This window comes from Phyllostomus discolor, chromosome 1, assembly GCF_004126475.2.
Source record: "Phyllostomus discolor isolate MPI-MPIP mPhyDis1 chromosome 1, mPhyDis1.pri.v3, whole genome shotgun sequence".
Classification (NCBI taxonomy): Eukaryota; Metazoa; Chordata; class Mammalia; order Chiroptera; family Phyllostomidae; genus Phyllostomus; species Phyllostomus discolor.
Window position 1 is genome coordinate 26845263 of NC_040903.2, and position 72089 is coordinate 26917351.

A 72089-nucleotide genomic window follows, 5' to 3' on the forward strand; every position below is an offset into this window, starting at 1 on the left:
ATGTTTGAATACTTTCTTGTGTCTCACACTTTTAGAAAAATATTTCTTCCATCTTGGTTGTGATAAAAATACCTAATTATGATATTGAAGGTAGTGAAGGTGATAGCAATATTGTCTGTTGGGTGATTGCTGTGTGCCAGGCAGCTTCTCATTGTCTGCATTATACCAGATGCAATGCACACATGTTCTTACAAACTAGACCATGTTGTCTTTTGTGATATGGCAGTGTTTAAAAGGCTTACCTGTGTGCTTTCTCAGGCACTTTAATTCTAAAAGAACTCACATGATGCTTCTTGCTTCTTCATCTCATTTCAATGAGATAAGTATCTTGATAGGATAAGTTGATCATATACTACCAATACAAAAATTATCTTCAAGAATTGTTCTTAGGCAGAATGAAGTAGCATGTACAATGTGCATATTAGAATAATAATAGTAAACAATGTATTCTTATGCAAATCCCTTTGATAATTTTTTTCCAGCAAGGTGAGATTTGGGTGAAAGAGAAACTGGCTAATCACTGGCTGATTTAGAAGAGAATCCTTTATTATCAGAATTTGTCTGAAGTTAAATAAAATAAAAGTGTAAAGTCTCCAAAAATTTATTAAAGAATTTTGACTTAGTTTATATTTGAGTAAATGTCAAACTTATTATCTATTTGCTTTCCAAATTGTATTGTTATGTTTTTAGAATGTGTTTTAACATTGAATTAGTAAACACAATTATAAAAGTTGATTCACATATGAACTGTTTTCATCTTTATTATGTTTGATATAAATTGTAATTTTGGCCCTAGAACACTCTTCCTAAAATTGACCTGGAATGATTTATTCTAAGAAAAACAAGTATATTTCTAAAAACATCATTTTATATTAATATGACAGAAATACATATCCAGTTTGCTTCTATTCTGCTGAAGGAGAAGTTAAATGTTTTCTTCTTTGTCAGAGTAGAAATATAACTTAATAGTTTTATGGAACAGATTTAAGAACTTCAAGGATAAATCCTGGTCTACACTTTAGCATGCATTATCTTGTTCATTTTCAAGCTGAATTATGTAATGAAAATTGTTTTGATATTCTAAAATGAAAACTAGAAACACTTCAAAGGATAAAACTTCCCTAAGGGAAATAAAAGCGTTGGTTCACATTGAACATTTGCTCAGGTATTAAAACACTGAAGCCAAATGTCCTACAAATGGCAAGGTGCCCTAGTAACCATCCTGGAGGCTCAGAAAGATGTGTGTCTGTGTGGTAAATGAGGGAGAGGAAAAATCTGGACCAGTGTCAGAAGAAAACCTACAAGAATAGTTCACCACCCGTTGTTCCTGTTGTTGATGTCACTTCTCAGACTTCAGGGAAACTAGTTCAGTAAGTTCAAGACACATTTCAATGTCATAATGCCACACACTGAAGGGGAACAAACTTAATTGTCAAGTTCAGAGTATGCTCATGTTACTGAGACAACACTGCAGTAACACTGCATTGTGTCTGAGTTGGAGTGTCTAAGGAGAGGAATTAACATAAGAAAAGCATTTTCGGATGGGCACAGTGCCCCAGGAAGCTGTGACCAGAGTGGCATCGGTGCAGACTTCACTGGATGGCAACAATACCTCGACAAACACCTGGTCCACTGTGCTGTAGTTGACATGAAACCTGCCCTTTGGGGAGTGAGCCAGCTGGGTGTCATCTTTCCTGTTAGTGGAGGATTTCTTAGATGCAATTTGTACATTGATTTTTGAATTGCCATTCTCAACAACTTCCTAAATCAGTTGGAATACGTTCAGGATGTATTGATGTTCTCACATAGAAGTCAGAATTTGAAATTACAGATACATGAAATTTTTACCTGTGACCTTCTGAAACACAGTAAATTTTGGGTTGAAGTTTGTCCCAAATATTAGTTCTCTGTATAGAAAAGCTCAGTCCTATTAAATGAAGGAATGTACAAGCATCATCTTGCTCATCACAAAAATGTTGATAGGATAAATATTTTATGCAAAAGCAGAGATAATTTGCTCAGATGAGGGATTCATTTGGAATTATATTTGGAGATCAGTAGCTTCAGGTTAGGAAGGTAAGGGCACCTCTGGAAGAGGTGGAAAGTAAAGGAAATTGGAAAGCCATCCCTTTTGATTTGGGGCATAAATGGAAAACAGGTTTGGGGTAACATTTCCTTGGTAAGTGTGGTACAAGAGCACACTCTGCTTATTATTATCTTCTTGCTTTGTTCATGCAGAAATCTTGGAGAACTGGCTGGTTCTGATGAACAGAGAGATTAGGAATTGGATAAGAGTTTTTTCTCATGCAGGACACTGTCCAAAGGAGGTACCCTATGCAGCCAAAGCAGACTTAGGTCGTGTACAATCAAGTGACCTACAGTAGGAGGGTAGAGATGAGTTAATATCAAGATAGCAAGTAAGTAAATATAAAATGTTATATAATGGATATATATACTTCAAAAATAAAATAGTCCAAAAATTGGAGACTGACCATGAGGTTAGAATTTTAAAATACCAAGAATAAGTGAAGTGTGAGGTTTTAGATCTAAGGCTGTAAAACTTGAGCAAAGAGTTCCTGCAGGAAAGAGGTGCAGCACACTTGATTGATTTGGAATAAGAGGAGGAAACAAAAGTGAAAACACTTAAAGAAACATTCAGGATTAAATATAAGAACATGATAATAAATAAAGGAAAAGAAGCCCTGGCTGGCGTAGCTCAGTGGATTGAGAGCGGGTTGGGAACCAAAGTGTCCCAGGTTCGATTCCCAGCTAGGGTACATTCCTGGGTTGCAGGCCATAACCCTCAGCAACCACACATTGATGTTTCTCTCCCTCTCTCTCTCTCTCTCTCTCTCTCCCTCCCTTCCCTCACTAAAAATAAATAAATAAAATCTTAAAAAAATAAATTAATAAAGGAAAAGAGAAATGATTTCTCTCCTTCTTCCTTTAATCTCACCTGTATTTTCCTTGCTAGCTAAGAGATAGGAATTAAATAGTCATTATGGCCCTGACATGTAGTGAAGATAAATCCTCAACTTAGGACTTTACCTAGGACTCTGAAGAAACATATACAGATGCTAGGATTTTAAAACTATTAGAAGGTAAAAGAAAGGCCAAAACATTTTTCATTTTGAAGCTCTAAAGGAAAAAACAACTGAGAATAATAGGACTTAGTATTGAAAAGGATATAAAAATCACAACTTAGTCTGTATTAACTTTAAAATTTGGTCTAAAGCACAACATTAAAAATGTGGGGACTATTTATACATAGAAAATAGGGGATAAAGTTCAAACTTTGCTGAACGACAGGGTCCAATCAATCACTCATTTCAACAGTATCAAATTGCTTATTTATAACAAAGAAATTAGAAATTTTGAGATGGATAAGTGCTTAATATGTATGATGTTAATAGCACAAAGAAAATACTGAAAGAACATAAAAGAGGATTTAGGGGTATCATAGGGGCAGATGATCTAATTAAGAGACCACATTTGTACCACATTTTGTAGTTTGAACAAGATCTTCCCTGGTGGAGAACAGCGTGACTATGTGTGTCTGTGTCTGGAGGTGGGAGGTCAGAGATTCCCTCCCTCCCTCCCTCCCTCCCTCCCTCCCAAAGAAGAAGAAATAATGTGAACAAAGGAAAGCAAGAGAGCATATGTTGCTGAGGGGTCATTAGACACAACTGCATCTAGTGGGATATGTGGGTGAAGAGAGGCAGGAGGTTATACTGGGAGAAGGCACAATATGATAAAAATAGGCATCAAACCTCAGGACAGCTGGGGAAGGGAAACTGGAAAGGTGGGGTGCCTTTCCGAGGAGTATAGAGGTGAGCATGTGGCTGGAATGTGGCTGAGATGAAAGCAGAGTCTACAACACAGAGGCAGAAAAACTGGAGGTCATGTGAGGTGGCCCAGGGAAATGGTGGAGGGCTGTGGGATTGTGGTCACTGTGTGTGTGTGGTGGGGTGGGGGGAGTGTACGCCGTAGTTGAGCAAAATGTTTGAGTTTCATTTGATTTCTGTGGGAAAAAGAGAAGGGGTTGTACATTGAGATTAGGGCCCCCTCTGGGTCAGAATCAAGTCAGCATGCATAGATTAAGGGAGGAATCCACTAAAAATGGGCAGAAGAGGTCATCAGGACCAACATGCAGTTTACCTGCAGACTAAAGTGCACTAATGTCCGAAGAGGGAGCCCAGGGGGGCCATTGTTTATTGTGAGTAGAGCTGCTTAGTGGGTTAATTGCATTTTGAATCTCATTAAAGAATTTTAGCTTTATTCCAAAGGCCCAAGCTAGTAATGGGGCAAGCATGACAGGCTTTGCCTTCATTCTTGCCTTTTTCCCCTCCCACAGGAAAGCATTTAGGCAACAAAATTGTTTTAAATCACTCTGCTTCTTTTCAGCTTCTTTCCTTTCAGTAGTTATAAAATTTTCTAGTCCACCACACCCACACACACAGGCACACAAGCTCGTACACTCAAGCTTTGTGTTCTGCTTTGGTTAATTCATTTCTTTGCATACTCTCTGTTTGATATCAACGTGATGTATGAAACATGCACACAGGCCCCCACCAGGAGTCCCGTCAGTTGTACGGCACATTGCCCATGGGGGCACAGTGGTGATTCTGTTGTGTATATGGCGAGTAGGGAGGAGTGCTGAATGACACATACCATATTATGTAGGAAGTTAAAATTAAAACTGAAACGTGCTGCTAAATACCCAATCTCTCCACACGAAACCTCTATACAAGGAAATAATGGGCCACTTTTATTTCAGATTTTATTAAGTATTAGCTATAATCTTACAGACAAAAGTTGAAAGAAAGCAATGCTGCTTCCTGAATGATATAATTTATAAAACTAGGTAAAACTGTGTGCCACAAAACTCAGACCTCCTAATTTTTTTGTACTCACTGTTCTGTTATAATCATTGCCAAAGCAGCAAGGTGATCTTCAGTTCAAAGAGACTGGTAGAACTATTTAAATGTTTCTGTCATCTAAAAAAATTAAATATTGTTGGAATTTATGTTATACATATGTTTGTGATTCTATAAATTTTATATGAAGACAATATTCTATTATTGAATTTGCCCCAGTACATCAATTCTGATAAAAATTTTAAGCATTTAAAAATCTATTTTTATTAACCAGAACTAAGACAGGATTAAGTGGACTTTACTCTTAGATTTCTTTGAGTTAAATCACAATCACATATGCAATATTTTATTTATGATTGGTCATTCTTAGAAAGTGAACACGTGTTCAGTAGTATGGATGATCTGAAAGAAGGAATCACATGAACATCAGGAGAATGAGGAAGTACCTGTAATTTTAAAATATTAAGTTAGAGATGGGCAGTTTATGATTATAGCCCCTTGGGACAAATGCATGCTCAAGTGGAACTAATATTAAGAGAAATGACTTTGAGAATATATGCCAAACAGATGTACTGGGTAATTAATGCAGAAGTCTATTTATTTCCATTTAATTAGACAAGGATAAAGAAAATTTAACCCCAAAAACCTGTAATTCCTTCTATTGCTGTGCTAACAAGCACAATTTTCCATAGTGTGTCTCCATGATGAAGGCGAACACAAGGTAGGCAGGCACTGTGCTGTCAAATGACCACTGCTCTGCTCTGGCTTGGGACGGAATACTGATAAAGATCCATCTTTGTTCTTCAGTTCTTTTCATTGGTCTATACCTGTGGGTTGATGAGAAAAGGCCATCAACACATATCAAGACCTTAGTTAGAAAACCCTCAGATTCATTCACTGCCCTACAAGAATGCTAGAGCAGAACCCATTAAAAAGGTGCCACCCCAAAAGAATGGGGTCTAGAATGGGTGTGTTTTTATTGGGTTTGCATTTGGGGGGTAGGAAATGAAAGCACTAGAGAATTAGGCACACCCCTTCAGCATCTTGGGTTTGAGCTTGGGGAGACACAGTGACAGCATACAAGTTCTGCCCACACAGCCTAGGAGGAAGGACACACGGAACTGGTGGCTTGAGGGCCTGAATTCCAGTCCTAATCCTGATGCTTATCTTCTGAATAACTTTAAACAATACCCATTTTCTGTAATAAATTTCTTCAGCTGTAAAATAATATATTTAAATTAGGCAAAGGGTTTTCCCATTTGAAAATATAAAGACTATATACAAGGGGGTCAGAAATAATACCAGAATTTTAGTAAAGAAATACATTACCATTCCAAGGAAAAGGTTATTAAGTAAAAACAAAATGTAGATTTTGTTTTTTCATAATGTTGTGGAATACAGAGTATAGACATAGCCACTAAGTCATCTGTCTTTTCAACAGGAGGGAGGATTGATATTTGTTAGCATTTATTATGTACAATGCAATACACTAAATTTTTTACTTATATTGTTTCATCCCACACCTCTCTGAAATGTAAGAGGTTGTGGTTTTAATTTGCCCATTTTATACAGGTGGGTAGATTTATAAACATTATCAAAATAATAAATATAATTAAGGAAAAACACTCAGCATGCATAGAAATTATTATGGAGAACATTAAAATGAAAGAAAAATGGGAAGTACAGTTCCACTTTGAACTGTACTTTGAACAGATGATTATTTAGCTTAAAGATTAAACATGGAAGCTTTAAACCTAACATTCCAAACTTAGTTATTTAAAGACTTCACCAATCTATTTTTCTTTCAAATTTGTTTCTCAGATGTATTCAGCAAAACATATTTAATTCCTACTTTTTGAAGGGGTTAGAGAAGATTGGAACTAAATACACTACATTTTCATCTTGCTTTAAGAAAAGCTTATAGTCAAGCAAGGCACATAAGCCATGTCAAAAATACTAAAAGTCTGAAGCTAATTGTTCTAGCTGAGATGGGATCCCTTCCTCTTGCATTGAAGTTAGGCATCCACATGGGTGCCTTTTCTTGTGGGTGGGGTACATCTTCCTGCTCCATTGGTTAGGGGATGGGTGAAATGACTTGCTTTAGTCAGTGGAATGTGGAAGGAAATATAGAAGCCTGCAGGAGCATTCTGTGTTTCCTCATAAACTTCCATGCTCCTGTGACCCATGAACAAAAGAATTCAGCAATAGCTGTTTCCGCCTGGGTCCCAGAATGAAGATACATGGAGGGGACCTGAGCCTGAGAGGAAGCCTGGAGTTTCACCTGACCCAGCGGATCACAGCTTAGATCGATGGAACTCAAGCCAACCTGCACGCCAGGGAGCATGAGGATGTCTGTTTATTGTAAGTCACTGAGATTTTGACATTATTTGTTATTTATAAAACATGACTAATACAGTTCTCAAATTATTTTTAGCAGGGGTCATTTTTCAGGTTTTTAATATTGCAGAATTTGTAGAGCTGAGTCAGGAAAATTAATGCCTTGCTCTAACAAACTCGAGACACTTGTATAAATTAGACATCGTGCAAATGAAAGATCGTGTGATACTCTTGACTAGATCCTCACTCACCACAGGTCTCACATGTTAACGCATCACCTCTATTTCTTGGCTTAAAACACCTCTATTTTTTAATGTTTGATTACAGGTATATTGGATTTCTAAAGGTAGAATTGAATATATACAGTGTGATAACAATGACAAATTTTATTTCAAAGTGAAATGTCCACAAAGGGGTGAGGTATGTTTTCTGGAATTTGTACTCAGTGTGATGTTAAAACTGAGTAATGCAATTTCCTATTCCAAAGCTTATACAATCACAACTGAACTAGTACATGATTATTTAACAATATCACATTAAGATGATAATTTTAGATGCCGTAAATCTTACTAAATCTATGTGAAGAGAACCATGGATGGTTTTCCTTCTATTTTTCCATATGTGCATACTGTATTGCCCTTAATAATGAATGTTTTATTTTTGATCAGCGCCGCTCAGCTTTAAGAGGCATATGGTATATAAACCACCCGCAGATCTCGTTAAAATACAGATTCTGAATCTGCAGGTCTTGGGTGGAGACTGAGGTTTCCAGATGATACTTCAGCTCCATGGAGCGCACACTGAGTAGCAAGGCCTGAGAATATTTCTTAAACAACAAGAACAAGTACAACAACATTAACAATAAAGAGCCCCAAAATATATATGAGGGACAGATGGCTTGAGTGGCTACGTCCATACTCTGTAGTCCACAACAGGAAAACATAATTAAAGGTTTAAGAACATAGCCTTTATCACAAATGTATTTTAACCAATATTAAGCTTAATTGCCATTGCTTTGTTGAACAGATAAGTATGGGAAAATGGAGACAACTGTACTTAAATAATAATATGAAATAAAAGAAAGGAGAAAAGAGATACAAAAAGATATAAATGTGGGATTTTAATGAACAGCTTTCCTTTGCTATCATTCACGATCTATGTCATCTATATCTCTATATGTACATCTATATCTATCTATGTAAATGAACCCGTGTTAAATGTTAAAACCATATTCTAACATGAATGGAGATTACAACTGTGGTATGTAAATTCCTGATCTTGCTTTTTTTTTTTTGGTTGTTCTATTTGGTGAAGAAAAGGAAACAGTAGATAATAATTTTCCTATGAAGTTGTGAATAATCAATTCATAACTAATATTTTTAAAAAGAATCATGATTTTAGTTTATTATGATATTTAGGAGAAATATGTTTAAAGTCTTACACACCATGAGTAAATTCACTTCATTTTATTCCAAATTTTATCTGTATTTTATTATTTTTGGAAACCACAACCAGTTGTAGAACCCATCCTTTCTGCCTCTACCTAAGTTTGTAATATCAACCTCATCATTCCTCCAGGATTTGGCTTGCTCTTGACCTCAGAACACATTCTCTTTTTACTCTGCATGTACTCTGAGTACTGTGCTCTACAAAAGCAAAAACAAAAAAGGTCTTATTTCCTTGGACTTGGTAACCCCTAAGATGTCAGTCTGTTATTTCTTTCCTCCTATGACCACACATCATGTATCTACAGCTCTGTACATTGTTTTGCTCTTTCCCTGCCACCCTTTGCTCCTCGGTTCGCTGCAGTCTTGTGTTTACACACAGGCACGACTAATGGTGTATAACTGGAGGCCACCTAAACATTTTATCGATAATTCAAGTCTTCTTTCTCGTGTCTGTCATATTTTTGGTCATATCTGATATCTTCCTTCTTGGAATTTGTAGAAACCCTATCCATTCCAGTTCATTCCATCATTCACTGACAGGCACTTTTCTCTTCCTCCCCGACAGCCCCATTCAATCTGGGACAAGGACTTGTTGATTTTTGAGGAAACAAAGCTTGTCCCCTTTCTCAATCCCGAATCTCACCACCTTATCAGGCTTTTTCTCATTTCTCACTGATAACACACATCTTTGAAGTCTTCCCACTTTAATTCTTGTCTCAATAAGCCATTCTTCACACTGGCAATGCTACAGTTTTCTAAAATACAAATATGAACATGCGATTCTTCTATTTAAAGCAGTTTGAAGGCTTTCCATGACTTACAGGGTTACAGATGAAATCCAAGCTTCCAAATCATTCATGGTTTGCTTTAGCTTACCTTTCCAAACTTACTTCTTACTCTTCCATCCTCAGACACTATCCACAAATTAAAGCAAATTACTTCAGTCAGTAAGTACATAAATGATTAAAACACTTTTCAATAGTTAACCATTCATTCAAAATATAAGAACAAAGCAAAAGAAACAAAATAATAAAGGCCTGGGAATAAGCTTAACAACAAATGTGAAAGATCTATGAAGCTTAAACTGCAAAGGAGACAGAAGTTTTGAATCAATTAGTTTTCATAGGAAGATTACATCATTAATTCTTAATTTATATATTTAGCATGGCCTAAATAAAATCAGGTAAATGGATTCTAAATTTTGTGTAGACAAACAGACTTCCAGGATGTCAAGGACATTCTAAAAAGGTTGACATGTGAGAGAAAGGGAAAGTATAGCAAATAATTAAATTACATAAATAAATAAACCATTGTACAAGATGCAATAATCAGAAAAGGTACTCCCTAACTGTGTGGCATATTTCCTTAATATTTTTACATTTCTATCTATAACCTGACCTTACATATTATGCTTCTGGAAGTTCTAACTGTGGTGACAATGCATCACTTTTTGATGGTCCCAAGCTCTCTTGAGATGCATCAGCCCCCCTCGTCTTCAGCACTATTCAACTGAGGACACTGATGCTTTCCGCCTGCAGGTGCACACAGCTCAGTTTCTGAACCAGTTCTGAGTGTGTGTTCCACCTCCTCCGGTGGTCAGGTCTGTTACGCTACATCGCATTAGCTGGAGTTAGACAGGCCTCCTCATGCCCAGTGAGCTACCAGCTGCTCTGGAATGTGCTACTGGTTCTTTCTGTATGACCGTGATTTATTCTCAGTTCTTGGTGAGTATTCTATTGTAATTTGAGTGGGGATCCAGTAGAATTGATAGTCTCCACAGTTTTTGCAACAGAAATGGGAGTCAGACCTTGCCTCTCATTCCCACATGCTGGTTGCCACGTTTTCCAAATGGAGCAGCTCATATAAAACCTTTAGGCTTCACCTGCCCTGAATGAGAGACTTGTCAAGGCACTGCATAACATCAGGCTCCTGTTTGTTGCCTGTTGGATCCACTTCAGCTTTCCCAAACAAATTTGGTGAGACATCAAGATCGCTTTCCTCACAGCCCTTGCGTATCCCGATGAGGTCCCTTGGTCCTGATTGTGTCAGGGGCCATGTTGTTCCCCTCATTGGCCTCACAAAGTATCAAATGTCTCTTCCCCTCTCATTAGCCTTTCTGCTTTTATGATTCCAATTCATACCTTGGGAAAATGACAAATGACCTGTGATGACCTCTGGGCAACTCACAAATTGATGAAGTAGTGAATGTTAAATTTCTGAATGCTTGGGATTTATAAGCAGGCTCATAAATGTAAGTAGGCAGAGTGATCTATGTAAATATCATATAAGGGTCCCAAACCCAGGAAAAATACTTCACTTTATGTCATAATTTATGCTATTCTACCTTTAAAGGGATATTCATTGTGTCCTAAGATTGTGATATTATCCAGAGCCACACTTGTAGGTATCATGATCTAGCTCCTATTTTAGAAATCAGCTGCGAGACGTTGCATTCTGTTGTCTTGAGTGTGCAGTGAGGACAGGCTGTGAAAGGGGCTCTTGCAGGGACCTGAAGCAACTGTCAGTTATCCACCTACTTTCCCATATTACTCAATAAAACACTGGTTTGTCAGAGAACAACTAGCAGAGGTGAACTAAGCGATACACATATTCCTTGGAAATTAATAGCTGCTGTTCAAATCCAGATAAACAGCAATGTGGTACATTGGATGCGGGGAAACAGACATGGGTTACAGTGACAGAGACCAAACTGGCGACTCTGAGTTCCAAAAGCCCTCTAGCTGAAACTCCTAGGCTGGGACAATGGGGAGGATCAATCTGGGGAGGACATTCCATTGTTTAGAATTTAACCTGGAAAACTATTGCACTTTAACATTTTTGTTTTACCCCAAGAATCTGAAAAAAGGAGAGAGTTCATTCACATTTGGGTCATGGCTTTTATCATTTTGCTACTGGAGTATATTATATTTCTCACTGAATCAAATTTCAAAGCTCTGATGAACTAGATTGAAAAATGTTTCTGGACATGATTCATGATGTGAAATATAATATGTAATGAGCTCTTATCTTTTGTATCTTAGAATTTTCCAACACTTTCTTCAGAATATGCTGTCTCTTTCTATTAACTATTCTCACTGATAATTCTTTTCTTTCAATAATTTTCTTGGTTCCACTAAAACAATGGTGGACATCTTCCTGTTATTCCATTCCTTAGAGCCCTGCAAAGTTCTTCGCACTATTTCTTAGCCCCTGGTACCAAGACATTAGCCAAAAGTTCATATTTTGATTACCAGTGCAGAGACTTTGGGTAAAACTAAATTGTCATATGCATGTCTGTATGTTTATAAGTGTAAGAGACAGAGAATGGGAAAGGGAAAGCATGCTTGAGTGAGTTTTCTTTCTCCTATGGAACTTCTGTGTGTTTCACTTATGTTCCCATGGGCTCAAAATAATCAAAGGAAAACAACATAATGAAGTTTAATACATGTAATACAGAGTTTCCATGTGAAGAGGCATTTGCACTTATAACACAGAACAAAAGAATACTTGGCTATGAGTTGAAAAGCTCTAAAAAGATCCTGTCTTGCATAAAAATGACATTCCTTTAAGATATATATATTTTGTTTCTTAGAAGACAACGAACATTTAGATGTTGGATGCTTTCTTACTATGCTTTATTCAAATAAATATAAATCTCTAATTAGCTACAGGGGCCTTATTGAACTTTGAACATCCTTTCACTTTCCTTGAGGATTTGGGGAATCATGTCCATATGTTTAAAAGCTGTTGAGAAAAACAAATGTTTGACAGTTAGCATGGTTTTCTATTTATAGTTTCAAGATGCAAATTTAGTGTTGAGCATGTTTAGGCTCTTTTAGTTCTTGTTGTCTTGCTCTAAAGGAAAAATATGGCCATTGAACTCATATAAGAGAGAATAAAATGTTAGACATATTTGAAAGCTTATAATTGTGAAAACAGAAGAATTTAACTGGGTTTAAATACAGGCCAAACTCCTTCCCACACTATACCAAGGAAAGAGATTTTTGACTTAGAGTGTCATTTAAATCCAACTGTTTCCTAACATCTATTGTGTCTCTATTGTGTTCCCAGCCCTCTTGTGGGTCCTGGAGATTCAAAACTTGTACACATTTCCCTTTATATAACTACTGTTCTTTTTAGAAATTAAACAGATACATTCAAATTAATTTGCCCATCATCCATTCATGTGTCAATAACTACTGACTGAGTACCCACCCTACACTAAAGAGAAAAATGGTGTTTCCTCGTCAATCCTTCCTTTTAATAAGGGAGATAGACACCAAGTCAGTGTGTATAAGTAATTGTGGTATGTGTTTCTAAGGCCACACATAAAGAAATGAGACAGGAATAATGTGACTGGGTGTGGACAGTGGGTCCTCAGGAAGATCCCTCTGAGAGGATGACATTTAAGAGAGAATGGGACTGGATGTGTATGAGACGCTGTGGAAATACAGAGGAGGATCATTTGCTCCAACCTGGCAAAGTCAGAGAAGTCTTCCTACATCAGAGGTTATGACTGAGAGGCAAATAAGAATTAACACACCTGCCCTGGCTGGCGTAGCTCAGTAAATTGAGCGTGGGCTACAAACCAAATCATCACAGGTTCAATCCCAGTCAGGGCACATGCCTGGGTTGTAGGCCACAGCCCTCAGCAACTGCACATTGATGTTTCTCTCTGTCGCTCTTTCTCCCTCCCTTCTCTCTCTAAAAAAAATAAATAAAATTAAAAGAAAAAGAATTAACACACCTTAGGGGAAGAGAAGGCAGGAGGATGGTATGAGTAAGGGAGAGAAGTTTTAAGGAGTATGCTGTGAACTACAAGCTGTATGTCATGAATTATAAGCTGTTCAATTAGGAGGTCAGTGAGTGGTACAAGATGAGACTGGACAGAGGCTTGGCAGCCTTATGATTTTACAGTAGCCATAATCAGGATCTGTTTTCATTGTCAGCTGTATCTCTTGGTGTAAGTATGCAACATTTTTAACCTAACAAGCTTCCCAATTTAAGTGCAAAGCTGTTTTCATAGCCTGCTGTCAGGAAAAAGACTTGTAGGTTTCATGAGTTTACAAGAAAGTGCACATTGGGGAAAGGCCATGTGGGAAATGGGAAAGCAGAAAATTGAGAATATAACTGTTTTTCAAAAACGTAGAGGAACAGTACTTTACAGGCCCTAAGCAGATTGGAGCATTTGCTACAGGCATCTCAGGACAGAATAATGGGATAAAGACATCAAAGGAATGCTGATTCATTTCCTTTTCCTGTGGTAGAGAAGTACCTCAGGAGTAACTTTATCTCTGTCACCAAAACTAAGTAGCTAATTCATTTGACAAAATATTTATTGGACAAATACAATGTGTCTGTCATAGAGATAGGTATTACTCTTTCTGTATGTTTTTGTGTATTTACTTTAAGAGGTTCATGATCTCTAAACTTAGGCTGCACACAATCTCTTCTTAGCTAAACTTACGCATTTTCACCATCAAGCTGCAAAGATGAAATGAATTAGTTGTGGATCTGACAGGATAATTCCTCTTAGCAACCTTATTTTCCTTCCTTACTTGGGTGCATTCTTCCCTAACTGCAGCAGAAATATTATTGAAATGAAAGGGGGAAAGGGAGAGAAAAAGACACCTGATAAAAATTTGCTTTTGATGTCCTTGTGCTCAGTAATTGCTTTAGTAGAGTTACTATTGGTGGAATTATGCTTAACTGAAGTCCTGGTATGCTAACGCCTGCTATAAGCCAACAATTAGCTTGGGAAGAAGGCCACATGAAGAGGGAAACAGAGATTGGGGTGATGCATCCAAGGAATGCCAAGAATTGCCAGCAATCACCAGGAACTAGGAGAGAAATGTGGCACAAATTCTCTCTGAGGGCCTCCAGGAAGAAGCCGCCCGGATGACCAGGTTATGCCCCAGTATTAGGTAACCCCAGGCATAATATCGCACCACACATCCATGTAAAGTTGATGGGCAGTTCTGTACAGCTTCATTTTCAACCCAAGATCTGGGGCGAGGGAACAACCAGTTATTTAAAACTGCGTTCATCACAGTAGATAGAAAGTTGTGAGGCGCACATGGGCTCTGAAAGCTTCTGCGTGGAAGTGACACAGGTTGCTGCTGCTCACAATGTGCTTTGGCCACAGCCTGTCACACAGGCTCTCCTCACTTCAAGTGCGGGCCCCCACGAGACTCCTGGGTGTTCATTCATCCACTCTGTGTGAGTCCAGACAGACTGGACGATACTGTCGTCGAAAACCACCCTCTGGTTGCATTGGTCTAAAACACCAAGTACTTCTACGTGCTGAATAATGCCCTGAAAAGGGGCTCCTCTGGTTGTCATTCAGGATCCCGGCTGAAGGAGCAGCCTTTATCTCTCTCGTACATTTCTGGACTGATATGTGAGAAGGAAGTATAAGCCCTAGAATGCTTCACACTGCTAACTGAGGCTAAGCCCAGATGAAATAATCTGCCACTTCCATTTATGGCTCATTGGCTAGAACGCATCACATGTCCTGATTCAATCAGATGACTTCTTAAACATCTACGTGTTTAGAAAAGATATTAAAGATAATTACAGATCCCATTCATCTTAATAGTTAGGTACATTACAATGAATTACAAAAGCTTTGTACATTGTGACTCTCCTACAGAGCCAGCATGCATTTCCTCCAAAATATCACAACATAACATGGCTGCTAAATATAGAAAACACCTTAGTTAATATTGCAAACATCACATCTATGCACGTGGCATTTTATTTATTCCCAGAGACACAAATTTTGAAAGAAGATTTTATGCTTTAAATTATAAAGTTATTTTAAAACAAATCATCACCTTAAAATCAACATTCTTAATATTAAGCTCTTTTAAGAACCTGATCTGAGTTATAACTTCCTCTTTCAATCAATAATCCTATTATTTTTCCAAAAGGTACACAGTACTTTTGAGGTGTTTAGATTACTTACACATTGCCTTTTTTCTCTTCAGCCTGATTCCCCCTGCAAATGCTGAATGTTAATCAAAGTGGAAAAGAGTTGGTTGTAATTATATGTAAGCAGAAATTACTTCAGCCTGCAGGATGCCTTCAGGGCACTCTCGTTAGAGGCTGCTGTGTCTCCAGGACACTAGATGAACTTAACAGCTGCCCGTCACTGATGTGGGATGGCCTGACCTTTACCGTGGCAGGGTGTGGGGGTCAGTGTCCATCAGCTTTTACTAGGTGTCACCCCCATGACACTCGGTGATCTCCTTGATCATCTATGTTCACTCCATTACTTTAATTAAAAGCACAATGTTTAAAGGTGAGAAACCCAATGATAAATTTAAAAAATACTTAAAAATATAATTGTTACTCTAAAATGATCAGTCACCCCAAAAAATCAATGGTGATTTGCAGCTCCAAAAAAAAAAAAAAGAAACAGAAACAAAACTTTTCTGGCTCTCCCTCTCCTTTATTCGTCACATCAAATCAATCATTAATTTCTATTAAGTCTACCTTTATTTTGTATATGTTGTATTCTCTTTTATACCCCCATGTTCACATTTCAAGTCTACGCCCCCTTCCAACAGGACTATTGCAGTGACCGTATAATTTCTCTATTACCAGGAACACACACTCCTCATTCAGCACCCCTGGCTTTAGCGCCTTTCCTGTACCAGACATTGTCACATGATGTCCTGATCATCCCTGTCCGAGTTTCTCAGGGAGGGCGATACTGAACCTAAGGCGAGTTTTGGAATTTCATGGGTGAAGGTTTGTTTTTCACCACAGTTCACAGAGCACCACTGGCACGACCAAGGATTCTGGGTCTACGCCTCCCAGACTGTACCACGAAGAGTTTCCTGTCATCTGGCATGATTTCCACCATTTGGTCAAAAATCTAGGAACTAACTTATTTTTTTATAGGAACATAAAATGTTTTATACATTTTAATATATAATGAATTTTCCAATATGCCACTAACATTTATCTTGAAAGAAGAGTCTCTTAGAACTTAACAAAGAATTATTATTTCTGAAAATTACATCCCTAACAGTCATATATGCGAGTTCTAAGACACAAAGATCAAACAATTTATAACATTTGTTTATGGTGGTTCTATATATAGATGCCATTAAGCTTTATCAGGTATTCTTCTGCAGCCATTTGCACATCAAAATACATATTATTTTTTTATATGTTACTTGCCATATATGGTCATGCATCACATAATATTTCCATCCACAACAAAGAACATGTACAACTGTGCTCTCATAAGATTATAATGGAGCTACATTTCCTGTAAGAAATGGAAGGATAGGTGGTTCAGGAGGTTTTTTTTCTCTGATGGGAACAATATCTGTGCAAATAGATTTCCTCTCAGTCACAGCACCTTGATTTGGAACACACAGGTTACACCCCTGGTGGCCAGCCACCAGCGTGTTTCAGTGCACAGGCAGAGGGGGTTACGGCCCAACAAGGTCTAGCTCAACAGTTTTTAAAGTAAATTGCCTTCAATTCTTTGTAGAGGACCTCAGAACTTTTGCAAGGTCATAGGTCTGCAAGAGCTACCGTAACATGTATTAAGTGCTACTGTCACCTCTGTAAGTTTTCTGTGGTAGTGGGGAGCCAGCACTTGAGAAATATTTTCAAGTTGTAGTGATGTAAAGCATAGATCAGTTTTATCTTTTTATATCAATGGAAACAAAAACAAACTTGAAATCAAAATATTGAGTCCTTAATTCTGTATCTTCTTACATATCAAATATTCTCTTTTCAGATAAATACCACAAGGTTCTGTAATCTGACCTCTGCTCCAACATGCAACAGCCAACACTGACATGACAATCCCACATGTCCCTTTATGCCTCCATCTAGATTTCTTACGTCTAATGATTCTCAGGCCATCTTTCAGTCCCTCCTGATGGACACGAGGGTGACTTGTGCCTTATCCAGCCAGTTTCTCCTCAATATCCCCAATCAGTCCAGCCCACAGTTCTGTTCATGCAGCAGAATTGACAGCTTTGATGTTCTATTTCTGACCCTGTGAGAAGGACGTGGGGGTGGTTTGGGGGACAGTGTTTCTAAGTGTGCGGCAGTGCAGACAATGTCCTAGACCTTCACGTCCATTTGCCCCTCACCCACTGCCTCACCCAGAGCAATTCCAGTCTTGCAAGCTTCCTCCACGGTAAGTGCCCTATATCAGTGTACAATTTTCTATCTTGTGCACTGTATTATTACTGTAGCCTTTCTCTATGTTTAGACACACAAATATTTACCCTTGTGTTACAGTTGCCTACAGGATTTAGTGCAGTGCATGCTGCAGAGGTCTGTAGCCCAGGTGCAATAAATATGCTATACAATATAGCCTAGGCATGTAGTGGGCTACACCATCTAGGTTTGTGTTGAGTATTCTCTAGGATGTTCACACAACAAGGATGAAATGCCTAATGATGCATTTCTCAGAATGTGTCCCTGTTGTTAAGTGACGCGTGACTGCATGCTTTCTTTTATATTACATTATATCTACATACCTGAAATGCTTATAATTTACTTCAGGTTTTTAATGAAGGTGCTATCACAGAATGTTTGCTATAAGAATAAAGTTTTGTATCTAATACTGATGAGAAACCACCCAAAGATATGACAGATTATTTTACTCATGTTTTCAGGTCCTACTAACCTTCCTTTTATATCTTATATTCCACCAATGCTCAGTGTGAAGTCTCTGTTTTGTGGAGCCTCTGTTTCTACTAAAATTGGTTGAAATTCTCTTCAAGGAGTAATTTTCAGCCCTTCCAGAAGTGCCTTCTCTTCCTTTTCCTCTCTATGAGGACTCTCTGTTGTTCAAGGTCAATCTTCCCTGATTACCCTGACTTTCAGAGAGGGATCTATAGCTTCAATCTTTAGCACCATGCACTGGTCACATAAATCACGCTGGGTGTCTGCTTTTGGTCTGTGTCTTCCCAATCAAGTTTCAGCTTCTTGAGGATTAAGATGCGGGAACTCCCTTGGACTTTCTCACCTTCCCCTCTCTGCCTAGCACACAGTTTATATATAATATGTATTTAAGTATATTTGTTGATTGATTGGTTTTATGGTTAACATCCACACCAGTCCTCCTCATAAGAGGCTACATCAGGGTCATTTGGGAGGTTGTTACCAGTGCAAATAGTGAGGCTATAGCCCAGATCTCTTGGGTTTAGTTTATTGATCTATAAACTTGGAGTCTCATTGGGCTTCTGATTCATTTGATTAGTAACTCCTGTGTCTTCCAGGAATGTGAATCTAGCTGCCCTTCTGCTGATGTCACACGGCGTTTGTGAGGAGGGCTGGTTAAGTGTCACCACAATTTCTCAGAGACAGCTGGTGCGATAAAGCACAATATTGAGTCATTGGCCCCTGCTGAAGGTGTTACTCTGCTGAGCTTGTGTAAAGTAGCAACTTTTTGTAGCTGTGTAGGAACAGCCAGAATGACAAATAATTCCATCTCCTCTGATCACTTCTCTTCCACTATCCAATTTTAGTTGCAAAAGATTGGAGACTTCTGATAAATCACAGGAAAAAGAAATTGTGGGTTGCATTTCTGTTGAAGTGTTCATAAAATTTCCATATCCATCAAAACTTTGTACTTCTTTATTTTCATAAGTACATTATTGGTTGAGAATTTAATCACTGTACTACACAGTAAAACATAAGCCAGCAAGCAAACAAAAAAAGCAAAACAATCTTTATGTTTTTTACTTTGATGTTATCATTCCAACTTCAGGCAAAAGATACAGTAATTTTTTTCTGTTTTAATTATCATCCTTAATGTTGCTGCACCAATGCAATATCTATGATTTCCATAAAACTGAGATGCTATCTAAAAATAGTATACATCTTCTGATACTCTTCTTTCTTTAAGAAAATACATCAAAGTGGACCACTCTATCTCAGATCAATTTTTTTTGAGTAGTGTGATAAAATTGGTTATTATTATTTTCTTTTCCAGTGTAAGTGTCTGTCAAATACTCTCTTGTACCTGGAAGCAATTTCTAGGAGGGTATCTCAGATTATATGACTGTGTTCGTGGCTAGCTCCCTGACCAGCAGACAAGGCATAAATCATTCAATTACCTATTCAGGAAATACATTGTTTTCAGTCCCTCCATCTGTCAGACACTGTTTTAGGCATTGGAAATACAAGAGAGACCACAATAGACCAAGTCCCTACAATTGTCCAATTTACCAGTGAGAAAGAACAAAATAATGTGATCAAAATAGAGGCTGTGTGAAGTGCCACGAAGAAGAATGACCTGGGTTAAGGCTGTAAAGAGTGATAGCGGCTGCTCTTAGGTGGGATCGTCAGGGAAAGCCTCTCTGTGGAGGTGGCCTTGAGCAGGGCAAAGTGACTCTCAGGCACAGAGAAAAAGGACGTGTAACATCAACGCAGGGGTGTATGTGAAAGGTCAGAGGAGCAGCAGACTTCTCTGCTGATAGGTGGTCTTTGGAGGTGGGGGGATCTCTGAAACAGGTTCCCAGAAGAGGAGGTCTCCGGGCTGGCTGTGACGTTGTGTTCAGTAGGGGGCCGATGTGGCGCTGCATCCAGGGCACGGGGCTGCTGGATCAGACCCAGGCCTCCTGTGAGGGCTCAGCCCCGTGCCTGTAAGCTAAAAGGAGCACTTGTGGTGATCTCTGGCCTGCGAGAGCACTTTCTGCTGGACAGAACCCAAAGTGTTACTCCTCCATCAGTGCAAATGCAGCTGGAAGACGTCCTAGCAGCCAGATGGGGAACTGCAGAGAAAGGCAAGGGCCTTACGAAACAGCTTAGTGTCCAAGAAAGTGCCTGGTAAGCAGCTAGGCCTCACAGGCAGTAGATCCTCGCAGGCGCAGCTTCCTACCAGGTGTGGCACACGTGCAGTAATTTAGTCCAGGTGGACTAAGGCTGGAACCCTCACCTGCATGTGAGGGCAGTACAGACCAGAACCTGCCCTGACGTCACCACCTGGAAAGCCTCCTGCCCCATGGAAGAGTCTGAGGGGAAGAATTTGAAGGATGTTGACTTTTAGCACTTGCCCAGTGTGCAGAGGCGAATCTACGTTAGGGAGGCCTAAGGCTTGTTTAATTTTGAAGGTCCTCTATAAAATAGGCAATTAAGTTTGAAAGGAAACGTTTATTTTCAATGAGAAAAAACACAATGCAGTTTGAATCTGGAATACTGACACATACACAAATATCACACCATTAGAAACAAATAGCATTTTAAAAACCTAATTTTCTTACACATGTTTGTAATATTCTTCCTACATTTTCAGGTGCATACTCACATCTTTCTCCTAATATGAGCACTGGGTTTTATTACTGATTGTTTAAAACTTTGGTAGGCAAACTTTCTCTTCGGGGGTCAGATAGTGGACAGTTCAGTCACTGTGTACAAGTCAACAATATCACATGGGTGCTTTGAATAACCATCTCAAATGTAAAAAGAATGATTGTGGGCAATAATACAAAAAGAGGTGATGGGTCAGATCTCATCACTAATGTAATTCACTAATTCCCAGTTTAGAAAATGTTCTTTTAATTTAGCAACTCCTTATTTATAGTGTTCATGTAAACTTGGAATCTGTTGTTAAATTTAGAAAGCCTCCATCTGGCTTCTTTAGAGCAGTTATATAGTTTATTACCCAAACTTTCATGAGAAGAAAGAGCTCTGCCACCAATTGTGCTGTGGCTGCAGGTTCAACCCAAGGTGTCCGGAGCAGCGGTGGCATGTGGGCACCCTGAATTACTTTGCTGTCTGACCTTTACTATTGAAGGACGTGTCAAATTTTCTAGACTATCACTCATCACACATTCCTCTGATGTACCACACTCATTAACGTGACTGTGGTGGCATTGTATTTTTTTTTTTATTGCTGCTCTAACTCATTACCACTGACACGGTGGCTAAACCAACACAAACTTGTTGTCTTGCTGTCCTGTGTGTGTCAGAAGTCTGACACAGGACTCGCTGGGCGAAAGAATGTCAGTGAGGCTGCACTCTTTGTGGAAGCCCTAGAGGAGAATCTAATTCATTGCCTTTTTTTTTTTTTTTTTTTTTGGCTTCTAGAGACTAGCCACATAGCTTGACTCACAGCTCCTGTCCTTCGTCTTCAAAGCCAGCAATGTTGCATCCCTGACCCCTATTGCTTAGTCACTGTTTGTTGTGATCATAGTTGGGCAAAATGATCTGTTTCTGTGAAAACATGTGATTAAATTGAGCCCAGAGGGATAATCTAGGAAACGCTAGAATAATCTTTCCATCTCAAGGTCTTGGATGTAATCACATCTGCAATGTTCTTTTTGCCGTGTGAGGTAATATATTCACAGGTTCTGAGGACTAGGATGTAGACATCTCGGGAGGGTGACATTATGCTGCCTGACACAGTCACATTAGTGATTTGTTTCCATTATTGATTTCATGTTTCTTGTCAAATGAGCAACAAATTTAATATTTTCCACAAGTGTTCTCATGGTATTGACATTACCATTAACTGGTGTATCAAGTATGTCAGGACCCTATCCATTATTCTGGTTTAAAAATTTTGTCTTCATGTTAATGAATGGCCACTTTGGTTGTGAATGGTATGCAGTTTCCACTGGATCCACTACACTTTATTAGGACAAGATGCATTAGGTGTGCTAAACTGCCTCTATATGCGAGAATGAATAAAAATGTGACTCAGACAGAAGTGATTAGTATGTGCAGCCCTGCTCCACATTCGTTCCTTGTAAATTCTATTTAGCATGATTTTATCAGAAAGAAAAAAAGAGCTATAGCTATGCTACGTTATTGGGTATACTTCTGACTGGAAACAATTTCCATTTTGACAAAGCATTCATAAACGCCAAATCTTCTGCTTAAAACTTTATGTATAATGATAGGGCAAATTTTCTGCAGACCAGCTCCTGTGTCCAAAACCTGTTCCTTTTCTCCATCTACGTTTTTTATGCTAGACACGGTAGGACACCACATGCCATATCCTTGTGTTAAATTACCTCTAGCCCTATATGTTTATGTCAAGATAACATGTGGCTAGTAGGAATATGCCTGGAAGCTAGCACCAACTTAACTGTATATAAAAGTAACAGCAAGATAAGTAAGTATATCCCACATAACCCAGCCAATTGCATTCTCAATTTGACTTCTGAATGAAATCCCACCCCCCAACCCCCACTGAAATGACACTGATTTCTCAGCCACATGACATGAGGAAAAATGCAGCCAAGAAGACCTCAGATGGAAAAGAGACAGCTGTGGGACCTGATTGTGGTTCAAGCGTTTTGCTTTGCATATTGATAAAACACATGCCCATGAGAATATGTGTCTGGTAGCCCTCCTGTGGTCTTGGAACCAGCCTTTTCCAAGAAGAGGGCCCAAAAGCTTAAGCTTCGATAACTTTGTGATATAGCCACGTCTGCCCCTTTGAGAAGGAGGCCTCTGCCTTGAGTGAGGACTCTGGGGCGTGTATCTGCTCATCTTTAAAGTTGCTCTGCATCAGAGAAAGATACAGCCGTGGAACCTGGAATGGTACTGTCCACTAAATGGAAGCCTTTACCCAGTTACATGCTTGAGGTCCTGCCTGCTTGTACTCAGAAGTCATGGAACATGCTTTCATGGTGTGTGATTCACCAGCACAGGTAAGAAACATGGGGCACTCCTCCTATTTGCAAAACACAAGTGAGTCTTCAAATCCTTGGGCTGGGAATGTCCTGTATTTGGGAAAGATTTTCATGTATAACCAGCATTGAGAACAAAATCCCTGAACTTTGGTATTCAACCTTTGTTTACTTCAAACTGTAAAAAATAAAATGAAGCAACTGCCATTGCAAAAAGATTAGAATTTTGGAGGGTTCTTTAAAAATGCTATGTGAGAAGGATATATATTCTGAGCCCTGTAATTCAATCATAAGGTCAAAGAGATCATCAAAAAAAAAGAAAGAAAGAAGAAGAAAAAGTTAGAACCCCCTTTGGCCTACAGAAATCTCTCTCTTTTTTTTATTGTTTAAGTACAGTCATCTCCATTTTCATACCACCCCGCCCCCTGCCCCACCCATCCCTGCCTCCCACACTGGAACCTACCCCCTTTGGCTTTGTCCACGAGTCCTGTATAGATGTTCCTTGATAACTGTTCCCTATTATCCCTCTCTCCCCTTTTAGGAAGGTGTTATAATCTAAGTCAGTGTGCAATACAAGCAATATTTATTGCTTATAAATATTGGCATTTCTGAAGCAAATTGTGAAAATGGGTTTTTTGTTGTTGTTGTTGTTGTTGTTGTTTTTGAACACCCATATTAGATTCTCACAGTGATTCTGCAAAGGAGGTATCCATTTTGCAAATAAGGAAACTTAGGCTTGGTTAGTTTAAATGAGCAACTTACCCAACCCAACTCAACCTACCCAAGACCATATAGTAGCACAACTGCGCTTCCAAATTAGAACTACTCTTCTCACTGCATTTCTGCTCTTTCCCGTATATCACATTATAATAAAAAACTACGCTGGATTAGTAATGGGAAGTTTAAAAGTATTAAACAATGATCTGTGCTAAAAAACTTAGAGTATACCTCAGAGATAAGTTGCAAAACATATAAAATACAAGAGGTGCAAATCCGATGCTATAAATACAACATGCTTAATTATAGACAAATTTGTCCCAAGCAGTCTGACACTATTTACCTCAAACACCACAGAAAATTCCTAAGCAGCCACCTTTCACAATTTCTTTTGTAACATCTAGAATGCTAGAGATCATGTGTTTTGTATGTAAACAACTATTTCAACATGGTATTGTCACATACAACTTTTAAATATCCTTTTTTTTTCTTTCTTTTTTTCATAAGGAAGAATATTCTCAGAAAAATGGCAGACAACATTCTGGCTGCTGGTGATGGGTGGAGATGTGCTTGGCTTTTTCCATATTAATGAAAAAGTGACATAAAAAATGACTTGCATTAAAAAAATTGCTGCGTACTCCATCATGCCTCAAGTAGGGTCAGAAGGCGTTGCCTCGAGCTTTTCAAACTGGTCTGGGTTAGATTAAAAACATGGTCTTTTACAAAGCAGCCTTACCTTTTTCAATTTCATTTTGACAATTGATGATTTAAATATAGCTTCAGCAAGGTTCAATATTTTCTGAGTGTTGAGTGGGCTTGGTGAAACATCAGAATGATAGGTTCTAGACAGTCCCTTAGAGAGTTTTAGCTGACACTACCACTTATGTGAATGGTCCTGACAGCTTATGAAAGACACTTTTCTTAGCTCTTGAAATAGGCTTATTTCTCTGTCAGTTACCTAAAGGCATCACTGATGGCCACCACCAGAACCGACAGCAGACTCCAAGTGCAAAGTCAGATCTAACAAATATCTTATTCTGCCCACATATTTCCTCCCCTAATGTGCTATTTTATTATGTGCTCAGGCAGATATTTATTTATAAGTGCCAAGTCACAAGCCACTATGAATCTCCTGAAACTTAATCACTTTTTAAAAATGTACTTGCCTTAAAAGGAAAAAGAGTGGCATAACAACCACATGAATTTTACATTTCAGCAGTTCATAATATTTTGAAGTGATAATTTTATCCGGCACACTCAGAAGACTTGTAGAATTTATGGTCATGTAAGTACATATCAGCAACCTATTTATCATTTCTTTATTCAGGGACATTTTAGGAGATTTATTAAAAGTTAGTCCTACTAACTTTCCATAGCCATGATTATTTTGTTATAGTGGTCCAATATTTCTTTACTTTCATGTTCTCACATCCTTGACCTTTTCGTCTCTAAAAGATTATGCAACCTTTATCAAACATTGAAATAGAATGATTTCAAGATATACAGGGATAAGCAAAAGTACATTTATAGTTGTGATTACACAGAGAGTTTATTCCTGTATTATTATTTACTAATTATTATATTATTTGCCATATGAACAACTGGAAACCTACCTTTGCCCAGCCTATACTTTCCTCCAGCCTTGGGTATTCCATTTTCATTTGAGGGAATTTAACTGTAGGACAAATCTTGCATCTAACCATGACAAGTACTTTTAATCTAAATGTAATTACTACATACAGTGTGTTTATTGGGTCTTATGCACTTTTATATACAGTCAACATTTTAATACACATGGTATTTTAAGTTATGTTGTCCCATGTTGTTAAAGAGATACCATAAATTCATGTAGGTTAAGTGACGTCTTCAAATGATGTAATTGGTGAGTGTAAGAGAGAGAACTCAGTTGTTTTTTTTATCTTGAAGCTTATGTTTTCATGACTAATGTCATATATATCATACTATGAAGTTGGAATTAAGAGCATAAAGTCCAGTCAGACTGTCTTGATCAAAACCTGTCTTATTACTTTGTGACCTTGAGATAGTTTCTCAGCCTTCCTATACGTCTTCTTTTCATAGAATTGTTCACATCTGACAAACAGCATCCAATTCAGGGGCAATCTCTGCTTCCTTTCACCCTCCTCAAATCACCTAACCCAGGCTTGAATTTTGTAAGTCCTCTCCCACGTGCTCAGTAAGAGATAGCACACAGTTCTCCACTGTTCTCTGTCATGGCATGCTCTCTGAAATGGCAAAGAGTGTATTCACCCAACTTTATTCAACTACAAGTGTGCGCCTATTGGTCTGTGATTACAAGGTACCAACAATATCTAAAAAAAATTCCCTTAGCATGATCTGTGCTGGATCTGATCTATCACATTTTGTGCAGTTTGAGCAGATTGGAAGCCTATAATTTACCTTAAACACCAATACTTTAATTTCTTCTGTGTGATCTAGGACTGAACCATTTTTATTTCTATCACAAAAATCTTTGTCCAAGTTACTAGCATCTCTTACTGAGAAAAAGTTCTATAGCCTTTTAACAGGCCTCTTGACCTACATTTTTGTTTCACCAGGAGAAAATTTTCTAAAGAACCAATATAATTATGTCTCTCCTTTGCTTATTACCTTTTAATTAGTTCCCACTGCTCTTATGATGAAGACCAAAATCTTTAACATGGCCCCTACATAGAAACATCAAAAATTCTTATGTGCCTTGAAGAGTCCAGATTTATCCCTGATGACCTGAAAAAAATTACTAGCCCAGCATTTTACTCTCAGAAGTGTGATAGTTTGGATGATAAGTTTTATGGTCATCATATTCATAGGGATCTTCATTACCTGGGCCATACCCACACCTTCATTCTCATCTTGTGCTACCTGCCTCTGTATTTCATGTACACTTGCCTTTTTCTCCTTCTATTTTGTGACTGTGACATAACCCTCTATTTCTAGCCCTCTTTTTCATATCCCTTCCTCATCATCCCTCCTCTTTCTTTCTAGGTAAGCTATTTAAATCCTTCCATTACTAGCTCAAAAGTCAATTTTTAAGAAACACATGTCCTAACTCTACAGATGAGATCAGAACCTGCCATATGCTTGCAAGTGCTCTGCACTTATCATAGGATTTATCACAATTATACTATTGTGTGTTTATTTTGTTGATTCTTTTCCTTTAGCTGGGATTTAAGCTACCCGATAGGTCATAACTTTTTGCTTCTTTGTTTGTTCACTCTCCATTTTATCCCAGGGTCTGACACATACTGATAAGCATTTAGTAATTTAATATATATTTCTCTTACTCAGAAATAGGTTTGAACCATAAATAACCTTATTAAGTGTGACATTCAGGTAACCAATAAAGAGGCATCTTTAATCTCAATCAAAACCTTTGTTTATCTCTTTCACCTCCAGAAAGTTATGACGCAAAGATCACCCTTGAGTGATGATAAAACACATCAGCTCTGTCTAGACAGGGATTGTTCTGCATGTCTGCTCACAGAGTAAGAAGAATTGAGGACAAGTTATAATAATTTATTCCATTCTTCTCAAACTTAACCATGTAGGATGACGAAATTGAATTTTTTATACTAGGTGCTTAAAAAATACAACATAAACAAAGAAAGAAGGAGTAACAATTACCTAATTGCCCTCCCATAATCCCAAAGAGGGATAGTTCCTCAGTCTACATGATCTCCTTAAAGGTGGACAGAGCTACTGGCAGATACAATGTGGGTGGTTCCCCTGGGAGCAAGTATGTGACAGCCTAGTTTCCTAGCACCAGCACCAGGACACCTCATTTTGTTAACACTGTGGTGTCAGTGCATACGGAGCATCCATGATCTGCCAACTGGCAGGAATATCCCATCAGCGCTCCAATATCTTCACAGGCAGACAGACAGAAATGCATACACACCTTTCATCATTAGAAGAATTTGTCTGCTTCTCATTGTTCCAAACATTCTAAAGCGCAAGAACATATTCCCTATGCCATACTCATACAACTCATTCACTATGTTTAATGACATTAAAATTATAATATATCTGGACATCAGATGAGAAAACTATGAAGTACGACTTAACAATATTTCCTCTATCAATATAAAAAAACAAGACACAATGTATCAATATATTTATGACATGAAAAAAAGTCAGGAGGGCAAATTATTTTAGAAAATGTGGATTCTGTACACAAAATTAGTATCATAACACATGCCTCCTCAAATTTACTTTCACAACTAACTACCTCATTTGGAAAGCATAAGAAAGTAGTTTGCTATTTTTTAAAAAAGTGAGAGTTCACAGAATAGCAGAAGGGAAATAGAAGAGATATCTTTTAACCTAGTAAGATATAAGTATCAAAACTAATTTTTACACTCATGTTTACATACAATTTTTGTTTCAACTTTCTGAATCTCCAGGTGAACTGTATCATAATGTAATGTGATACAGGGCTAGGGCTACCCCCAGGATAATAGGAGAAAAACACCACAAACCTTGGTTGGGAGATGGGGGAGAGTGGATGACAGGGTTAAGATACTTTACAGTATAACGAAAACTGGGTAGCTTGTTTAAGAGCCACGTTAATAGTTGTGCTGCCACCTGGGGGCAAGATGGGCGTGACTTTATGGGCAGTCCTGCCTCCTGACGTAGCCAGGGGAGGTGGTTCCCCCTGGATCACTCAGTCACTCTTGCCTTGACTGGGGACAGAGAGAATGTAAACAATATAGGAAGCCTGGCAAATATAGCTCCTTTTGGGAGATGTCAGAGATGAGGTCATATGGGAAGGTCTGGGTCAAGCTTTAATCTAAGCGGGGCAGCCATGAGGAACTGGGCCATGGATCTTGGAAGGGAGTAGAAGAGCCATGTGACAGGGAGAAGCAAGCAAGCAACCGTGCAGTTTGCAGTCGGGATCCGGCCATGCGGCCTGGTGCCGTGAGGAAGGAGACAGTCTGCTCCTCGGATTGAGCCTGCTGTGTTGGCTCCCGAGACTGCCCTGCAAACCTTGACTCTATCTGGACTCCCAGGTCTTATGTCTTTCCTGAACTTCACCATGATCCAGTGCACCACGACACATGCTTTCCTGGACTATTATTACACAGAAGCTGATGACAATGTGCCCCAGATCCTGAAGGAGAGAGCTGCTGTGTGAAGATGGTGATGTTGGTACCTTCCAGAGGGACTGGAGAAGTATTTGCTCAGCCAGCTTATGACAAGAATATGGGGGACTGTTGGGTTTGCTTTTGCTTTATAGCCTTTTGGGGAACATACGTGCTCTGAGCCCCACCAAGGTTGGAATATTATAAATAAAGATCTGTTCCTTCCAATACTGATTGTTGGGTCATGCACCACAGTGTCATGTGAATGGGCCCCTGTCTGCTTTGTTATATTAAGTTTTCTAGAATAAAGTGGATGCTGAGAGTTGAAGGTCACATGCTTTCTCTTATGGACACTTGCTCATTTATTGCAGAGATTTTTTTTGAGTGGGGGAAGATAGAAGTTATGAAAGAATGACCCCTAAGAAAAGATTATTGCTTATGCTATTATTGTACATGGTAATACAACAATAATTAATTGTCCTCATGTGAAATTGTTAGTGGTTATTTATTGCAGCCTTGTGCTCAAGAGGATTGGCTCATGTAGTTCTGTGACACTCAGTCAGTGGATATTTATGGAAGACAGGAAAAGTTGAGCTCTACATGACAGATGGTATGTTCAATGAGTCAGGGCTTTTCCAGGTGAAGTCCAGAAGACTGGCTAAGAAACAAGAACCAGGAGATTCTTTAGGTGCAAAGAAGCAAAAGTTTGATCCCAGGAAATTAGCTAAGGCAAAGATAAGATACCTAGATTAAGAGATAGAGAACCAAATATCAGAAATTACATATTCAGTCTCAGATTGACTCTTTCAAGGCTCTGGCAGCAGAAGCAAGAAAGGAATTTGGTGTTGAACAGTGGTCCTCACTTCTTAGGCTGTGATTCTTTATGGAGGTAGTAGAGAGTCTCCAAGATGATTTTGAATTATGCCCAGCATCCCTCATCTTTATGGAGTACCCTCTTGCATTGTAGACCAGGATTTGGCTGCACCATTTTCATACTGCCGAAGCAGTGATGCATGTATTCTAAGATGAGGTCATAAAAGATTGTGACTTCTACCTTGGGTGCTGTTGTATAAATGGGCCAAAGATGTTTCCGCATACCGGCCCTTATGTTATTTACTTCTTCACAGCAGGGTGGGGACACTAGCTCAAAGCCCACAGGTGCCGAACTCAGATTTTTACACATCCAAATGCTATAAATATAGCCCAGATAAGCATAAGTTCAGCTATTTTGAGCCTGCTTGCTTGGCACACCCCATGAAACCACACTCAACACCTGGTAGCCATAGATAAGGCAAGACCGCAATAGGAACCATAAAAGGCCGCAAACTGCTGCTGCATTTCAGAGCTCACAATCCAGAGATTCACACCCTGGCTGAGTGATATCATCTAGACATGCAAGCCCCCTCTCTGCTCCTCCAGCGATCCCCTGCTTTCTTCCCCTTTTGGGGAAGAGCTCTCTTCCTCATGCTTCCTCTGGAAGGTCTCCTACTGTGAGGAAATTTCTCCTTCATGCAACCCTGACCAAAGGCCACCTTATGAAGCTTGTGAACTATTGTCATTTTGCAATCTTGTTTGTTTCCTTGACCAGCCTCAAAATGCTTGAACTCACCTCAGGTGCCCACACTCTTTGTCTTTCTTCTGGGACCTTCGTTGTGGAGGAAGGAAGCTGCCTTTTTATGAGCCGTCCAGTGGAAAAGGCCAAATGGTGAAAAACTAAAGCATCCAGCCAGCAGCCAGCGAGGAACTGAAACCTGCCAACGACCACACATGTGAACTTGGAAGCAGGCTTTTCAACCCCAGTGAAACCTTGAGATTACTGGAGCTGGTGCAAGACCCCGAATGTGAAGCTGCTCTGAGATTCCTGACCCTCGGAAACTTGTGAAATAATATGTGTTTGTTTTCTTATGTGGGCAGATATGGGATGATTTGTTACACAGCCGTAGATAAACAGTACACTAACCCTTCAGCCTGGAGTTCAGTTGCCTCACATGTTGGGTATCCACGATCCCAGGGTAGAAAGCAAGAAAGCATACAGGGTGGGACTGGTGACTGATGACTCTGTACACTCTAACTTTGTATCTATATATAAAATTAAGAATTAAGATATGGTGACTAAAATTGACCTTTTTTTCCTAATGAAACTGAACAAATATGGGAATTTCAACAGTGAAAATATCAAAGAAGATGACTCTTCTTCTTACAAGTTCATTACACATATTTCTATTTATATCTTCCTCCTAGGTCTGGAGAAAATGCTCAGCAATTCAGGAGTGTTTTGTTTTTATTTTATTCATTTTATTTTTACTGCAGTGGATACATTGAAACAGAGCTCCTGAGGAAGTGAGCACTTCATGCTTCACACCAGATACAATGACTTGCTTGTCTTCCCTCCCACCGTTCCTGGAACATGGCCTGTTACTGAGTGTGTCGCTAAGCGTTGCTTCCTTTGGTTCGTATGCGTTTCCTTGCTTTTGTATCCCCAGCACCTCATCGGGTGTTTGACACCTGTTGAAACAATAGGTGTCAAATTTGATTTGATTTCAGCTGAAAAATAGACTTTTTAAATTTTGCAAAGTGTATCATTGCTCCTTAATTTTTTGGATGTCTCACATGAATACTGAGATGACAACTAATGATGCCACTGAAAAATAATGGTAAATGGGGAATTAAAAGTGAAACATTTTTTCATCAAGTTTGATTCATTTTACTTTTGGGAGGGATTACTATGTGGGGACTCATTGGCTTAAATGTGAGAGTGAGAGGACAAAGTAAAACATAGCAACCATTGCAAAATTCTTGAAATTTTGTAGTGAGGGTAAATAAATAACACATATTTTTGAATGAGACTTTTTCTGATGCCCCACAATTCATACCTAGGGCCCAAACTGCTAAGTCAACTGGCCCTAATTTTCCTGCATTCTAAAGAGACTCATTCTCTTTAAAGCTGACAAAACAGTTTGAACAAGACATCCCTTCTTCGGTTTACTAAAAGAGAATACAACCATGACATTAAGACAAGAGTCATTACAAACATATGGAATTCTATGGTTTAAAGAAGTGGAACCACCGGCTCTGACTGGGGTTAATATTCTTTCATTCAGTTGGTTATACACTCATTCATGCCATAAATATTTATTCCTTGAAGTCCTGTGAAGGATGCAAGGGTAAAGTGATGAAAAAGTGATTCATGGTCTCTGCCCTCAGAAAAATGATGTTGTGTGTGATCTTGAAAAAACTACTAGTATTTTAAAATGCAGAGGTATAAGTAGCAGATTCCAGGTGAAAACAAAAAGGGGAGAGTGTGAAAAAAAAGTTTAATAGACAAGAAGATATCATAAAGTGAATAAAGAAGGATAACAAAGGTGGGTTTGATGAAAGCTTGATTTTTTGTAAAAGAAGACTGTAAGAATATCTTGTTTGTATTTTAATATTAAGATAAAGAAACTTACCTTTTTCTCAATTGTTAAACATTTTGCTACACATATGTTTTTTGGATATTCATATTGAAATTGATCAAGTAGGGATTTCTCTTAGTATCAGTTTGCTCATTTTTGAAGAGGTTGACTGGCTGGATAGCTCAGAGTTAATAAATTAGCTGCCTCTTGACTATTACTAGACAAAGATTCACTCTTGACATTTCTATATGTTATCATCATTGAAAATATAAGAAAGTATACATAAATATTTACCTCATTTATTTAGAAAAATATGAACGCACGACAATGCTGTGTCCAGTATATTACATGGCGAAAATTGGATGGAGCCGATAAACACTGTCTCGCTTAGAAGGATGGTGCCTTCTCTCATTTGCTTCACCTTTCATCTTTCCTGTAACTGGCCTGTCCACTATTCGTATTTGGATTGGAAACCTTGACCTCTAGGAATTACTATTTTTTTTTACAATTTATTTTCTATTTATTTTGTATTGGTTTTAGGTGTGCAACTTAGTGGTTAAACAATCATATACTTTATACAGTGTTCTTGATATTTTCAGTACCCAGCTGGCACTGTACATACTTATAACAATATGATTGACTATATTCCCTGTGACTATGTTTCCCATTACTTTGCATCCCCATGACTATTTTGTCACTACCAGTTTGACTTGATCCATTCACCTCTTCCATCCAGTTCCTTAACACCTTCCCCTCTGGCAACCACTAGTCTGCGAGTGTGTTTCAATTTTGTGTTTTCATTTATTTTATTCTTTAGAATCCAAATATAAGTGATATCATGTGGTATTTGACTTCCTCTGACTGACATATAACTGAGAATAATACCACTAGATTCATTTACAGTGTCACAAATGATAAAATTTTATTCTTTCATGGCCAAGTAATATTCCATTGCATATATGTACCACAGCTTTTTAGCCACTTGTGTATTGATGGGCACTTGGTTTGCTTCTATATCTTGGCTATTATGAATAGTACTGAAATAAATAAATGACCTCCAGGAATTATTGATGTGCCTTTCAGTGTGAAGTGTCTTTGGGTTCATTATATTTCACACTTTACCATTTCTCTTCTAGAAATATCCAGAAAACTCTCCTTAAGCCTAGCATTATTTTTTACAATTCTCGGGGAACAAATACATTTCCATGATGTGGACAAAAGGGATCCCTTGTACAAGGTTGGGGAGCATGTAAGTTGGTTCAGTCACTATGAGAGACAGTAGAAATAAAAATTAGAAATAAATCACCATATTATCTGGAAGTTCTACTTCTGAATATATGTAAGGTATATAAAAACAGATCTTAAAGAGATATCTGAACCTGCATGTTTATTGCAGCCTTATTCATTATAGTCAAAATACAGAGACAACAGATATGTCCATCAATGAATGAATAGATAAAGAAGATAAACACACACACACACACACACAATGAGATATTATTCTGCCATGAAAAAGAAGGAAATCCTGCCATTACAACAATAGGTATGGTATTGAGGACATTATGCTAAGTGAAATAAGCCAGACAGCAAAAGAGAAATATTGTATGATCTCACTTATATGTAGAAACATCTTAAAAAACAAACTTATAAAAACAGGGTGGAATGGTGGTTACCAGAATTTGAGGGTGAGGTTTACAGGAGACTGAAGTTGGGAGGTGAAGAATTTAGGAAATGTTGTTTAAAGGTACAAACTTATAACTTGTAGATGCCTGAGTCCCAGGGACCTAATGCAGTATAGTGATTATAGTCAATAGTGCTGTGTTATAAACTTCAAAATTGCCAAGAGACTAGATCTTAATTGTTCTCACCACAAAGATAAATGATTAGATGATGTAAAAAAGGTGTTAGCTAATCCTACAGTAATAATTGTGTCATAATAGTGTAGAAATCAACACGTATGACTTAAACGTATATTGCCATATGCCAATTATAACTCAATAAAAGTTTTTCCTTGATAAAGATTTCATGGATGCTGTTCTTAGCATTTGAGGGCCTTTGCTAAACCAAAATTTTTGGTTATGCAAGGCAGATACCATCCTTTATCAGTATTCATTAATGGTAAGCTATAAACTCGAGTCAACAGACTCAACTGCTCTGATTAAAGGAACAAGACAGAAAACAAGGCTGGCTCCTAAAAGGAGATGAAGAAGGAATCACTCATTGGTTTGTAAACCCAATCATTGTTATTAACAGAATTTTATATTTTACTATATTGCTAAACAGTTTCTTCTCTCCCAAGCTGTCATCAGGCAAGTCTTGAAATAAGTTAATATCTGTTCTTCATTAAGTCCTATATATATTCCATAGAATATACAAGATCTGTCCAGAAGGTATCCAGTCATGCAAGATGAAAAACTAGACATTTGTTGAAGAAGATACAAGAAACATTGTACACAGTTCAATGATGCCTCAGTCCTCTTCAAAGCAGGCACCTTGGTACCTCACACAGTTCTCCCAATGACCATCAGTTGCCCCGTTGTACTTTCCTAAATCTTATCTATAGTCTAAAATCTCTTCCCATTCAAAGGTGATTTTAGTTTTATGAAAAATCAGATGTTGCAAGGCACTAAATCTGGGGTGTAGGAGGGCTGAGTCTTCTGGGTGATTTGATTTTTTACCAAAAAACTCTACATGAGATGTGATGCATGAGCAGGAGTGTTGTTGTGATGAAGTTGCCAGTCACCAGTTGCCTATAGCTGTGGCCTTCTGAATCATCTGAATAGTTTCCACAAAGGAATTAACAAACTTAATGCGAAATTTGACACAGATTGGTTGCTCCAGTCACTCAGCCATTTTGAATGCAATGGCCACACACAGCACACAGGCTCACTCAATGGTGTGTACCACCCCCATTGACTAGTACAGTGAAGTCAACCGAACTTGTTCACACATGTGCATTCCAGTCCACTCTCCTTGGCTGCCAGGTTACATCAATGTTGCCCAAACCATTCTCATTACATTAATAATGGCTGGACTTTTTCTGAACAGACCTTGTATGTGAAAAAGAATGGTAATTATACTGTTAGATCAATCAATTGCTATGAGAGTTGTCTTCAATCATATTTTAAGTAGCATCTGAAAAGCCCTAATTATAAAATAGATAGGATAGAGAGCTGGATCCTGAATCCACTTACTTTGGCAGAAAAAAAAAAAGCTACAGAAATAGGATAGATAATGGAATAAAATTCTAGTAAGAAAATATTATGTGTTCTTTAGCAATTACTCTGTTAGAAAGGTGGCAATATAGTGTTTGACTAAGGTTAAAGGTAAGGTTATCAGGGTCTGGTTGAGTTAATCTATCATCTGGATGTGAATTCACCTTTGAGTGGCCTTTGAATTATTTTGCTTGTATCAGCTGCACACACCAGTCAACACTGAATTGCAGAGCATGTTTTTACTCATGAATGTATATTTATATTTATAAATGTTGTTTATAAGAAAGTTACTGAGGCATACTCCTAAAAGTAAGTCACATCGGTTACTTATTTGATAATTTCTTTATAAAATGTTGCTATGTGTGCTTGGAAAACCTAAATTTTTATATTTTAAAAGTTATCATATCTCTGGTTATGTATTCTTTTACCAATAATACCTTGATTAAAGGAGAATATTTTGCAACACAAGGTATCTCCAAGAGCCTCTGTTAATCAAAATACTTGCTAATATATGTAATTAGCATATTTTTGTTTCCACCAGGGTGTCCTAAGTAAGAGAGTTGTGTCGCTGTATCATCTCATTGAGAGTCCATGTCACATCTCCATCATCAACTCATCAGCATTCCTGATTCCCCAACTTCCATAAGAATTTTTTTCTGTATAAGGTTACAGAAATGAGTTCCAATGAGTGGAATATTCCTCTCCATTATAGTTCTTCTAATGTGCTTCCATTCTATGTTAAGTAAATTGAGGTGCTAGAATAGAAGCTCTAATATAATTTTGGGCTCTATTATCATGGTTTTCCACACAAATTTTAATATAAAAATGGAAAGAAACCTTGCTAATATGGTGTGGTGGAAAGTTGTAGCCATTGGACATTCAGAGTGCTGAGCTTTAATTTCAGTTGTGTTCCTTTACATTCAGAAAGTTGCTCGAGATTTCTGAGTCTCAAGATCCTTATCAGCACAGTATGTATAATTCACTTTATCTTTCCTGCTCACAGCATTGTTCTAGGAATTAGGGAGTGACTGTGCAAGCACTGTATGAGTTCTAGTATTCTACCAAACCAAGTTGTTTTGTACTCTATCTGGGAGACAGATTTGAAAATTATTTTAAAAAGCATACAGTTTATAGTTACAGATTTGCTATAAGAATCTGATGTTAATAGTCTATTTTTAATACAGAATATTAAATATAAATCATGAAAAGAAAAAGAAAGCTGTCCAAAAGAAGTGATGAGAAATATTTTACTTCTGAGTTAAGATGGGAGCACAAAGCACAGTTCTGTGGGAGATAATGACTGCCGGCCTCTCTCTTGAGTGCAGAGGAAAACGGATGTGCTTCACACACGCAATTCTGCCAGAATGTTGCGCTTCGCCATTGGAGAGATTAGGTCAGCAATAGGGCAAATAAAAGAAGCTATTTTTTTATGGAGAAAGATTTGTGTAATTAGTTTTTCCAAGAGTAATGAATAATGAGGAAATGTCGCAAACCTTCACAGTTTGAACCAAATGATCTTATAATCTGAAGGGTAAATAGACATATAGAATGAAAGACAATTTTCTCTTGTATAAATAGGGAGAGACCTTTTTCTTGCCCCTGTTTCTTAGACCATTGCCTCTAGAAAAATTATTTCTCTGAATCTTTAAGATATATGGAAATCTTTTTAAAAAACTAGCCAAGACTTTTTGCCAATTAAAAAAAAAAAACAGAAATGCCTTTCTCAAGGACCCGGAGCTTGTTTTAAAAATATAATCATCAAGGCATTTAACACCCCCACCCCCCATTTCCCAGTTTCTGCAGAGAGATAAGGGACCAACATTAGCTGATGCCTGGCTTCAAGGTGCAAACCTCCGGTCATAAAGATATGAGAATTTTTCCTAAGATAAAGCCATTGAGATAACCTAGGTGATTACCCCAGTTACCAGTAGAATTTAGAGTAACTATGTGTGATCAATAATAGTGTCAAGTCCCCTTACTTGGAGACTAGCTATTGTTTGTCTTGAGAACATGCATGCAAGTGATTGTACCTGTTTGGCTATAGAATAGGATGAGATTTATTTATTTTTAATGGCTTTGTAATCTCTTGAATAGATTGCCTGTGATGTGCATTGCATTTTGGATTAATGCTTATTTAATAATAAAACTGTTTTTTTTCCTGTTCTGCTTTTTTTGGAGAGGTTTGGGGTTGGCAGAGGATTTAGTTTTTAATTGTATTTCCCCAGCATCATGCGCATCTGATTATAACATTATTTTATTTAGAGTTTCGGGGTGGCTTTCTTTTATCCATGGGATCAAGTCCTAATCCACAATATAAGTTCAATGTCCTTTGTCTTGTAGCACTCCTATATTTTCAGCATCCCTTCCTAGTGCCTCCTACATACAAGCCCCAATAAAATGCTCCATGCTGTCTTGTCTCTGGGGTATGCTATGGAAATTTAAATCCTCGTCCAAAAGGATGTGGTGGGAGGCAAGACCAGAACAGCAGAGTAATAAACTTGGTGGATCATTTTCCTAGCAAGATAACAATTTAGCTGTGAAAAATTATAAAATAAATCACTGAAAGTCTCTGAGAATTGTACAAAGAACAGGAACGGATACAGATATGAAAATACAGGATAAAGGAACACAGGAAACAAACACATTAATTCAATAAAATTGACTAAATCTTGATAGTCTGTGACATCAGAGCGACGAATCACTGCCTTACAGCCTCCCTGTGAGCTCCTTGTTCTGGGAACTCTAACCTGGGCACTCTTCCCTGGGCAGGTGCAGCCAAGAGCCCCGGATGGCCTTTGCCATGAGCTCAGTCTGATGAAGGCTGGGAGACGATGCTTATAAAGTGCCAGGGAGGTATGATAAAAATGTCTCTAAATACACTCACACAAGGGGGCATCCAAAAAAACGGAATAGATTTATAAAAAGTTGTATAGTTATTCTTACATGTTTGGACTTGCTGCCTTCACATTCCTCTCCGTTTGATGCAATACACTTATCAAGACATTTTTTTTCCGCTGCTCAAAACAGTGTTTGAGCTCGATTATTTTGATGCCTTTTACCAATTCTGTTGTTTTTTCTTTACCTCTTCCACATCAGCAAAATGTTTCCCTTTGTGGACCTTTTCATCCAGGGAAGCAAACAAACAAAAAAGGTAATGGGGTAAAATTGGGTGAATAGGGAGGGTGGGGCACAGGGGTCATGCTGTTTTTGGTAAAAAGCTACTGAACGGTCTGGTGTGGGCAGGTGTACTCGTAAATCACCCACCATGAAATGGGTAAATGCATTGAAAGAGTCTTAAAAAATGTACTGAAGACACACACAGCTTCTGATAACAATGCCAGCTGGTGCACTGGTACAGCTGGGTTCCTGGAGCACTCACCTAGGCTGGGGAGCCTGCACTCCAAGGGGCCCACTCTCCAGAAAGTAATTCTGTTTTTGGAGGGCCCCCATCATATGTATATTTATATAATATAAAATTATTAAAATATATAAAACCATTTAAAATATGAAATTGTTAAAAGTAGAAATTCTGGAGTTAAAAAATAACAACTGAAATGTGAAAGTCCATTAGATGCATTTAATGGTAGATTTTAGCTACTACCTGAAGAAAAATCAACAAAGATAAAGAGAGATGAATAGAGAATGAATCTGAAGAACAAAAAGAAAAAGAACAGCAAATAGTTTCTGAAAAATATATAGCACATGTATAACTTTGAAACAACCAGAAGACAATGCAACCTACCCCATGAACTCATAAATGGAAAAAGAGAATGGAAAGCATGATTAATGTAAAGTGTCAAATAAAACAACACATGAGCTCTAACTGAAGGGCACCTTCAAATAAGTATCTGTTGGCTTAATTTATCAGTTAGAAAGATACTTTTAGATTGAATTAAATATCTATATCTGTGTCTATATATACATATCTATCTATATACAGACTACATATAGACACATCTATATTTACACATACATATATATTTATGCATACATGCATATATCTATATCTACACCCATGTATATACATATATAGATGTATCTATATGTATGCACATCTATATATATACATATATACATGAGTTAGTGTGGAACTCAAATTCTCCTAGATTAAAAAAAAAAAGACAGGAAGAAAGAAAAAGAAAAAAATAAGACGCAACAATTTTTTGAAAATTCTCTCTTAAAAATACACTGAAGGTTAAAACTAATGAGATTGAAAAAGAATACCAGGCAAATAAAATCATTATAAAGATAAGGGTAACAATATTTATAATTAAAAAATAGAATTTAAGGTGAAAAAATAGGGCCAAAGAAAAGAGATCTTACAAAATGAACAACAGATGAAGTTATGTATGTCATAAACCTTCTCAAAATATATTAAATAATTTTTGGCAGAACCGTAAGGTGACTGTCAATCAGAAATTATAATCAGAAATTTTAATGTACTCCTTTCAGGAGCACTGAGATCAAGCAGTCAGAAGCAAACTTGGCTGTTTATGGAAATTTTGATGTAGCTGAAGGAAGCGTTGAATGAACACCTTCCTGTGCAATTAGTTTGCTTTCCTGAAGTTCCTTCAAGCACTTCGGGAATTATTTATTAAGAGGTGAAAACATTTTCTGTCACAAGGAAACAACCTCATCTTCTGCTTTCAATCCTTGTCCAAAGCATTTAAGCGAACAGGGATGAGCAGCTCCGTTGAAGTTAATGTCTCAGGGCAAGAACTTAAGCTTTCTTCCAGAATCTCTGTCTGCTACTTGACAACTGTTTTTTCTTTTTTTTTGAATCACTACTCATATACGTATTTTTATTTATCCAAACAGCAAAAATAGTGTTCATCACAGATGTCCTATTTCTGAACAGAGAATCAAAAATTTCCTTCCAGCTAAAGATTTTAATACCAGAGGAAATTCTGGGGATTTTGAGATTTTAAGATGAACCTTCCAACAGTAAGAATTCTTTTTTTATGTCATCTGAGTGCTCATAAAATGACTAGGAGTTCGCTGTGCAGAGACGTCATTGGTTTCATGCAGCTGCATGCTGATGAGGAAAGACAACAGCAGCAAGTTTTCGTGACCTCTGTAATGTAGTAGGAAGCAAACACGTGCTTGTTGAGTGGGTGGTCTCGTTTGTTCCAGGTACTGCTTCAATTTCTTCCTGAACAACACGCTAGGAACCAGCTTGCTTTGCCGGAAAACGTGGTTGTATTAAGGTCGCTTCAGATAGGAGCAGCCCCATTTCATGATTGGAAATGGAATATGCTGTCTTGTAGGGTGCTTCCAGGGAAGGGTTTGATTCAGGAGAGCTTTAATTTCTAGACTCCTTCCACCAAGCCTTCTTCTCATGAGAAAAACCAACACTGTGTGATGCATTCTCAGGATAGATACATCTGGCAGATTTTTCGGTCTTACTGACTTTAGGTTACCACTGACAAACAAGTTTGCCACTCTAATACTATGGTTTTATGGCCAGTCAAGTTTCACAATAAAATTAAAATCAAAAGTAATTTCATTTTCATTTAAGATTTTTGTTTGATAGTTTTGCACTGAAGTTATGCCCAACATAAACAATGGCAAACAGATGGGTTTTTAATGGTTTCTATCAACCAGAAGCTATTCTCAATGAAATATGGTGTAAAGACTACACTCACATACATATGCACAGTAGTATATCATGTCATTTACAGCAAAGATACCAAAGCATTAATGTAACATATCCTCCATAGGCAAATACACATTTTTCAACATGACAGAAAGATAATCAAAGAAAAACTTGTCATGTCTGGGTGAGAGAGAGATGTGTGTTTGGGGGCTGTAGCTAGTCCGTGGAATTCCTAAAGACTCTCTATAGGTAAAAGATTAAAGTTCCTGACTCAGAGGGCTTTTAACGGGGTTTGCATTTACCAAAATTGGGTGCAGGATCAGAGACAGAGTGATTTGTAACTCAAATAAAAAGCCAGTCCTCCCCCTTGCTGGTGCAGACTGGAGAACAGGGGTACCTTAAGGAAATGTCACAGCTTTGATTAAGTAATGCCCCTTTGCCCCCAAATCTATAATTACTCTCTATCTCATTCAGAATAAGTCAAACCTCCATAGCTTGGTATTCAAGAAAGTCATGACTTTCAAGCTAATTTTACCTGGTTTTCTTCAAGACAGCTACATTACAGCTGAATGGAACTTGCAAATACTTGTGCATGTGCCCTGAGCTTTCTTGCCTCCATTAAAAACGTAGTTTTCCTCCAATGCCCCTGTTTCCTTAAGGACTAAATATGATCCATCTTTTACAGCACTGTTTAAGTTATTTGTCTTCTATGTTGTCTGCCTTAATCAAGTTAGTTAAAAATAATCTTCAACCTAGAGGCTCTTGGGATTTTTTGTGTGCAATTCTAGTATGAAATATTTCACTTTTTATTCTGTTTTTATCATGTTTATGTATTTTTTATTAACCCTGTCCTTTTGATTTATCTTTGTAAATTCTGCATCATATCAGTGTTGCACACATCATTTATTCTTTATTTACTTATTGAGTGAGTGAATCAACAAATGAAGTAATAATGAAGGATAGAATTTTTTCTAAATAATTCTTTACTTTGGCTTATGTTGTCGGCCAACTCATCTGGCAAAAACTTGTGTTTTCAATAATTTTGCAGTTGATTATCTGTTTAGGAGCATCTAATGAGAAAATAATTCCTAGCTGAGAATACTGATCCAAAGAATCATTTGCTTTGCTGTAGTTGATATTACAATGCAAATAATGAATATTTAATTGTCAGGACCTAGCATTGCAGTATCCATTTTTTAAAAGAACCTTCAAGTTCTACTAGTACACAATCATGCAAAATGAAAAAATGTTGTGATGGCACCACAGATTTTACAGGCTATTTATGATTTATTATAAGCCAGTCACTGCGCACAGATTTTACATCAAACCTCAGAAGAGTGCTCACGTCAGGCACTCACATCAAGTACCAGAGTCAAGTGTGACTCCATCCCTCAGATGTAGGTGCAAGGCCTGAAGGGGCGGGTGAGCTCATGTCATACAGCTATTGCCTTCTATGTCCAAGATTTCTATCCAGGCATGTTCTCTTTCCACTGAATTGAACTGGCTATTGAATTTATTGTAATTCTGACATTGGGAATGTCAGAGAAAATTTGGAATTGTGTACAAAATTATGAAGCAGAAGTTTAAAATCTAGGGCTCCAAAAATGGTAAGAAATTAAGCAGCAGTGTGTGAGGGGTGTGGTGAGTTTATACTAAGGAGGTAGAATGTTATAAAGTGTAAGAACAAATTTAAATGCTAAAACCAGTGTTAACAAGTGATGTAATTTGTTAGCAAAGTCCTATTATCTTTAAAACAAGGATAATACTAATCCACTTTCAGTTTTTGTTTGTGCTGTGAGTGAAATAACACATACAGTGTGGGGCAAAGTTAGGTTTTCAGCTATTTGCATGAAAAATAATACTATAATTAATAAATAATAATGTAAGAATAAACTTGGTGTTTCACACACAGAAAACCATAAACCTACTTTTGCCCAAATGTATATATTTTGCATTTAGTAAATGTTCGATATATTCAATAAATGATAGAATTTCTTTTGGAAAAATTTTAATTAGCTTTAACTAGAGCTCCCATTTAAAAAATACCACTAACTGGGTGGTTTCAGGAATAGAAATTTATTTTCATACAATTCTGGAGGTTAGAAGTCCAAGATCAAGATGCTAGCAGATTTGGTTTCTTTGAGGCCTCTCTGGTTGGCTAGCATTTGTCTGACTTCTCTCCATCTGTGTTGTTTGTGTCCTAACCTCCTCCTCTTTTAAGGACACCAGTCACAGTGGATCAGGGTGCACCCTAATGACTTGTTTTGAACTAAATCACCTCTTTTAAAAGTCCTATGTCTAATATATTCATATTGGAAGTACCGGGGGGTTAGAACTTCAACATATGATTTTGGTAGGTGTACAATTGAGCTGATAGAATTTGGGGACCAAGATTATAATCCCAAGAGATACTATTGTATGAACTAGATTAAGGGTATATGATAGAAATACTGGAGTGCCATGTTATGGAGAATGGCTTCACATTGTAAATATGACTGAAGTATTAAACATTCTTGAACAGGTAAATGATGAAAACAGATTGTTTTCTCCTGAGAATTTCTGGTTGAAGCCAAATATTTATAATATTTTTTAAAAGATTTTATTAATTTATTCTTAGAGAGAGGGGATGGAAGGGAGAAAGAAAGGGAGGGAAACATCAATGTGTTTGCCTCTTATGCACTCCCAACTGGGGACCTGGCCTACAATCCAGGCATGTGCCCTGACTGGGAATCAAACCAGTGACCCTTTGTTTCACGGGATGGTACTCAATCCACTGAGACACACCAACCAGGACAAATATTTAATAAATAGTTCAAAATTTGAATGGAGAATTTAGATAATTAGCAAACAACATGTAGAGCAATATGAATTAATTTTACACCATGAAAACAATTACAAACAAAAATACCCCACAGTCTAAATGATCTAACATCAATTTAGCACCAGAAAGTGTGTGCTATTTGGTTCTCTCTGAATGGAATTCATCACTTTTAATTCACTGTTATTTCTCTTTATCCTCTCAAGAATGTCTCTAATCTTTGGAAAACCCTGAGACTAAGAATAAGTTGCTTGTCTTTTTAAAAATGAGGCTGCAAATTCCTCTTAGCCACTGCCCTTCCACAGCATTAACTAAATGATTCCTCTTTTAAATACCTGTCAAAAACCCAGACTTAGAGAAATATAAATCCTTTTAGCTTTTGAGGTGCCACATAGATGCTTTATTTCTATCTCATCTTTCTGAAGGGTGTGTGGCTTCTTATGTTTCTTCCAGGACTCAGCTGAAGGAACTTCCTTGTTCTTCAGAAGAAAAATATAATTTACTATTATTAAAAGGAGATTACAAAGCCCTTTTCCACATTTTTCCCAACTTATTTCTATCATCGACTCTCAATCTTTCTTACTAGGGTATTTCTGAAAGGCATTTGAACTTTCTCATGTTGTAATGTTTAAAATACATTTTAAACATAACACTTTTTATTCTATGCCCTATTTAATTATGTTATTTGCCCCTACACAGCAAGTATTGATTATTTGATTGCTTATAACATGAGAATTCTTTTATTAAAAATACCCCTTTAAATTAAAAGTTTACATGTTAGAAACTAGAATTAGTTTCTGACAAATCATTTGGAAGTCTGTATTTCTTATTCCCCTTACCATTTTGATGACAATAATTTATTCTTTTCTAATTCACATAGCTCAGTCATGTCCCGCGTACTTTGCTGATCCAGTGTGAGCTTCTTTGTCACAATGAAAATTTGTTAATACACACAAAATAGCGAGACATTCTAACTGGGACCCATAATGGAGTTATAAGGCAGTATTTTCAAATGTGAAGGACTAGAGAACTTGAATTGAAGAGATACTGGGAAATACCCAAGAGGCATAATGAAGAAATACTACTGAGGCAGGATAATAAGAAGCTGAGAAAATTCCTGGGCAAGTGGAATGGGGAAACTGAGATAAGAAAACTAAACAAGGCCAAACAGGTTGAACAACTTACAGACAGTGAGTGAATCACCAGACCTTATCTCCCCTAACCAAGGACACCTGAGAATAAATGGTTCATACCTCTCCTCCCTGACCAGAGAATATGTAGCTTAAATCTCTCTGGTCTGGGAGCTACAGAACAGAGACCCAATTAATGTCATTTGTGCCAGCTGAACCAAGGACAGATGAAGTCAGGGGAACAAGTAATAAAAACCCAATTAAAAGCCAGACAGACTCAAGATAAAAGTAAAACAGTATAGCAGACCAAAGAATATCCCCCCAAGGCCCCTAGATGCTCATTTTGACTCATCAGTATATTAAAAATGTACCTGGAAAGTGGATAAATATTCTGCTAAAATCTTCTCCTAAGATTTTCACCTGCAGAAAAAAGATAAAACGCCCTCAGGACAAAGACTCAATGCGGACTCACTCTAGAGCATGCCCACGCCCCTTCTCAGGCATGAACCTTTTATTTCCTCCTAAACTCTAAGGGTCCCCAGGAGACTTGCAGCCAGGGGAGCAGTGGGGAGCAGCAGCTCAACCTGGGCTAACCCTGTTGAGCCACGTTGGGTCAAAGTAGACCCATGTTGGCTCACTCTTTCCTTATAACTTTTCTAGGGAGCCAAAGCAGAGCACCGCCTAGGCTCTCCCCCATTACTTCTTCTACTCTAAGTCTTTCTTTTGTTTCATTGTCCCAGCCTTAATAAATGTGCTACAAAAATCGCCGAGACTTGAGTTGGGAAATCTTTCCTACATGAAGTCAAGAACCTGAACACTACAGGCCTGTGTGAGCCAGACGTGCTCTGGGATGGTGCCTGTCCAGTACTCCTGTGATGGTCGCATCGCCATGGCTTCTGGCATTTTATATACCCCATACTGATAGGAAATAACTTATTTTTTCATATACTGGTCATCAATTATCTGGTTGAACAAACTGTTGGTTATAACATTTTGAAATGGGTTCATTTTTTAAAATATCAAAATTGTTTTTTTGAAGATTCTTTAGTTTCTTCAAAGCAAATATTTTCAGACAGTACTAATAAAATCTTTCAAGCCAGTACGCATTTAAAATGTATGTAAAGTTTCCATGATGGCTTGTACTCTAGCTTTCATTTTAAGATTTTATTTATTTATTTGTTTGTTTATTTATTTATTTTTACAGAGAGAGGGGATGGGAGGGAGAAAGAGAGGGAGAGAAACACTGATGTGAGAGAAAGAAACATCCATCAGACAAGGGACCCGGGTGTAACTCGGGCATGCACCCTGACCGGGAATCAAACTGATGACCTTTCAATTTGTGGGATGACATTCAACCCACTAAGCCACACGTCACAGCTTCAGCTTTCATTTTAAAACTTACTTCAACCCATTCTGATTTAACTGAAAACTAACTTCAACACATTCTGGCTTAACTGAAAAATATCCTTAAAGGACAAAGGGCATTTTTGAAAGGAAATCATACACTTTCCATATTTTAACATCAGCAAGTAGTAGGAACATTGTAAACAAGTGTTTATTTGGCGGCACAGTAGGTTTAAAACTACATTTCTATGGTATAAGAAGTGCATTTATTGTTTAAGGTTCTTCAACTAATGCTCCTAGTTTATTTATGTTAAAACAATGAAGTATTTTGGAAGCAGAATAAATGCTGAAAAGGGAAAATCACAATGTGTTGAGCCAGGTAGTCAGACGGCTGAGGAGGAGCGACTTTCCTGGGTGACAGCCATCGAGGAAACCTAAGTCTCTCTGACACAAATGCTTCCTCAAAGCTGGGACGGGTGACACTTTCACACGTGTGGGTCAACGTTTCTATCTACTGAATGTTAATTCTAGAGGCAGTTCACCCCAGGATGCACTTTTAAAATCCTAAAGATGATGAAGCAAATATCTGAATTCTAGGCTGGTGTCAATGAGATGATGACTTTTTTCATGATATTATAGTATTTTGAAATTCAAAATACTATAATACTATAATATAATAATATTATAATAATATAATACTTACACCTTTTCAAGGTTATAAGAGCATAAGAATAACAAGAGACTCCCATCACATGAATACGTTAGAGGTGTCAGGAATATGCTCTAGAATATCGAGTATTTTTTAGGCCACATTTTATCCACGTGCATGAGTCAAAACCAATTTGAAATAAAGAGCATACACTTACAAAGATTTTGAAGTGAAGGCCATCTCATTTTAATAGATAGCTTACACAAAAACAGTGAAGAGAAAGAAGATAAAAATATTGCTTTCTATATTTTCCTTGCAGAATCCTCTGTTTTTAAAGGAAGTCCCTTTAAAAACTTCCAATCTTCTGGAGATATTTCTGAGTTAACACGTATTTTCTAGAAAAAGAAATATAGCACACAGTTACCTAATCTTCTGCAGAGGCAACAACAAATCTTTTGGAAATAAATCTTTTCTTATTAGTGCATCAGCAGCTTTGACTTTTGCCAAGTTAATCATTTAGCCAGCTGAAACCTAGCACGTTTGTTTTGCTGGTTTGGGCCTTGTCAGCAGTAATGTAAGTAAAAGTGGTTTTCTTAATACAACTGTTTTTCATCCTGTTTACCTTAGGAATAAAAGTAAACTCCTATATAGATTATTTTTCTTAGGAAAATTGCTTCTTAAAAAGTGTGTGTGATCTAGAGGATGTTTAATCTATTAAGATTTCTTATCCTATAAATTGAATCGGATCTCAGCAAATCTCCAATATTGGTATACTTCATTCATTGCAATTAATGCCATGACCCCATTTTCTCATATTCCTTTAAATGCCTGCGTGAAGCTCTCCGGGATCTTCTCAGGCTGATCAAACAACAGGCATCCTTGCAGAGCTGTGCTTATGCAGTACAGGAATATCTCCTAACTTCTGCCATTTTCACCAGCGCAATTAATTCTATATTCTAGAGTTCATGTACCAGGGAAAAATTATCTGGGTAAATTAATCATCCTAAAATATATGGATTTTTATGCACCACTACACTGCTGGTGAAGGTACAAACTATGGACACTTTCTGGAATACAGTCTGACAACATATTTTCAAAGCTTTGAATATTGTGAACATTTTCACCTAGTAATTAAATCTGTAGACCTTTATCCCAAGGAAATCATCAGAGCTATATTTTAAGTTAGGCACAAAAATGGGTCTTTTAGCAGTGTTAACAGTGAAAAAGAAACAAAACACCTTGAGCGTCCACCTATGGGAAGTTGTTATATGAATTAAATAAAATCCTGTGGTAAGTAATATGAGCTACTTAAGAACACAAAAATGTTTGCTTTTAGCAATGTACTGTGAAGCACCTCCAACAATGAAACAACTAGGTCTCCAGTAAATCATTCTTTTTCATATATTTGAGAACTCCAGAGAAGAAAGAGAAATCCAAGAATCATTCATTGTCACACACACCTAAACCTACACCATGTGGTGGGATCTTTGGGGACAATAGAGGCTCCAGCACTCCAACAGGCCCGTCTGCTGAGTGGCAGAATTAAGTCTGAGGTTTTTACAACAGGTGTATGATTTTCAAAAGGAGGCTAAAGTGGCCCCAAATTGGCACTAACTTTGAATCTCATCACAAGCAATTGCAAATCTTTTCTAGATAAATTCTAGATATAATCCCTAAGTCAGGCCTTTAGGATTCCCTTGATGTTAGTTTTTAAAAAAAGGGAGAGAGAAACAACAAAGATCCCCAACAAAGAAAAAAAAAACCCACTATGTTTGAGAGACAACAGTAATAATTACTAGATACAGTGCCTATTTAGGCCGTAATATTTGAAGTCAAATACAAGATATTGAATACCAATGAAATATGTTTGTATATATAATTAAAAATTTAGAGCCCTGGCTGGCATAGCTCAGTGGATTGAGCGACGGCTGCGAACCAAAGTGTTACAGGTTCGATTCCCAGTCAGGGTACATACCTGGGTTGCAGGCCATGGCCCATAGCAACTGCACATTGATGTTTCTCTCTCTCTCTCTTTCTCCCTCCCTTCCCTCTCTAAAAATAAATAAATAAAACCTTTAAAAAAACTTAAAAAATAAAAAAATAAAAAACCTAGGTGATATAATTATTTCAAAAGACAAAGCTAATGAGAAAATGAACCAAATATTAATAACTGAATTTAAACATACATTTTTGTTGAAGTAAAAAAATCATAATGGCTGGGTAAAGTGGATACAGTTGAAGAGTAAAGAGAAAAACAAACCTGAAGAAAGTGACCAAACATATGAGAAGAAAAGTGAAAAGTGACACATAGGCTACATTGAGAAAATATAATGCACATCTAAAATCATTGTTTCAATAGAAGAATGTATGTTACTTAGTACTACATAACAAATTATCCCACAATATAAGCATTTAAAACAACAAGCATTAGTTGGGTTGTCTGACTCAGAGTCTCTGACACATCTGTGGACAAACTGTTGGCCTGTTGGCCAGGACTGAAAATTCCGAATCAAATGAACTAGAAATTCCTCTTCCAAGTTCACTCTCAAGTCTTCTGATGGGAGGCTTGAGTTTCTCACCATTTGGATTCTTCTACCTAGACTGAGAAATGGAAAGAGAATGAAAGAGAGAGAGAGTGAGAGACAGGGAGAAAGAGAGAGAGAGTAGGAGGGAAAGAGGTTGAAATAAATCTTACATTTAGTTGCATAAAACAGCAGAAATTATCGTTGCATAGCTCTGAGTGTCAAAAATCCTTGAATCAAGATATTGGCAGGTGCTTCTTCTGGAGCCTCTAGCAGGTGTGTCTGACATGTGGTCCGAAGCCTGCATGCAGCTCAGGATGGCTATGAATGTGGCCCAACACAAAACAGTACATTTACTTAAAACCTTATAAGATTTTTGTGTGATTACATGTTGCAATGTATTTAATGTGTGGCCCAGGACAACTCTTCTTCTTCCAGTGTGGCCCAGAGACGCCATAAACTTGGACACCTCTGTTTTAGGGTATGTAATCCATTTCACTGATTTTTCCAGCTTTAAGGAGCCACCTGCATTCCCTGCGCAAAACACCTACTTCTTATCACTGTAACTTCTGCTTTGCTCATCATCTTTTCTGATTCCAAGCCTCTACCTCCCTCTTATAAGAGCACCTGTGTTTTACCACATTGTGCACATCTGCATAACGTGGGGCAGTATTCCCATCTCAAGATGCTTGATTAGAACTGTAAAGACCCTTTGCCATGTGAGGCAAAATATTCACAGATTTCAGTTGTTAAAATGTGAACACCTTTGGTGGGGGCCATTACAGTGCCTACCACAGCCCCCATCTGTAAAATGAGAGGAGTAATAATGCTTGCTTCCTAGTGTTGTTATGGTGATTTAAGTGACTTTAGGGTTTTTTTCATAATCAGAATATGAGCTAGCACATATTAAATGCAATAAAAATGTTTAATGAATAAAATAAAGAATGGCATGACATGACTTATTGTTTAATTATTCTGGGTTTGTGGTCTCTGATCCCTTTTAATTTTTTACTGACGAACATACATGGTTATTTTTGATTGAGTACCAAGCATTGCACATAAAATCTATAGAGATAAATTGAATTGCTAGATACTATTCTCTTTCTCCAGAGAAGATTTATGTGTGCTCTCAACTGGTGGCCTGGCTAAAATCACTGGTCATCTTGGATTAATTTAATTCGGCAGAGATTGAGACTATTTTAATCGAGGTGTCACACCTCATGAAAACTCGCAGGATATTGTCCAGGGCTTCTCTGCTTGTGAATTCAAACTCCAGTCTGTGTCTTTCCCATCTGTCCGTGGAAAGCGCTATTCAATTACCTGGCCTCTCAGTCTTCTGCTGAAGTCTCAGGTTAAGAGCAACCGTGGACACCAGCCTCACATGTCCTAATTTTCTTCTAAATCTTTGTTTTATAATTCTTTATTACTTTGACAATTTTCTGATGCTTTCTAATGAATGTACATTATATTCTCTCCAGCTATTCTTCTCATTTGTAGTCAGTCATTACACACACCAACCATTGGCTTGGTTTGTATAACCAAAACTGAGGAACTGGATTTTGTTTCAAGGTAGTGTGCTTTTTAGAAAATAAAAACACTTAAAATATAGTTTTCACACTGAGTGTTGGATCATAGGATACTAAGTGATTATGTGACTTGAGCAGTGTGTCATAACCAAGGAGGCCTGGAGGTATCCTTGCATCAGCTGAAATGGTGTATATCTGACCACGCTGAGCAAACCCTGAAGACATGAAGAGAGAATCACAGTTATGTCAGTTATTGCATTGCATTGTTTTTAATTGTTCAAATTTGAAAGCACTTGTATACCCTTCCACATGATAATTTATAAGAACATTTTTATGTCAAATACAAAGGAATATAATAAAGGTAAAATGCATGGACTAGAGTTTCTTGTATCTACATAAATAAGTTTTAAGTTACAAAGTTATGAGGCAAGTGAATCTGTAAAAATATATATAGTCTAATAACAATTTATTTGAAGACTAAGACATAATATACAATACTACATTATACATATATAGTTTTATATAATCAATATAATTTTATGCATATGTCCTTATAATATTTATATATAAAATAAAATTCTAAACACACTTGTGAAATTATCAATTATAAATAGGAAAGAAGGTGGAATAAGTTCAAATTCTATATAGGACTTTATGTATGACATATAATAGTTATGATATATGATATATATATCTTTCTGTACTTACATATATAGTTAAATATATCAAATATTTAAAGGCATGAAACAAACAGGTAATTTTTAAAATTAGAAAAACCTGGTTTGTTATGCAATGGTATTTGGTAGAGTATTCTCCATACTTTTCTGCATGCTTGAATTATTTTATAATACAAAATAAACTTTTTATAAGTAAAAAGTTTTCTTAGAAAAACATGTCCATATAGTGTTATTTATATCCCTTTAAATTACTCATTGTGCTAAATTTTGTGTTTGCTTCCTCCCAGTCCACTCTCTGTCCTTTTCTACCATGCTCTGCTTAGGAACTGAATCTTCGTGAACTGAATCTTCAGATTTCCTTGGCTGACTCTCGTCTCGTGGGGCCAGGCCAATGGGGGCCACTGGCAGATCGTAGCACAATGGGCTGAAGATTGCAGTATCTTTTCTCAGCTCCTCCTTTCTTTTTTTTTATAGGGTCTCCGGCAGTAACTGTATGCCAGCTGTCCGCTCCTCCAAAGTTCCAGTTCTCAGGGCTCTTAAAATGTTCTTGTCTTTTCAGTCCTAGGAGTGGTAATGGCTTTGAATTGCTTCTTTGAGTGTTTCACCATTCCTCATTTATATCCTTATCCCTGCCCACACTCCTGTAAGTGAAGTCCCTTTGTAAGTCTGCTTCTTAAAATATTTAAGTTTTCTTAATGATACCTTGGCTAACGTACTATGAAATAAGAAAGCAAAAAGAATACGATAGTTGAGTAAGTAGTCATATTTATTGAAATATATCAATTGTGGAAAAAATCAGTGTATAAAACTATTTTAAGTAGTTTATTGACAGGTCAGATTTATTAACACCAGACTCCAAAATATATGGTCTATTTTGAATTTCCAAAGCCATAAAAAAAACTTGTTTAATGAATTTTTGTCAGTGTCTTTAGGATAATTATAATGGTATTATATGCATATGTAATTTTCAATACGTTTAATAATTATTTCAAAAGGGACAATGGCAATAGACATTATGGTCATCAATCCACTGGTCAGGTTTTAATATGAATAGTAATGTGAAATTTTAAAATGATGCAATTGTGTTATAATTTATTTTCCAAAGATTTTTCACTACCACTAATATATCTCATTGTTAGCCCAAGGCTTTTTGAAATGGAAGGTAACCGTCTCCTTTTATAAAACTGATTAGTCTGCCCTCCAACTTTAATGTGTTTCTCTCTTAAAGTCAGACTAATTAGCAAATTCACTAATGAGGTTCCGCTACCTGTTGTAGAGAAAAACCTCTCCTTAACAACCTTTATTAAAATAGTAAATCAAAACTAGAGCTCAGCTTGGCAAAATTCTGCAATTCATACTTGAGAAATATAAGCATAGTTTCCTTTACCGCCTGCAGTGTGGACTGCTGAACACACGATCTCAGTTCAAACAAATGATTAGAGTCGATGATAAAAGGGTAAATAGAATCCTAATGTTTTTGCTAATGGCTGTTGCTTGTTTAAGGCACTAATCCAAGTTCACTATTTGGCCACCTCACACCTACTAATTTATATGGAATAATTAACATTCATTCATATGGAATGATTAATTGCTTTCAAGGGCTCAGCCTTAAGGCACTATGTGCTGATGTGTGACTGTATTTCTGAGGTGCTACTAGTGACGATTTTGCTTGTCTTTTCTGCATTTTGACTGGTTCTTCGGCTGTAATTGTCGGACTTTGGGCATTCCTCTCTCACTAACTCTTGTTGAAGGGAGTGACTCCAAGTTATTCTGTAACCACAAACCGCCTGGTGTCACAGTGGAAATAATGGCACCTGATGAGTGGCCATATCTAACTGCTTACCTATTTTCTATGAACACAGCTATTGTAGAGTAATGGCTGGTGATTGCTAGACCAAGTCAATTCATCTCATTTTGTCTTTGAATTTAAAACATTCAATGTTTTCAAGACTTAGAGACAAGAGATCACAGCCCCTTTAAAAAGCTGAAATGAAGTTAGTTGGGTAGTAGAAATGGCTAGAAATGTGACTGAGTATAAAGTCATGGCTTGTATATTGGAATGTTGGTAAATTATCCTAAAGATGCTGATCTATATCATACAGGTTTTGGAAAGCTTGGCAGATGTAAACCAGAAAATAATGTGATCAGATTCACAGTTTTCCTTTTCTCTGGCTTATTTTTACATTAAGCCTTGAATGATTTGAGCATACCTCTCTTATGGCCTGGAAGAAGCAAGCTTACTCACTTTTCGTTTACATAATCATAAGCTTAGATGGTAACTTTGCTCTGCAGTCTTGGTGCACTCATTGTGCACCAGCCACTTGAGCTTTTTACTTTTTCCCTGAGTAGATGCTTTCCTCAATTTCTGCCTCTATTAGAAAGCTTGCTGATTTTACTGTCCTTGCTCAACTTCTTCCCATCCAAATTGTTCTGTTAGACTGTGTTTTATTATTGCTTATGACTCACATTGACAGACTTTTAATTCTCAAGCGAGATTCAGGGTCAGAAGTTTTTGTCTAGGCTCTTCCCTCTGCTAACTAGACTTGGCACTATCCAATGCTCTGATTTTGTCCTTCTTTTCCCTCCCTCCCTCACTCTTTTCCTTCCTTCCTTCTTTCTTTCTTTCTTTCTTTCTTCTTTCTTTCTTTCTTTCTTTCTTTCTTTCTTTCTTTTCTTTCTTTCTTTCTTCTTCTTTCTTCCTTCCTTCTTCCTTCCTTCCTTCCTTCCTCCTTCCTTCCTCCTTTCTTCCTTCCCTTCCTTCCTTCCGTTGTTGAGGAAGAAGCTTTCCTCTACTCTCCCACATCCTTTAAACTGGTCAAATAATTAAATTTACATGAAACAGATTAACAAGAGACAATAACCAAATTTGATTAATACATAGGTATGGGAACCCCACATACATGAGAGAGTCAGAGACCCTAGTCAGAAAGGGAAAATAAAATATATGTGACATTCTGAGCTAAGGATGAGGTAAGGCTTCAAAAAAAAAAAAAAAAGGAAAGTCATTCAGGAGAGATAAGAGGAGCAGATGTTCAGTAATTAGAAGGTTGTCCTGCCCAACAGATAGGTCATAAAAATTTATTCCTGGTGATAACTCACATGGGAAAGGCCCCTAATCTGAATTCTTTAAGGGACAGGTAAAATTTTCTTGTGAGCTTGCAGGGCCTCAGTCACCTTTTGGGCAAAATAATCTATATACCACAGAGGCACATCTTGCAGGGACTCCTTCTGAAACCTTATTTTACAAGGGATATTTTGTTTGTTGTATTTGAGAGATTTATTATGAGGAAAAATTAGATGGTTTAGATGAAGGTATTATAAATAAAAGATTATGCATGAATATGGGCTCATGGTGAAATGTACAGGCATACTGTAATGGTAGAAAAGCTGACAGTGGGAAACTGTAACCCATCTCACCATTCTTTTGGCATTGTTTCTGTAAGTGCTGACTCTGACTAATAGGTAGTCGATAGATAAACAACATGTTTGTATAAGATTCCAGGAACTAGTTTCAAAAGATAGACTCAACCTTCAAGCATCCCAGTGCTGGGATATCTGCTGACCTTCATCCATGGAGCCATGACAGGAAGCCTGAGGATGACTAAACCAGGATAATACACACTGACCATCGCTTGCCTTAGCGAAACGGACTGTGCTCATTTATACATAGAAAACTTTCAAACCCTTCCTTGATCTCTTTGTTCTGTTCCTCTCTCCCTCCTTGTAAAAACCTCTGTCCCCGTCTTCCCAGGGAGATGGGCTCTGAGACATGAGTCTGCCATCTTCCTGATGGCTGGCATCTGAATAAACCACTTTCCTTTACATCAGCACCTGTCTCTTGAATATTGGCTTTCATAGTGGCTGGCAGCTGCACCTGCATTAAGTTACAATCCCTTTGGAGATGTGGAGTATTTGGTTCTAGAGCACCACAATAAAGAGAATATCATAATGCAGTTAGACAAACTTTTTGGTTTCCCAGTGCATATAAAAGTTATGCTTACACTATACTATAGTCTGCTAAGTGTGGAATAGCATTATGCTAAAAAAAAACCCAATGATGGGCATACTTTAATGAAAAAATAATTTTTAATTGCTGAAAATGGTAACTATTATCTGTTCCTGTTTGAGAAATGGCACCAACATACTCAATGCAGGTTTAAGAGAAGCTTTCAATTTGTAAAAAGATGCACTGTCTAGGAAGTACAATAAGATGAAATGCAACAGAACAAGGTATCCTGTTATTACTGATACTAGCAAATGATAGGTTGAGTAGATTCATGATCACAGACATGGGCTTTTGACTCAGACAGGTTTTAATCACATCTTTGCTACTTAGTATCTCTGTAAACTGGGCAAAATAATTCACTTTCTTATACTTCAGTGTTTTTATCTATAAGATCACAATAATATCTACTTCACACTGTTATGGTAAATATTTAATGAGTTAATGTTATTGTAGACAGTCAGACTGCTAGGGCATATCCTTTATTGGCCAAGATGGTGCCAGAGGAGGCTCTTATGCTGAGTATGCCAAAAGCTAGAAAGATAAATGGATAGAGCCAGTTATAGTAACATACATGAAGAATTTAGAAAAAAAGTATCATGCACAGAAAATGTTCGATAAATGTTATTAATTACTCTGTTATATACTAAAAATATACGACATTTTAAATTTTGTATTTACTTATAGAGATCTTTTATGATTTATTTAGTAGTAATAGCTCATAGAAAACTGATTTGGGAAGAGGGATCATTTTGTCTAGTAAAACAGTGTCTGAGAATTAAAGCTAAAGCATGAAGAAGGAGTTAATAGGAAATTAACAACTATTCATGAAGTGGCAAGAGAGTTTGTCTTTTTTCTGCCTTCCACAATCAGCTTTCACCTTAGGGTTGAACACTCAGTATCTGGCCTACCAGGCATTGTTGAGTAGGTAAACGAAGGAAAGAATGAAGACAGCTCGCAGAGCATCATGGCATATTCAGGCGACTTTATGCATTGGGGGATAAAGTTAAAGCTTGTGGGGGCATACTGTAAAATTTCTGCTGTAAAGATAGCTCTAAGGAGTAGACACAGAAATCTGTGGTGCAATACTCAATAAATAAACCAGATGATGGTGATAATGAGGATGAGGATGAGGGTGATGTTGACTAAGAGCAAAATACATATCCCCAAATATACCTCTTTGGTGTCTTGATTTTTTCGAGGTGGTTATTTTTAAGAAATGGCAGATACAAAAGAAGTTCTGAAAACAGAATATGTCTTATGGGAAAAAATTTCCATGGTAGGGTCATCTTCTTTCCACCTTGAGAAGGATGACTCTACATCTCTAGAAATTCTTAGCAATAGAGAAGTTGCATTACAACCTTGCCCTTGTCTACTGTGATTTTTTTCTGGTAACCTCCCATAAATGCACCCCCTCCCCAACATCTTTTGTCTTTAGGTGGAGATGGTCTTTCAGGTAGTGGCTTGGGCCACTTATGAGAGTTGCTCAGTTTTCTTGGGTCTCTCTGATGTGTACAGGAGGTATACATGGTACTGTACTGTTTTTCCCCTGTTAATCTGGCTTTTATTATAAGAGGCGTCTCCACAAAGAACCCAGAAGTGTGGAGAAAAAAATATTTTTCCTCCCTCACAGTATCTAACATTTGTTGAGTGCTTCACAGTACCAGACAAAGTTTCAAGTGTTTGCATATGATTGGATTGACTCTTCTAAAACCCCCTATGAGTGAGTATTAACTCTCTCTAGATAAGGGACGAGAATATATAAGCTCACTTTGTTCCTGGACTAAAGGTGTCCATTTGCCTGCGTGCATCAAAGCCCAATCAAACCTGAACAGAAGTTTACAGCCAAGAGAGGAAAGGCTTATTTATTTATTTAATCTTCACCCGAGGATATTTTTTCATTGCTTTTAGAGGGAGAGGAAGGGAGAAATAAGGGAGAGAGAGAAACATTGATGTGAGGGAGAAGCATTGATTGGTTGCCTCCTGTATGCACTTGGATTGGTGATGAAACCTGTAGCACAGGCACGTGCCCTGACAGGGAATTGAACCTGCAACCTTTTGGTTATGGGACAACACTCTAACCAAATGAGCCACGCTGGCCAGGTGAAAGCAAAGGTTTATGATTGAGGAAATATCTTTAAGCCCAGAGTCACAGATGTGCTGGTTCAAGAAAATTCTAATCTGAATTTTTTTTTGTATTTTTTTATTCAAGGTTAGGAAAAACTTCTAATATGCAGTCATACCTCAGTACCTGTTGGCTTCAGAAGTTGTCAAAACCTGTACTCATTGCATTTTGATGAGAAAGAAATGTTTCAGTACCCGGCACTTGCTCAGGACTCATCAACTTACATGAGTCACCATGCTGCCCCGCAAGACAAAATGCTTCATCATTCAGTGCTCGTTGGTTTTGGCACTAGCCACAAGTTCCAGAACAAATTAATGAGTACCAAGGTACCTCTGTACATAATCCGATGACATTGACTTGCTTCCTGCATACTTTAGTAACATGGTTGGTTCTACAAGGACACCATAGTGACTAAGAAAAAACATTAGAGTGTCATTTCAATAATAGTATTTTTGCTCCAAATACTAGAAGACAAGTATGGAGCATATTTGCATTTGGAAGCCTATAGTGGAATTCAGATTCTCAGTCTGTTATCCCCACATTTCAAGGGTGTGCTGTAAATTCCCCAACTTTTATTTCTATCATTAGTACTTTTCCTGAAAGGCTGTCATCATGAGTGCTCTCTTTAACTGGGGTGCGGGTCTGCGTTTCATTATGCCACATTTTCCCTGCTGCTGTTTTTATTCTGTTTTTCCTAATCTTTCTTACGAGGTATTTTTATATTTCTTTCTGAAGGTGTCCATTTTTCCTGAAAGGTTAAACTATTTCTTTTTGATAGTCACTATTTCCAGCAGAACTTGATGATTTTGGTCACTGACTTGTGTCTAATCTCAGGACACAAATCCTAAATTCTCAGTCCTCAGAAGTAGGGAGTTTCATTTAAACTCTGGGAGAAAAAGAAATCCATTTTCCTGGAAGTCTCTGAAATGAAATTGTAAATGCCCAGAGTCTGTGAGAGTTATTAACTTGGTAGTTTCACTCGATTTGGAGTCTAAATTGCTCACTGCTGATTGTGTCGTGACCTCATCATCTTCCTCAATGTTTCTATCTAGCCCTTTTCTTCAAACAAGGGTTTCTTATTTGCTGTTCTCAGTTACAATATTTTCATTCTTTTAAGTTCTATGCCCCTGCTCTTGCAGTGTATCTCAGCAGACAAGAGCAGTATTTACCAGTTGGCATTCTCTGCTGCCTTTAGACCCTTCCCAAGACCCCATGGTCATCCTTGGGAATAAACTGGGCACTGGTGGGTAGCAAGTGGTAAAGTGGTTATAAATCAAAGTGGTCTTATTACCGAACAGGAATTGGTCTGGAGCAGGTTGGCCTCAGGCTGTCCTGTAATGTGCGGGCTCTTGACTTCGTGTAGGAAAGATTTCATAATGCGAGCCCAGGTGGTTTTGAGAGCATGTTTATTAAGGTTGGGGACAGAGAAACGAAGGGTTAAGGGTAAAAGAAGTAACAGGAGAGACCCTAGGCACTGCTCTGCTTTGGCTCCCTAGAAAAGTTACAGGAAAAGAGTGAGCCCAGATGGGGCTGCTGTTAGCTCACTGGAAATTCAGAGAAAAAAGGGGCCCTGGAGACAGGATTGGGAGTAAACTCAAGTCGACTTGCTGCTGCCCACTGCTCCCCTGTCTGCAAGTCTCCTGGGGACCCTTCGAGTTTCGGAGGACATAAAGGTTCATGCCCGGGAAGGGACATGGGCGTGCTATAGAGTGAGTTTGCATTGAGTCTTTGTCCTGAGGGCTTTTCGTGTTTTTTTTTTTATGTGGGTCAGAATCTTGGGGGAGTGTTTCAGCAGAATATTCATCAGCTTTCCAGATGCATTTTTAATATGCTGATGTTTCCAGATGAGCATATAGGTGTTTGGGAATATTCTTTGGGCTGCTATACTGTTTTACTTTTATCTTGAGTCAGTCTGGCTTTTAATGAGGTTTTTGTTGTTTGTTACTGTGATTTCATCCATCCTTGGGTTAGCTGGCACAAATGACATTAATGGTGTCTCTGTTTTCTATTTTCAAGGCCAGGGAGATTTAAGCTGTGTATTCTCTGGTCGGTGAGGAGAGGTATAAACCATTTACTCTCAAGTGTCCTCGGTTAGGGGAGATAAGGTCTTGCTATTCACCAGCTATAAATTGCTCAAACTGTTTGGCCTTGTTGAATTGTCTTGTCTCAGTTTCCCCATCCCACTTGCCCAGGAATTTTCCTAGCTTCTTACTATCTTGTCACCATCTGTCACAACTTACTGCAAAGGGAAATCAAAGCTTTTATTATAGTATATCAAGCTGATGTAAGGAGCAGTATCATTTTGAATCCTCCTCAAAAGCTAAGATGGTCCTTTTTCCTGAAGTTAACATTCCATGCCCTGCATCCTTGTCATGCTTCCCGCAGCTGCGGGGTGCAGAAAACATGGGGCATGTTTGTTGCCGTTTCTCCCTCTCTTTGTATCCATGCAGTTGTATAATGAGAGAGCTATTGCCTTTTTGCCCCATGTGATACTTCTGTTCCCATAGCTCAGATCGTTTTGGGCCTAGGTAACCACTGTGGCTGTGAACTAGGCAGCCTATTTCGACATTGGCAGCAGGACCGCATGTGGTCTCTTTGTCCAATCCCTTTGATGCTCATGGGTGTGTTTCAGGTTGTTCTTTTTCCTCGCACCAACAATAAAATCCTCCCCTCACTCCCATTTTGGGGTCTTTAATAACTCCTATTATTGTTGTGCCAAGGAGTTTTTTGGAGGCAAAAGTCAGGGCTGTGGTGATTAGCATTTCTGTGGGTGGCTGTGAAGTTCGAGAGAAGCGTGTTCAAACCCTCCACACTGAGACATTACTGAGTGAATCTCCCTTTGGGACATGTTGAGGCAGGTGTGCAGTGTGTCAGGGTGGGGGCTTTCCTTAGCGTCCTGAGATTGTAGAGATGGCTTCTCTTCCCAAAGGTAGCATTCTACACGAGAGGACCGTTAATCTGTTTTGGGCCTGGAAGTCTCCAGACAAAACGAAGTGTCAGTGATTAGGTTGCACAGGCACTCTCCAGTGGGCTAGCTTCCTATAGCAGCGAGTGCGTGTTTAATGATCTACTCCTCTTAACCCCGTTTTTTATCATGTGGGATATTTCTTCAGAGAAAACACGTTCTACCATGACTGGAAAAGCTTGTGGAAATATAGTCTTTCCCCTCTTACTGAAATTACTAATAAATAGTGAAACTTATAATCTTGCCTGGTATTTTGGAATAATTTTCTGAGTATCCTATGATCAGTTATTATATATATTTTCTGAGTTCTTGAACATTAGAAAACTTAAATTGTTTGTATTCATAAATAATGTCTTATTTTGATATAGAATTGGAGGTCTATAATTCGTGATTTAGAGTACAGAACATGTGTTTTATTATTTTCTTACATTTTATGGTCCAAGATGTTTAATGGCCATTTGATTTCTTTTTTCCCACTTAAAAGCCTCTCTCTCTATATATGCCTTTGTACACACACGGATACTTTCCAGAGATGTAACTTATACTTAATATCCTGTCCATTTTTCAATTCCTAGTTCTTTTATTTAACACAAAATTTTGTTTAGCAAAAAAAATTTTTGTTCTAGATAAGGGAAAGCATCTTAAGCTGTTTTAAAATATAACTGATTAATTTTTATGCTATCTAAGCCTCTTTTTATTTTACTCATTAAAGTATACATTTTTACAACTGAAATTTTTACTCCAAAGCAATATGTGTGAACTTGTATTATTCCCATTTAAAGTACCTATATAATAAGTTTTAAGTTTTTCCATACAAATTATAGCTGTCTGACTTTTTTTCTTTCTTGTAGTAAATTACAGCCCTTAGGGGAACAAACATTTTTATTTCATTCTGCAGAAAGCATTTCTTTTTTAACTACTGACTAGTTTCACATGCTTAGAAATGGTCACATTTTGTTTTGCCATTACTTAATAATATTTATACTCAATTTGGGTGGTTGAGAAGGTTTCTTTACAAGTCAGGATGGATTTTCATTAAAATGTTAAAGGCTCACTTAATGAGAGAGTTTTTCCATTTTTAAAATTGTTCAAGTAGAGTCGTCTCCATTTTCCTGCTACAACTCCATCCCGCCCCCGCACCCCCCCCACCTCCCACCTCCCACCTCCCACCTCCCACCACCTACCCCCAAACCTTCTGCCCTTTGGCTTTGTCCATGTGTCCTTTATATGTGTTCCTTGATACCCTTCCCCTTTTCCCCATTATCTCCTCCCCCTCCCCTTTGGTTACTGTCAGTTTTTTTTTTTTTTAAGATTTTATTTATTTATTTTTAGAGAGGGAAGGGAGGGAGAAAGAGAGAGAAACATCAATGTGTGGTTGCTGGGGGTCATGGCCTGCAATCCAGGCATGTACCCTGACTGGGAATCGAACCTGTGACACTTTGGTTCGCAGCCCTCGCTCAACCCACTGAGCTATGCCAGCCAGGGCTACTGTCAGTTCTTTATTTCCATGTCTCTGGTTTTATTTTGCTCACTTGTTTGTTTTATTGATTAGGTTCCACTTATAGGTAAGATCATATGGTATTTGTCTTTCACTACCTGGCTTGTTTCAATTGCTCTATTTCCCCAGATGAGAAGTTTTTCAATGAAAAACCAGAAATTTTATTTTTTAAAACATCTTACCTATTGCATAATCAAACTAATAATTTATCTTTTAACCTAATGGCATTATTTCCTAAAGATTCTTTCCAAAATTGCTTTCTAAATGTATTAATATGCAAAGAAAATGGAATTTACTGGTAAAAAATACATATACATATTTTAAACAAATACATATATGGTATATTTACATATATATTTATATAGAGTAACTAAAAGCAAAACAATATAAACTTGGAAAATAGAGATAAAATTATTTTTGAGTCACTGGGCTTTAAAAATCCCTAATAAAAACTCTATTCTCACTTTTCTTTGCTTTTGGGTATCTGTGTGCTTAACATTAATCAGATTGAATTTTACAAAGGACTAGCTTTAGGATCCTAAATAAATGAAGCTAAAATAAGCCTTGTTTAGTCTAACAGCCTCCCAATTGATGGTATAAGCTTACATCATGTTATCCAATTCAAAATGTCATTATATATGTTGTTTTTCGTAAGATCAATTTTTCTTCCTTAATACAAACCCATGAAGATGCACTGTTAGCAATAAGAGATCTGGCAGTCTTTTAAAATATTTGTTTAGTACTGAGGTAGGTCTAAGTACTAGAAAGTAGACTCAAAAATACTTCCTGCTCTGATATTGTTCAAAAAAGTATTATTTAGGATAAACATTTCTTCTACTAATTAGAAGAAATTAGAAATAGAGTTAACATATTTCTAATAACTTCCACATATCAAGAACCCAGGAAAGTTTTATTGGGCACTGAAATTTTCAGCCCATGGTTTTAGAGGAGGAAAATAGGAAAACAATTTTGAAGCAAAAATGTGGTAAAATATTTAACAACATAAATAACATAGGCCACCATCCTCCAACCCCCAGCAAGCCAGGTAAGCTACATTCAGACTATAAGACACACTCCCCTTTCCTCCCAAATTTGGGGAAAAAAGTGCGTTTTATAATCCAAAAAATATGGTAAATAAAGGCAACAATCTAAGTCAGTGGAATCTCAACCTACTTTTCCCTTAATGTAAAGTTATTCCTACTGATGGTATTTATATGCATGACAGTGCTCTTGTAGCATTCATATTTTGATGAAACCAAACTAATTTTTTAAGGAAGTAAAGCTCCTCAGAAATTTATATTCAGCCCAACCATTAAGTCCTGAAAGAAGTTCCTCACTATGGACTGAGGCTAAAAACAAGGCAGATTATAGAGTTGCCCAATTCCAAGGGAACTTTATTACTTCATTCCTCACCTCATGCACACGTGGTGCCATGCAAACAACTCCCGGTCGTGACAGTCACCCCCTCTTCCCTGAGGAAGTTGCAAGGCCCCTAATGAATGTCTGACATTATGAGTGATATGAAACCTTATAGATACTGTTTTCCCCTATATTTAAGTACATTTTCACTTAAAAGTAGCACGTTACGGTTCCTCTTTGACATATCCAAAGTGCCAGCATCACTGCTCTTGTGCCTTGGGGCCATTTCCAAGGAAAATAGTGTGGTTTGAGCACTCTTTTAAGAAAAGAGACACCTGTGTGTGTGTTTATTTTTACAAGCTCATGGAAAGTTGCCTTACCAAAAAATGATTCAAATTGTGCCTGACAAGTTTCAGGTGTGAATAAGAAGAAGCGAACAACCTGAGAGCTTCTTCTTTCATTTACTAATGACTGTCAGCTGCCATGTATCCAAAAATGCAATACTTCCAACTTCACAGAGAGTAAAGGGGGGCACATGAAGTGTCCCTTTATGAGCTTACTTGGACTGGCCACTGAGTCAAGGTGGTTTGCATTGTGATAGACCTAGTTTGAGACACTTACCACCTGTGTGGTCAGGAGAACAGGACCTTTTATCAGAAAAAGGAGGATTGGCACACACCTGTGGACCCTGGACGTGAGATGACAATGTCCCTAAGAGGGTTTTTTTTTTAAGCAGAGCCAAGTTAGAGATTACATGATGTTTCCCTGTCAAAACCCTGAAGAAGCCACGAATAACCTAGGTCATGTGAATAGATACCTTCTGTTTATCATTATTTGAAAATATTTTGCTCAACATAGTTGCTAAAATTTCATGGAAACTAATTTAATTTTAATGTTGGAAACCACTGAGATAAGTAGTTCTGAGTCATAATGGAAGTGGCATTGGAAGGTAGATAAAATAATAATAATTTTCAAGTATAAGTATGTACGATTATCTAAGAGGTTAAGCATGAGCTTTTGAAAATCTAGTGAGAAAAACTTTACATACACTACATACACTATTTACATATACTTACATATTCTATTTAGAAAAGCTATGTCACATCATAGGTTTTATTCGAGTTAAATTATTTTAATATTTATTGTATCATTAACAAAGTTTCCAGTTTTTGAAAATTTAGTTAATTTATTTCTTTGGTGTTTTCTAGAAGTGTTTACTCCTCAGAATGCTTTCTCAGGTGTACTAAGGTGCACACTAACCCTTCTAACTTAGATACAGAAGTATGTGAAAGGCCTTTGCTAGTATGTTAACAAGAAAAATGTAGACGGAAAAAGTCTTTTTTTCAAGCTTAGGGAAGAATAATCAATGCAAATAAATAAACAACATATTTTAGAAATAAAACTAACATCTAAAATTAAAAATATGTACATAAATATTCTTAAAAATTATAAGATATAAATATAAATTTGCTCCAACAAATCAGTTCTTCATATATTTGGGATATTGACCCCTTATCAGATGCATCAGTGGTGAGTATCTTGTTCCTTTCAGTAGGTGGTTTTTATTTTGTTTTGTTGGTGGTTCCCTTTGCTGTGCAAACCCTTTTTGTTTTGTTGTAGTGCCATTTATTTATTCTTCTCTTTTGTTTCCCTTGCCTGAGGAGACATATCCAAAAATATTACTAAGAGCACTGTCAGGGACTTCACTGGCCATGCACTTTCTAGAAGTTTTATGGGTTTGAGTCTTCCATACATGTCTTTAATCCATTTTGAGTTTGTTCCTATATAGGCTGTAAGAAAGTGGTCTAGGTTCATTCGGGAGGGAATATATCTGTCCAGTTTTTCCAACACCACTCATTGAAGAGACTACCTTTATCCCACCGTACAGTTATAGATTAATTATAGATTAATTAACCATACAGACATGGGTTCCAGGCTCTCTGTTCTGTTCCATTGCTACATGTGTCTGTATTGATGCCAGTACCATGTGGTTCTGATTGCTATGACCTTGTATAGTTTGATATCAGTAATATGATACCTTAAACTCTTTTTTTCTCAAGCTTGTTTTGTCTATTTAAGGTCTTCTGTGGTTCCACATAAATTTTAAGATTAGTTGTTCTAGTTTTGTGAAAAATGCCATTAGTATTTTGATAGGATTTGCATCAAATCTATAGAGTGCTTTGGGTTTTATGGACATTTTGACTTTCATTTGAAAGGATGACTTGCTACTGCTGGATGGAGACTATGGAAGTAAGAGCAGAAATTCTTAGACCAGGTAGGAGGATATGGTGATAATTCAGGAGAATTAAACTAATGACCTCAACTAAGACATTAGTGATGAAGGAAGTCAAATCACTAGTGGTTTTTACTTCCAGTTTGTGGCCCGGTGAAAACTGTATTGCCTTAATCAAAAAATTCACGGTTTCCCTGCAAGTGTTTGTAACTTTATCTAAACTAGATTTGGATTGTAGGTGTTCTTGTATTAAAATAATTTATTTGAGACCTTGTGATAATAAAAATATCCATAAGCTAGTTAACTTTTTAAGCAAACTTTCATGGTTTTTGTCTGATTTAAGGATTTTTACTTCAAGACACAGAGAGAGAAGCGGGAAATCATATTTTTCAAGCAATAAGCTCAATTGTTTTTCTAACAGGGTGGAAGCTAAGGTTAAATGGGATAATGCTCTAGAGTACATTTTGTTTTCTTTGGAGGAAAGCTGTTTTGCAAATTATTATACTTTTGCTGTTGTTCTAATATTTCATGTTGTTTATGCATGTAACCAGTCCACTTAATGTGCTTTTATAAGTTTTCTTTTATATAAGCATATTATGTCCTCTTTTCTCTCAGACAATATGAGATTGGCTCTCATACAATATTTAAATTTTGTCCTTGTTGTTTCTTTGTAGTCACGTACAACAGTTGCCCACAAAAGACATTTGAATACACAAGATTTTCTTTTGTAACTACTTTTTTGTTGACACCACTACAGATGATCCCCTTGATGCTTCCCCCCCTTTGCCCACCTTCACTCAACCTCTGCCCCCCTTGCCCTGGCCTTTGTCACACTGGGTCTGTGCCTGCAGGCCATGCAAACATGTTCGCTGTTTAATTCCTTCACCCAGTCCCCTGCCCTCCTCACTTCTGACAACTGTCACTCTGTTCCATGAATTCATGCCTCTAATTCTGTTATGTTAGTTTATTTGAAAAAAATCAATTTATATGTAGTAAATTAATAATTGGCTATTCACTTTCCAGTGGGCTTCACAAAAGAATTCATTTATCATGTAAAATCCTTAATAAATGTATAAAATGATCCAATTTCAAAAATACTCTGTTGAAAAACATACAGATATTTCAGTTATGTTTATTGTGTGAATAATTATATTTATGAGTTGCTTTGGCAGCTTCAATACAGTCTTCTGTATAGAACTGCTTTAATTTTTATTTTCTATCTTCACTGCTAAAAAACCAAAAAACATCCTACAACCCACCTCAGGATAGAAATGGAAAGGTAGAGAAATACATTGTATTCTTTCCTGCAGGTGGGCTAACATGACATACTCCATCAGCTGCCATTCTGCATTACTGTCACATATTTCCATTTTGTTCACGTGCAAAGCTTGACTCCTCACTGGTTACCTCTAAAAATTTAACTTCCTCTGATTCAACTGCAGTATCTTAAACTATAATGATACAATTTTAAGATGGTACTTTAAAGTCCAGCTTCATTAATATGTTACTTAATGTTAGCCATGAATTCATTCACAAATGTATTCATTCACCTATCAAATAGCACGTGAGGTACAATATCAGATCTGTGAAATCATGGAACAAGAAGTCCCTTGTAATGAAAATGAAGTTGCAGGTAATCTCGCAGCCCAAAAATAGATAAAATAGTTTATATAAAATATATATTTCACATTATGTACATATGTGTGATTGCATATACCCACATATAGAGTCATGACTTACTGTGTTCATGTAGTAGCTAATGCAAGATTGATAAGGGGAAGTGATTGGTCATCAATAACAGGTGAAGATGTAAACTAGCACACAAATGACTAAAGCTGGTGTTGTTCCACTCTCGGAGGGAAATTCAAGTTGTACTCAAGGAGTTTATAGCTTATGTGCTATGAGCATCTTGTTTCTGGGAGTTCTTACTTCACTTTTCAAAGGTGACAATGTAGTTGGGAAAACATTTGAATTCAGTCCCTGAGCTGATTGGATGCTCTGAGAGGTAAGGAGTTGAGAAGGAGTTAGCAATGCCACAGGTTTACACGGGACACACAGGCGTGCTACCTGTGAAGGAAAAGGGGATGGGCTATGGCTGGGCAGAGGCAGCACACAGACTACCAGGCAACCTGACAAGTGCGTTTGGGCATGAGAGAGCTCTAGAACAAAGCTGCCCACTGAACTATCCCGTGCATGCAGACACCACTGTCCTCTCAAACCACTGCCCTGCTCAAACACTGCCTGGGGACTGCTCCAAGAACAGCGTGGCCCTCAAGGCTGAGGTGAGCTCTGAAGTGCTGACAGCCGCAGGTTTCCAGCTGACGCACATTCTTGGCAGCTGAACAGCATGTCATTGCTTTTTTAGGGGAATTTGAATGTTCATGCCTGTGTCTGACACAATTCCTACTTTTGGATGTTTTCGTTTCTTCTTTCTGATTTGTGTTTTCCTGGCTACTTCATTCCAACACAAATGCCAGAATGCAGTGAATATATGACAAAGTTTGATAAATATTAATCTTGAAGCTTTAAAACAAAGATACCAAGAAACATTTTCATATACTCAAAAATATTGGCTAGAAAATGTTGCAAGTTTGACAAATGTATAAAACAATAAATTATTTAATGACATTGATTTCAGATAGTTTTTAGAAGCTAATATATTCAGTTTATCTAGATAATTAATTTTTATGAGATTCACCAATTACAAATTCTGTTTGTTTAATTTTCATACCCCATATAACATTCTGGCAGTATCTGATCAATCACATTTTTATGCTTCAAATGCAACAGCAATTTATAGCTGAATAATTTATTAACCATAATTTTTAGTTAGTTGACATAAAATATATGTGGGAAAGTGAACAAATGAATAACTGTGACAGAGATTTAAAATTATCAGACAAATATTTAAAATTAAATGAAATTTGTGTTATGTATGTATTCAATAGCACTGAAGCATTAAACATTAAAAAAAGAATGACTTGCTTATTCTGTTTGCTAGAGAGTTTTGTGGTTTGGGATATTTCTAAGCAATACTAAATGCACTAGACATCTAAGCAGTAACAAATAAAACTTCAATATTTTGTTGATAAAAAAATTCTCGTCAGTTCCAGTGTTTGCTGTTACTTCATTCTATAACTCTAGTCTTGGAATACTCTTGATTCTTAGTTCTCTTTCTTCTTAAGTATTATAATTTTTACTATTGTTTTAAGTCCAAACTGGTAAAATAATGGTAATAGAAAAATACTCTTTTCCTAAAAATTTCTTCACTTTTTAAACAGAGACATATTTCAGTAAAAGGACAATCTAAAACAGCAGTAAATACTTCCATTTATTTTTCCTAGACTGACTGAAAACATGTTAACAATAGTTCATGTTAATATATGCTGAGCCTGATGTTATAACTCAGCACTTATCACAGGTTCTCTTATTTAATCACTTAACACCACTATGATACAAATACTTTTTTTTTTTCATTTTACCATTGAAGAGACTCTGGCACAGAGAAGTTAAGTGATTTGTAGCAATTTACTAAATGAGTAAGTGATAGAGTTAGTATGCAAAACAGTGTTTGCCAACAGGCAGACTAAGCGTCTCAGTAACATCAGCTAAACACACTCGCCAGCAAATGCATGGGTTTCTGTACACGGAACCACATTTGCTAACTGAAAACGAAGGGAGAAGTAGACAAGCAGCACCCCCGATGTTTGAAAAGGAAGAATTAAATCACCGAGGAACATTACGATGATTGTGTGATGTCTGCAAATAGAAAACTCATTCCATTTTCTTAAGGTTTTTATAAGAATTAAATGAGAGTAACTGAAATAAGGGCAAGTGCCTACTAATATTTCTCTGGCAGAGTAGTCACTCAAAATATTAGTTTCTTCCTAGCATTGCCTTCTCGGTGTTGACAAAATCAAAAAAGGACAGATCTTTAGAAACCAAATTAGATTTTGACAAAGGAAAAAATGGGGGAGTTTATAGGAGGGTAAATCTCTCTACTACTTTTTCTCTACTATCTTAAAGATAAGAATAAGAAATCAAGCACTAGACCAAAGAATTATTCAGAATGGGTACAGACTTTGTAGAGTAGATCAAAGTCTGTTCATTCAGCAAAAAAAAAATTATGATTCTAATGAAGGTTGTTAATTTGTTCTTTGAGATAAAATTTTTAAGTAAAAATCAAATTGTAAATACTGGAATCTGATGCTGTTAATAAACTTTCTGTTTATATAAAACATGAAATTTTGTGGTGATTTTAAATACTTTCTTATCTTTAATAAGCTCAAAGTATTCACAAACAAATCTGCTTTTTTAAAATATTAGAATATTAGAAGAAGTTGATTAAAATTTTTGATAAAATAAACTCATACATTTCAGCCTATGCCATAAAAAAGAAATGTTTAAAAGAAAAACCAAAATCATAAACATTTGCTAAAGAAATAATTGTCTACTTACAAATTATAAGTCTCATATAAAAATAATCACTAGAATTTGGACAACAGTCTGATGTTAAGACTTCACACTATGGAGACAGATGTACTTGAATTTGGTTTGCATCTTCCTATGCTACTAGTTGTCAGACAATAATCACTTCGGCCTCAGTTTGCTGGTCTCTAAAACAGGAATAATGGCAGGTGTTTGCTTGGGTAAAGATTAAATGAGAGAATGCAAACAAAGCACATGGAGGTATATGGCAGATACAGGAGGTCAAGAAATGTAAATTCATGTATTTACAAGGTGGATATGTAATCTATAATTCAAAGTTAATTACTTTCTTATGCATAAGTATTCTATGATAAAATATAGTACAAATTGTAACATGTTTACATAATAAGAAAAGTTATGAAACTAATTGTATACAAAAAAACTATACTTCTTTTGTACAAGTATAAAAGGTAACCTACATAAATTTGAATAAAAAGAAATATATCCCATGCTAGGCACATAATTCTTTTAACCAAGATTGTCTAAAATTACAATGACAATCACAGTTCATTTTACAAATTCACAAATTGATTGTAAAATGTATCTGAATGAATGTATGCATAAACATATCTTTAAAAAATAATACTAGACATGATGGACTTGTCTTATCAAATGGCAATATAATGTAAGACCTTTTAGATCAGTGAGATCTTGACAGAAATAGACAAATAGACACATGAACAAAATGCAATTAAGAATATGAATTATGCAATTTAAAATCTGGAGAGCATTATGCTAAGTGAAACAAGCCAGTCTGTGAAAGACAAATACCATATGATCTCACCTATAAGTGGAACCTAATCAACAAAACAAACAAGCAAGCAAAACATAATCAGAGACATTGAAATAAAGAACAAACTAACAGTAACCAGAGGGGAGGGGAAGGAAATAATGGGGAAGGAAGGTGAAGCGTCATCAAGGAACGTGTATAAAGGACCTACCAACAAAGCCAAAGCAGGGAAGGATTGAGAGTGGGAGGTGGGTGAGGATGGAGTGAGGGAGCAGAGTGGTGGGTGGGGTGGGGTGGAGACAACTGTACTTGAACAACAATAAAAATAAAACTAGGATGAAAGGAATGGACTTAAAGTAGGCAATGGCCGATTTGAATAAAAATAAAGATAAATCTCTAGTTAACATCCTAAACAGAAATTAATTTTAGATAAATTAAGGAACTAGTTAGAACAACCGAAACCAAAACTATATTAGAAGATACATGAAAGACTTCTTTTTTTATAATATTGAAATGTGAAAAGCTTTCTCAAGCACAACAGAACCCAGAACACATGAAGGGAAAATATTGACGGATATGAATACTTAAAACTTGAATTTTACAAAGTAAGCTAAAGAATGTGTGACTGAGAAAAATGTTAACAACATTTTAAAAAGGGAAACTACTTAGTTATGCTTTTGTGAAAACTCTGAGAATAAGTAGATAGCAATCCAATGG

The 72089-nt window shown here is 37.2% G+C and overlaps 1 long non-coding RNA gene across 1 annotated transcript; it reads right to left on the minus strand.

Moving 5' to 3' along the window:
• Nucleotides 1–23244: 23244 nt before the first annotated feature.
• Nucleotides 23245–45465, minus strand: LOC118499238. The gene is made up of 3 exons (XR_004901780.1): nt 45327–45465; nt 27321–27330; nt 23245–23255 (listed from the first exon to the last, which is right to left on the minus strand). It is a non-coding gene; the product is annotated as an uncharacterized LOC118499238 (long non-coding RNA).
• Nucleotides 45466–72089: the final 26624 nt, after the last annotated feature.